The following is a 72,089-nucleotide window of genomic DNA, read 5'->3' on the forward strand; positions in this document are numbered from 1 at the left end:
TAATGTCAAACCACAATATATGAAACAAATAATATGAAAATTACTGTATACATAGCTTAATTGATTAACTAAAAGAAACATACTAATCAAAAGTCATCCGCATCCGATGATGCTTCTTCGGCTCGTTGTTTATTCATACGCTCTTGATTTCGTTGGATCCTTACTGATCTTCTAACGACGACAGGTCGTTTGCGCTTTGACCTAGGTTCTTCAATTAAGTCGCTTGAATTGCAACAGAGATTTTCAAGGCCTTCTCCATTGGTCACATGGAATCGGTGAGCTATGTCTTGATTCGACGCCGCTTCTGGTTGAAAAACAGCGTCATCGTTGTCCTTGCTCGTATTCACGTAGTCAGCACTCTCTGGAGCGACGACTTGTGGGTTGACTTTGATTGCAACCCACCAAGCCCTAAGGCTTGGGTGAGGATATGGCAGGTAGTACACCTGTTTTGCCTAATTTGCAAGGACAACATCGCTCATACTGCTCGGAATCCTAGAGCTATGCTTCACCTCGACATTACCATACTTGTCGACACGAGTCCCACTATGAGCATCAAACCAGTTGCACTCGAAAAACACGACTTTAAGTTCTTTGGGGCCATCGAAAATCAACTCTACAATGTTTTGAAGAACACCGTAATAGTCCACTACTTTGTCATCGTCAACATATGAACTTGCCAACACACCACTATTGGTGGTGGCTACCAATGGTCGACTCTTCTCCAATTTCGCGGTTCGGAAGCGATATCCATTTACATCATAGCGAGTATAGTTTCGGACAGACACAGAGGTATGTGCCATTTGCTGCAAGTCCGGGTGCACAGAGTTTTTGGAAACCTATACAAGGAATTAGTATATGCATTATATCTTCCAAGTCCAAAATTCAAAGATTAAGTATGGACAATGAGAGAACGACAATTACTAACATAATTACGAAACCACTGCACGAAGTTTGGTCCACCTTTCAACCCATCACGTCGAAGATTTTCTAATTGGATGGCCGTAGGTTTACTAGTAGATTTCCAACATTCTTCATCAAACATGCTGGACATATTGGAAACATGGAGATTACACACTATAGAAATTATGAGATGAGAAAAGGAAGTAACTATGAGGAAAACTTACTCGAACGCCTCCTGTGTGCTGTCAATATTGCTATACATATATAGCATTAGCGTGTTCAAATCTGATCCTTCAATGTGACGTACACTCCCTTTTCCAACTGCTTTACCCGGATTCGCAAAAATTTGAAGGGTGCTTTGGGGCGATTCATTTTCGACATGAAGTCGCACTGAAGGAGCAAACACATTGTTGGCTCGAGCGAAATACCTGGTTGAGAATTGAGATATCTCCTTAAGGGCAAAAGCCTCTGCAATACACCCTTCGACTCTAGCCTTGTTCCGAACAGACGCCCTGAGCTTTTTCAACGCCCTTTCTATAGGATACATCCACCTGAATTGCACTGGTCCGCCTACCAAAGCTTCCCAAGGCAAATGCACAATTAGATGTTGCATCACATTGAAGAATCCTGGCGGGAAAACCTTTTCAAATTTACAAATAAGAATTGGAATTTCTTTCTCAAATTTCTGCATCAACCTCTTCGATACCGTCTTTGCGCATACTTCCCTATAGAAGTAACTCAGCTCTGCAAATATGCTCCAAAGCTCATCCTTGAAATAGCCTCGAAACATCACGGGCATCAGCCTCTCCATAATAATATGGTAGTCATGGCTTTTCAAACCGATCAATTTACCGGTCTTCAGATTGACTGCCCGTTTCAGATTTGCCGCATACCGATCTGGAAATTTCAGATTCTTCAACCACTTAAATATTTCTTTCCTTTTATCCGGCTTGAGGCAGTAATCAGCTCGCGGCCTACTTTCATGCCCTTTATCGCTTACTTTCAACTCGAGCATCGGCCTCTTACAAATTTCAGCCATGTCTTTTCTTGCCTTCATATTATCTTTCGTTTTATCAGTCACATCGAAACATGTGCTTATGATGCTTTCAGCAACGTTACGCTCTTGGTGCATCAAGTCTATGTTGTGTGGCATGATCAAGGCTTTTGCATACGGAAGCTCCCATATTGATGAAATATGGCTCCCATAAGGCGTTTGAAATATCGGTGCGGCTGCGGCGGGGGACGGCGGTGGAGAGAGCCGGTGCCCGAGGCTCTCGGGCCGAGGGCGGTGGTGGGGGCGAGGCTGCCGAGCAGTGGGGGCGCGTGTCGCCGGAGCTGCACGGGCGAGGCGGGCGCGCGGCGGGCGCGCGGCGGGCGCGCGGCGGGCGCGCAGCGGGCGCGATGGGGCAGAGGCGGGCGCGCAGCGGCGGCGCGGCAGGCGCGGGCGCGCGACGCTGCAGCGGCGAGGGAGGACGGGCGGGCGGGCGGCGTTGCAGCGGCGAGGGAGGACCCGACGGCGGCGCGGAGACGGAGAGCGGGCGGGCGGCGGCGCAAAGAAGAAGTGCGAGACGAGCGAGAGAGAGAAAGTGGGCTGAGGCCGATTAACGGACCACTATTTTCGTCGGCCTCACTGAGGCCGACGAAAATAGTGGTCAGTTAATGCCTTATTTTCGTCGGCCGGGAGAAGGCCGACGAAAATAATTGACTTATTTTCGTCGGCCCCGGGGCCCACGAAAATATATTTCCTATTTTCGTGGGTCGGCCGACGAAAATATGTACTGGCCCACGAAAATAAGCCAAATTTTCGTCGGTCTCGAGGGCCGACGAAAATAACTATGTAATTTCGTGGGCCGACCGACGAAAATAGCTAGGCCCACGAAAATTTATGCGTTTCCTGTAGTGTCCATAATCCGCCCCGACATTTGAGGGTGCCATGCGCGGGAAAGTCAGACGATTTCTTTGGATAGCGCACGATTTGACGGACTGCCTGGGCTCGAGTCTGTCGCCTTCTCAGATCGGCCCATTCTGCCAGTAGCTTTTGCCCGGCCAACGAAGGGATGGCCTTGCGGGGTAACTGGTCTGAGACCCCGCGCGAAGACCTTTCGCCTTCTAGTGGACCCGAGGAATATCTGTCCCCCACATAGGTGGTCCAGGAGGAGTCATACAATGAGGAGTACGAGTTGATCTAGGTGGCGTCTCCCAGTTAGCTTTATGGTGTCATAGATGGACATTTAGTTCGCTTTATATTTATTATTTATTTTTGTAAGACTTCGCTATGTAATAATGACATTTATGATATTTGTGACATTTATCTATACACTTTGTTATTATATGTGTTGTTCTTCTTTGGCCCACATATGAGACACACCGGATTTATCCCTTAAATCCGGGTATGACAACTCGTCATCATGCTTGACATTCGTCGCCACCTTAAGCCAAAGCTGTCGTCCTTCGGTCGTAGCTTCGACATTCGCCGTTAAAACCCTTAGATAATATGTTCGTCTTGAGGACCTTCGGCGGAGAAGAAGACCCCAACAACTTCATTGACCGTGTTGTACCAAGACATATTGGATGGAGTAAACAACAAAACCAGTTAGCCAAATAAAAATATTATGCGGAGAGCAGAGACAATCAATAAAAAATCTTGAGATCTTTTCTAATAAATAGTTTACATGGATATTGTTGTGAGCCGTTGCAATGCACGAGCAATCGACTAGTTAGCTTATATGAAAGAGTTTATAAGATGGACGATGGTGGCGAGAGTTTGCTTGGCCCAAGCATCAACGCCAGGAGTTGAATTCCCAATGCCAGACAGTGCCTGCGAGGCTTCCATCCAATCGAGCCACTAGTGCTTCGAGAACCTAAACGCAGTAGCGGTCATACTACGCCCGTGTTGTGTTTGGTTCAGCTTTCGAGCCGCTTCTGGCCGGCGAAAGCCCATGGTGGTTGCCAAAAGACCGGATTCTGGCCTAGCTTCTCAGGGAAGCGCTTCCTACGACCGCAATAGTAGCATGTCAAGTCCGAAGCCATCTGAAGGCCGCGTCCGTGAGAATCTGAGTGAGCGACGGTCCGTTTACTTATAAAACTTATGTATTGTCAGTTTAAATTAATTTATAAAATTTTTGTATTCGTAAGATGATAAAGCATTTTGTTGTCAAATACCTAGATCCTTATTAGTTAGTTTCTGGTCCTGTTTGGCACAACTTATTTTCAGCTTCTTCACAAATTTAAGCAGAAGTTCTGCCAAACAGCTAACTTCTGCAGCAGCTTATCAGTTCAGCTGCTTTTCAGAATACACTATTAGGCCCTGTTTGGTTCAGCTTTTTTCTGACCAGCTTTTCTGAAAATCTGGCTGTGTGAAGAATCTGGCTGTGTGGAGAATCTGAGTATCATTACGATTACGTGTGAAGGAAGATAAAGTTGTTCATAGGGCTCATGATCTAAAAAGTGACGGATTCCTACTATTACAATGACTCAACCGATTACGTGTTTATGTTGATTTTGGATGATTTTTGTCCCAACGAATTTTATAGAAGCTGGCTGAAAAGCTGAGAGTTTGGCAGTCCGCAGCAGCTTTTGGTGACCAGAAACTGCCAGAAGCCCAAACAAACAGGGCCTAAAAGCAGCCAACAAGCAGAAGCTGTTTTTCACCAGCTTATCAGATAAGCTGCTTTTTCAACAAGCAGCAGCAGGGCTTCTCTCCGCAACTAGCTTCTCCTTATGCCAGCTCGAAAAGCTTCTTCGAAAAAAGCTGCCCTACGGCCCACGGGGCAACTTGAGAAATCCAACTCGTATCCTTCTCTCTTCCACGGTTCCACTTCCACCCCGGACTACGCTGCCTTCTCTCCCGCGAGGGCGAAATACACGACACTTCGATTTCACAAAACCCTAGGCCCCAACCACCTCCCTAACATGGCGACGCTGGCGTCGGCCGTCTCCGACGTGGGCGTCGAAGAACCCTCTCCAGCAAAGGCAGCTGACCCGAAGGAACCAGCGGCCGCCGTGGAGGAACCAGCGGCCGCCGCGGCGGAATTGGCAGGGGCATCCATTCCATCTCCCGTCGCGGCCGCAGACGCTGGAGATGCCTCTTCCGGTCCCGCGCTTGCCACCACTCCTCCCGCTTCACCTGCCACGTCCGCAGCGCCTCCTCCCGTTTCTCCCGCCCCGCTAGTTTCTCCTGCCCCGCCCGCAGAGCCAGGGCCGCCGCGGTCGCAATTTGCAGGCTCCCTATCCTACATAGCGCCAGGGACACCGTCTCCGTCGGCAGCTTTTTCTTATAACGTACTGCCGAGAGCGCCACCAGCGCCCCAAGTTGGCGGCGCTGCAGCTTCACTACAGCCATGCTCTTCTCCGGTAGGCATTTTGACATATTCGCTGCTGCAGCTTATCTGCCTTGTGTTGCTGACTGTTTATGCTTACGTTTATGGTTTTCTTTTTCACTGATGCGTTTCTGTGTATGACCACATGTCTAGGGTTGTAATTTCATCTAGAATGAGATAATGTTAGCTATTGCGACTGAACTCTACTGATTAGCTTTTAGGATGAGCAGTGACATTTGGACCAGTACAATGGTCAATGACTTTTGTATGCAAACTGTGTATAGTCATAAATCTCTTTGGTGTGTTCTATAGAAACCTTTTTGTAATAATGGGAACTCCATGCTCGTAAATTCATTAGTGAATTTGCTAGCTGTACATAACACAGTATTTCAGTTTCTACATGGAGTTGATGACATGTTGATAGACTATTGCCAATGCCTGTTTAACTTGAAAATGAAAGATGGCTAACGCTAACCCATGATTTTGGTCATGGTATTGCCTATTTAACTATATGTTGCATAGCTCATGCTATTACTACAGCGTTGTGATTTTTTGTCATGCTTAATTATTTTATTTTGATCGAATATTATGGTCGATAGATAGCAAGATTCGTTTGTTATTTCCATTGTATGTGATTAGCTTGTGTATTCTGTGCATGAAGAATTTTGTGAATTTGTCAAATGCCTAGAAAGTAGAAACCTACCCAGCAGTGATAGCTTTGCATTATGTCACATCTATAAATGTTCCATAATCAAAATTGATTATCTGAAAGATGATAACGCAACTGACCTTCCACATCTCGCAGCCAATTTAACATTTTAGCATAGTATGCACAATTGTATATCTGAAGGTCCTTGTAAGTCGTAGTAAATCTGTAAATGGGGTCGAGACCCTGTTGCACACAGTGGGGCTGATGATGGTCGACGTCTGGATTCACGTAGTCATAGGGTCACCACATTGTTGCTGCATGGTCGTCACACAGAACTAGAGCAATACGGATATGCTTTTCTTACAAAGCAGACGGATAAGCTTACACAGACTGAGAGCTTTTTCAAATTTCAATCTTTGACGAGATTGAATGATCTTCAGATCAAGTTTGATGTTCTCTAGTGAGGGAGGAGACGCAAGAAGGGATGCTGCAGTCAAGGTTGAATGTGGATTGTGCAGCAGTGGTTTTAGGGGTGACGGAAAGGGAGTGCGATTGTCGAAGGACCCAAGAACAGATAACAATAATTTTGCCTTGCCTCCGTGTGTTATGCATGCCCTGTATATGGTTAGGGAAACTAGTGTTGTGCTGGTGGGCCAATGTATGGCTGTCTAGCTAATCTTTTCCTTTTTTTCTTTCTTTTTTCCTTTCTAAACATGCGATTGATTTACCTGTTGGTCTGGTTACATATGAACATAGATCGGTATAGCTCTTTGTCCCCCAGTCATCAACCTTGATTGCTTGGGGTCATGTACTATGTTAGGAAGTATTACCTCCATTCTCGAATATTTGTCACCTGTTAGTTCATTTTTGAACTAAAACGCGACAAATAAAAAAGAATGGACTCAATGGAGTGAGTATTATTCAAACGAGGTGTACCCTCTTCATATACTATTCTGTGTGGACGCATAATATTTATGGTAAAATAGGATGGAGATGGGAATTACAAACAAGTCAATATAGTCCACATTGCTCAATTTGAATTATTTACTTAATGTTGGCATTACCACTTATGTATGTCTCATGAGTTTTCTCCCTTTCCAGGCTCTTATGGTTGCTCCTATACCCGCGTCAGCTCTTCAGCCACCAGCCCCAGGGCAATATTTTGGGAACAGACCTTCTTTCTCATATAACGTAGTTTCGCATGCTAATGCTAGATTGCCTACTGGTCAGCAGTTTCAACCGGTCACTGTAATTTCTCATGGCTTTATTATCATTACCATTGTTCTATATACTAGTTTTCTAACCTAAGCCTGTGACCTGATCCTATCATCTGATGCACTAACACTTAATCCTATTTTTGCTTAACAGGGAGCAAATCTTGCTGGTCCAATTTCTAGATTTGTTCCACCAGGTTCCTTGCAGCCTCCCACCCCTGGGCACATAACTCGCCCTAGTACAGCGTTCCCAGGATCTATGGCACCAAATCCTCCTGGATCTATTCAGTTGCCGTTTTCAGTGCCAAGACCATCCAATATTCCTTTTGGTGCTATTGCACAACAGGTGTAGTTGCAATCCTCCCAATTTCCATCAAGCACTATGCATGTTCTTTTTTCTTTGTATGTTTGAATCTTTGGATTAAAGTGTTGCTAACTTAATGATTTTTATTACAGGGCAGCTCAGACATTAATAATTTGAAATCGGACTCCCCAAGGGCACCAGAGGTTACACCCCAAGCCATGCAGTTATCTACTGGCATGCCATCAAAATCTCCTTCAACAATCGCAAGTGCTTCTGGAAGTCCTTCAATCCCCATCCAGACACTAACAAATTCATCGGTGCCACCTCGCCCTGAGGTATTTGGAGCCACTAGACCATCTGTACCTGCACAACCTTCTGCAACTGTCTCTAATCCAACAGGTTTCCTTGGGAGGCCTATAGTTCCACCTGCTGCTCCTTTGCCCCAAACACCACCACCAATTGCAACCCAAGGTGGCACACCACAGAATTCTCAACGACCGTTTTACCCGTCCTATCCTTCAGGACCTGGTATTGTCCCACCTCAACCTTTATGGCCACACCCTCATCCTCCACAACCTACTGGATTTCAGCAGCCTCCCTTCCAGTACTATCCAGCTGGTCCTGTAGGCTCTCTTGGCAGGCCAATAACTGGGGCTTCTGCTGCAACTATGGCCTTTGCCAATGTGCAACCACCTGGCGTGTCAACTGGTGGGGATAGGAAAGTACAAGCATCAACAAATGCAGGATCTGAACAGTCCACTCATGCTGCAGCTGAGCCAGATTCTACAGGCAACATTTTTACTTGATTTGATATTTGGTCTTGTTTTTCCTCTTAACTATTCTATTGATAATGTTTAATGCTGCAGGACATGGAGGTCAAGTCACTGAGCAGCTGGAGGACAATAGAAATACTGGAGTTCAGGATTCAGATGCATGGTCTGCTCACAAAACTGAAACTGGTGTTGTATATTATTACAATGCTTTGACAGGAGAGTCGACTTACCAGAAACCAACCGGTTATAAGGGGGAGGTATTTGCACAGAGGAATAACTTTATCAAGTAATATGACTTCATTCTAGTTTGTAGACATGGCAATTTACTATCACGATTGAACAAATCTTTTTTTAATGCTTTTTCTGCAGCTTGAGAAGGTTGCAACAGAACCAGTTCCAGTTTCTTGGTATGTCTGGTCTCATGTTTATACTGAACTATGTTTGTCTAAATTTGCAAGTATTTTGTTGAAGTTAATTTGTCCCACTTTATTCTCTTTGGAGTTCTCGAAGGCGCAACCAATTTATTGTGAATGATACCATGATTTCTGAATTCTTATTGCCTTAGAAAGTTATGAAGACATTTGGTTACACGAACTGGAAGTCTCTAAAACAAGGATTCATTTTAGATAGCAGTTCGCCAGCTATGAATTATGATAGGAACCTGATCACTAATCAAAGCGAGGGCTGTCGGAGTCTCTGAATTCTTATGCACCTACACAAGAAATAGCTTTAGTTATGCTGCCCTGCCATTCTGCTTAGCCACATTATTTTTGTTGTGCTTTAAAATGGTGTGATGAAGACCTGACTTTTGCTGAGTTACATGAATCCCTGGTATTTTTTAATCTGAGCATGCTGCTAACATTTAGTATTGTATATTCCACTGCATTGCATGTTCAATTTATTCTGTTTAGTTAGACATAATGAAAACTCTTGACACAGAAAGATCCAATTTGCTTATCAAATCATAATGAAGATATTAAATGCTATTGTATGATAGAGCGTATAACAATTTGATTGCAAAATTACTAGCTAAAGTATGCACTAGCCACTAGATTCAGTATCCCCTTTTAATTGTTCTTTTTATCTGATGAATGCATCCTAGCTTGTCTTCTATATTTGTTCATGTTCACAAATTTAATGCGACATGGAATCTGAATCTCTTCTAGGGATAAATTGGCTGGTACTAACTGGAGCATAGTAACTACAAGTGATGGAAAGAAATATTATTATGATAACAAACAAAAGGTAAGGTCTAGACCATGGCTTAATAGCTTAGCAACATCCAACATATACACTAATGGGGTTGCATTGGTATTTTGGTATCTCATGAGTTTATGTATGTCTTATTGCTCGCTGAGTTGCTTACAGGTTAGCAGCTGGCAACTTCCGCCAGAGGTGTGTGAGATCCTCAAGAATGCGGAATCTGGTTCCTTAAAAGAAGGTTCAACTTCACTGCAGGATGCTGCAACTATAGAGAATAAGGGAGTAATAAGCATTGATGCAAGTACTCCTGCCATACAGACAGGTGGCCGTGATTCGTTGCCACTTCGGCAAACAGTTGCCCCTGCATCGCCATCTCCATTGGATTTAATAAAGAAGAAATTGCAGGATGCTGGTGCTTCCAGTGCGCCTTCAGCTCTGGCTACTTCATCTGCTACCTCTGAATTGAATGGATCCAAACCAGCTGATGCTGCACTTAAGGGGCAACTAGTGGCGAATAATGGTGAGAAATTAAAAGATAACAATGGTGATGTGAATATCTCAGATTCTTCTTCAGATTCAGATGATGAGGAACATGGACCAAGTAAAGAGGACTGCATTCGTCAGTTTAAGGTGGGTTTTGTGACATTTCTCCGGATTTTAGCGTAGATACTTGATGGGTTCATTTCTTATCAATGGGTTCTTTTGCTATGCTACCACATACCTTCTGTTTTTTTTTTGCTTTTCTAGAATAGAGGATCATTCAATGATTCAACATAGTTTTTTTTTCTCGAACACGCAGGAGAGCTGCGTATTTACAATGACCTAACACACCACACACACACACAAACAATAAGAGGTAAAACCGCCTCCTAGCCGGGGTTGAACACAAAAGCTAGGGCCGAAAGACGGGTCAAGCCTTTGGCCCCTGCAAAACACCACATATTAAACTCATCACTGGCTGAGGTAAGCAATCCAGCTATAGAAGGCTGAACACCATTGAAAACACAATCATTGTGGTGTCTCCAGATAGTCCAAGCCCCCAGGATTACCAAGGAGTTAAAGCCATCTCTGAGGTCCTTAGGAATAACCTCAGCCGATCTACTCCACCAAGCTTCAAAATTGATATCTTCCATCCCGGGGAAAGGGCGGACAGGCCGACACGTCAGAGAAGAAGATACCAAAATTGCCTCGCGAGGACACAGGAAACAAGCAAGTGATGAATAGAATCTCCTTTCTGGTCACATAAGGGGCAAGAACTAGGATGGGGAAGACCCCTCTTAGCGAGCCGATCAGATGATTTTTCATTTTGTTGGGTCTGTACCATAGAATATTGTTTCTTTTCTGAGATAGTGTTGGGTTTGTGTATTTCTAGCTGGAGAATTGAAATAGCTTTCGAAAACTGTAAAGTTACTTCTTTTTATCATAGTAGATAAATATTCTATGAATATTAGTATGACATGCATGTGTTAAATTTCACAGGTGATGCTAAAGGAACGAGGAGTTGCACCATTTTCGAAGTGGGAGAAGGAACTTCCAAAAATAGTTTTTGACCCACGCTTTAAGGTTTGCTAAAGTTTGCATTTAATCTTGCCTGTGGATCTTCTGGTGTCATCTGATTTGATTAGCGCTTAAGTTAGATGCATCTTCCCCTATGAAGAAACTTGAGTGGTGTAGTTTTTTACATAATGAAAACTTTGGTTCGGCTAATTGACTGTTGAAGTGTTAGTTTGGGGCTTAAGTGTTTATGCTCCTGTTTTGTAGTGAAATGGTGATTTTACTCAATTTTTTAACTTTGTGATTTTACCCTTGCATTTTTGAAATGTGGAGAATTTACCCCTATGCTATGAAATCCTCTTAACAATGTTAAGTTTTGAACGCAAGGACAAGTTTGCCCATGTGATTTTGCCCCTGTTTTATTTTGCTCTTGTGTTTGTACCCCTGTTATCATATCAACAATTTGTCAATTTTAATATGGAGTAGACAATTCAATTAGGAAAAAATCAGTCAAATTTTAGAAAAAAATTGATAGCTCATCTAGAAACCACACGAATAGGGTTGCAACAATACATTCAGCTGCACATGTACATATGAACATTACAAACTGAAACAAACAAAATTACAAAATTGAGATCCATTAATATTCCACTTCCATTGCCTCCATTAGCAGCAGGAACACTGTGTTCCCAGTTGGCAAGGCACAACTTTTCTCAGGCACGCTCAATTGTATCATCTTGCAGCACGCACACACAAATCAAATCCAATAGAATCAAACCAAAATGGGACAAAGCGTGGAGCATAGTGCATGGAATAATTCTACCGAGCGGAGCACCAGGGACCTGACCACGCCGCACTGCATTCGGCGCTGGGGCCTCCCGTGTGCCACTGTGTGTCCGCACGGGGGCCACCATGTGTTGCAGCGAGCCCTCCAGGGGACCCGAGGGCTGCCCCGCGTGTGCCCTCCCGAGGGTTGATGCGCGTTGCCGCAAGCCTGCTCAGGGTCCCCCGCGCGGAGATGTTCACTGCTGCCTCCTCGTGTGATGCTAGTTGCTCGTCGATGCTAAGTCCTAATCCTAGCCCTTTAGGTGTTTCAGAAGAGAACGAGTGAGGAAGTCTCAAAGAAAGGATAATGTGAGGGCAATCTTGTATTTTCACGTGGGTATCTTTTTGTTTTTCTATTTTTTGGCCATTTAATCAACCTAGATTTAATGGTGTCAGAAAACAGGGGTAAATGAATGTTTCATTTCAAAATCACGAGGGCAAAATCACGAAGTTTAAAAATAGGGACAAAATAACCATTGCAATCTAGAATAGGGGCAGAAACACCAAATTCCTTATTAGTTTATGGAATTCAACTCCTTTTGAAGTAGTGTTGAAATTGTTCACAAAAGCAATATGTAATTCTTTACAGGATCCGTTTAGATAGTTGGAATGCAGGGTCACTTACATCTAAGTTTAAGAGAGTTAGATGAGACAATGATTAGGAGGCTTGTAAATATCTTACACGTCCAAAATACTAAATGGAAGAGTCAGAAGGACAATACCAACTTCAAGCTTTGGTACACAGGGAGAATTGCAAATACAAATGGAGTAGGAGATATGATTATTTTTGTTAGAACTTCTCATGAGTGATTTGTTCCTGAACATAATTAGCGCATATGCCCCCCCTAAGTAGTCCATGATGAGAGTGCTAAGAGACTTTTGGGAAGACTTAGATGGCATGGTTAGAGCTAATGAGCTATACATGTTAGTTAGAATCTTTTCATAGGAAATCTCAATGGGCATGTAGGTACAAGTGCATGTTTCGAGACGATTCAGGGAGGTTTTGGGTATGGTAGTAGGAACCAGGAGGGAGAGAAAGTATTGGATTTTGCCGTAACTTTTGATGTGTTGATGGTTCTGATGGTACCCCAATTGAGGCATGGTGATGCCTCGAGGACATAGCTATAGTATGGTTAACCAAGTTGTTCAACCATATCTTCTAGTCAAACAAGATGTCTGATGAGTGGAGAAATATATCGGTACCGATCTACAAGAATAAATGAGATCCAAACTTGTACTAATTACATGTAAAATAAGTTGATGAGCTATACTATAAAGCTATGCAAGAGATTATTGAACACCACCTGAGAGGAATAATGAGGATCTCTATGAACCAATTTGGTTTCATGCCCAGAAGGTCAACCATGGAAGCCATTTTCTTAATAAGACAAGTGATGGAGCAGTATAGGGAGCAGAAGGACCTACATGTGGTTTTCATTGACTTGGAGAAGGCTTATGATAAAATACCAAGGAATATTATGTGGTGGGCTTTGGACAAACATAATTTTTCAACTAAGTATGTTGAACTCATTAAGGACATTTACAACAATGTTGTGACTAGTGTTCAAACAAGTCTCTTGCGCTTTCGAGAAAAAAAATGTTCAAACAAGTGATGAAGCCATGGATGACTTTTCGATTATATTATATTAAGGGTTAGCTTTGAACCCTTACCTTTTTGCCTTGGTGATGGATGAGGTCACAAGGGACATACAAGGGGATATCCCTTGGCATATGTTTCTTGCACAGAGTGTAGTGCTAATTGATGAAAACTATTAGAGTTGTGGCTAGAGACTCTAGAGTCTAAAGGTTCTAGACTCAATAGAACTAAAATCGAATATATGAGATGTAAGAGATTGCAATTGGGTAAATACCCACAGGGTATTACTATCCCATACCCATACCCACAACGAAAAAATAGCCCCCATCGAGTCACCCATATCCACTGGTAGATATGGATTTACCCCCATACATACCCATGTGGGTATGGGTCACTTGTCGTGTCACTCGTACCCACAAATATTAAACATCTACATTATACAAATGTCTAGTATATCCATCTAAATACCATTACAAAATTTCTAGCATCATTCAATGATCTATTCAAGAACACCATAGATAATTGGATAAAGTAGCAACACTAGGATAGTACCACATAACACATTACATGTTCCATTACATGGTCATAAAATAGTTGTTAGGCCTTCTATGACATTATCGCCCAAAAGGTTGTTAAATAGTAAAAAAGAGATGGATGACTGAAGCCTAAGTTCATGCTTTTGAACTAAGTTTATACCAGGTATTTTATACCCACGGGTTAACGGGTATGGGTGAAGGCGGAACGTTCTATTACCCGTTTACCCATTGGGTGAAGGTTTTTGCCTAATAAGAGACCCATGGGTAGTACATTTAGCCCATATACATACCCTAATAGAGTAAATACCCATCGGGTATCGGGTCAAGGGTACCCATTGCCATCTCTATTATGTAACTTTGGCACTACTACATAAGGAGATGTTAGTTTGGAGGGTCATGTAGTGCCTAGGAAAGATACCTTTCAATATTTAGGATCAATGGTACTGAGAGATGGGGGTGTTGATGAAGATGTTAGCCATATAATCAAATAGGATGGATGAAGTGGCGTCAAGCGTCAGGCGTTCTATGTGACAAGAGGGTACCACAAAAGTTAAAGGACAAGTTTTGTAGGATGGTGATTAGACCGTCTATGTTGTGTATGGTGCAGAAAGTTGGCCTAAAAAAGACGACATGTTCAACATATAAGTGTTGTGGAAATACACATGTTGTGTTGGATTTGTGGCCACGCACGAAGGGATCAAGTCCAGAACGATGATATACGTGATAGCTAGGGGTAGCACCAATTGAATAAAAGCTTGTCTAACACCAGTTGAGATGGTTTAACATGTTCAACGGAGACCAGAGGCACCAGTGCGTAGGGGGATCCTAAAGTGCAACAGCAATGGGTGCGGTAGTAATGACTAATGAGAAGAGAGGCATGGGAAGGCTGAAATTGACACTGGAAGAGACAGTAAAAGGGGGCTTGAAAGGATGGATATACATATACTCAAAGGTTTAGCCTTAAATATGAGTGCATCGAAAACAGCTTTCCATGTGGCTGAACATTGGTTTTTGGTTTTTGTCGAGTTTCAACTATAGTCTACCGCAACTTGCTTGGGACTAAAAGACTTTGTCGTTGTTGTAGCAATATGTAGTTCTTTGGTTAAAACTTTCAACATTGTAATGAATTCTGCATAACTGAATGCTTCTTTTGGAAAGCACAAGTTTGCTCCTATGCGTTGACCTTCTTTTCATTGAGGTTAGAACTTCTCCAAATTGTCTTCTTTTTGTGATAAACTGAGGCTCAACTTCAGTACATAAGGCATATAACAAGAATAATTGAGCAATTAATAAATAAACTATAGTGAAGAACTAGTGATTTTAAGTATCCTTTTGTTCATTCAAAGCATAGTATGATTTCATTCTTACAAAGCAGTAATTTTCTCTACAAGAAACAAATGTGACTACTGATTAAGTCCAAAAGATATTTTCTTTCCTTATTATAGGCTATTCCTAGTCACTCAACAAGGCGGGCTATATTTGACCACTATGTTCGCACACGTGCTGAAGAGGAGCGGAAAGAGAAAAGAGCTGCCCTGAAGGCTGCAGTAGAGGCGTATAAAGAATTACTTGAAGAAGCATCCGAGGTCTGTTATTGATACTTTGCTTTTTTTCCCCATGTAAATTTAATTGACCATGTAACGATGGTCGAATGGCTTGCCTATAAATGCAATCAAATTATTGGATTCATGTGTCATACCATCTTAATTTATATTGCAGGACATCAACCAGAAAACAGACTACCAAGAATTCAAAAGAAAATGGGGTGCTGATACAAGGTTTGAAGCCTTGGATCGAAAGGAAAGGGAGATTCTTTTTAGTGAGAAGTATGACCAACCATTTTCTTGAACAAATGATTTTAAATTTCTTTTTTGAAGTCAAATTGATGAACCATGTGTAAACATAAAGCGCTGTTAACTCTTGAGCAGAGTCAAGGCTGTTCAAGAAAAAGTCCAATCAATGCGCAAAGCTGTCATAGCTAATTTCAAATCAATGCTTCGAGAAAGTAAAGATATAACTTCAACTAGCCGATGGGCAAAAGTAAGTACTCCCTCCGTCCCAAAATAGTATTCTTTTTAGCTCTTGATTTTTATGTCTATATTCAACTGGATAATGATGAATGTAGACATATATATAACACATACACCATGTATTGTATGAATCCACTAAAAGGCCTAAGCGATTTTTATTTTGGGTTGGAGGGAGTATTTTTTTTCTCATTTCGCTGAACATAACAGTCATAACTACTGGTCTACTGCAATAACAAAGCCTTTAGTACCAAGGAAGTTGGGGTTGGGTTAGAGCCTAGAGATGGAACTCAACAAGAGCCATGTTACAAAATAACTGTAGTATTAAATTAATCACAGACTTCACAGTAATTTGATACTATTTATTGATAATATAGAAATAAATAAATCGGAGTCTAGTGGATGGTTCTGGCATGTGGAATTGTGGATTGTTAATTTTGACATACATACTACTATCCAAACTCCAAAGGTAATTCTTTATATACATTCCACTCCTTGGCCCTTGCTCTCAGGATTGCATCCTAAATTTTGATTCATGTAATTTCAATGCAACGACCAATCTCTGACCCATCACATATCGACACTAGCAGATTATAATCTTATAGCTGTGTGATTCCATTGATGCACATACCAGCTTTCGGTTCTGTTACCTTCTATTCATGTTAGCACTTAGCATTGACACAATCTTTTGAGATCCAAGTTAAGTCCTTAGCATTGACATTTGTGTGCATAACTTGACATTTGTGTCCAGTCTTTTGAGATCCAAGTTAAGTCCTTAGCATTGACACAATCTTTTGAGATCCAAGTTAAGTCCTTAGCACTTAGCATTGACATTTGTGTGCATAACTTGACGATTAATTGAATTCTTCTTAGGGGGTGTTTGAATGCACTAGAGCTAATAGTTAGTGGCTAAAATTAGTTGAGACATCCAAACACCCTAGCTAATAGTTCAGCTATTAGCTATTTTTAGTAAATTAGTTAATAGTTAGGTAGCTATTTGTTAGCTAGCTAATTCCACTAACAATTTTTAGCCAACTAACTATTAGTTCTAATACATTCAAACACCCCTTTAGACTCACGTACCAAGTCAATAACTGCTTCTAACGTAGGGAGGTGTTCTGTCTAGTAACTAATGTACACTGATCTACCGGTGACTGTTAGTGTATCTGTTCTAAAGGTTTTGCTACCAATGTATACCATCTGAATAACTTCACTAAAGTATGATTCACCTGTTTTGGTATGATAGTTTTGTCTGAGTTACGTGTGCTCTGATCTTGTCATCCTAATGTTGATGAACTGTCCACTTTATATCAATAAGTTTACAGTTCTGGATCAATCGTGGCCCTAAAACAGCCCCTCCCATTTAGCATGTCATAAAATAAATCTTTAACTTATATTGTTATTTGCAAGATCGAGTTAAATTCCTTTTTTTAAAGGGAAGCACTTTGGGGAGGCAATCACTAGCAGTAATAATAATGTACTGATATTGTTGGATGTAAGTTTTGAGCTGTTTTTCTGTCATGAATCAATTTTCATGTCCATACTCTAAATCATGTAGGTTAAAGAAAATTTCCGTAGTGATCCAAGGTACAAAGCCATGAAGCATGAAGAAAGGGAGACTATATTTAATGAATACATAGTGGAACTAAAATCTGCTGAACAGGAAGCAGAGCAAGCTGCCAAGGCCAAAGTGGATGAGCAAGTAGGTCAACTTAACTGATAAACTTGGGTCCTCTATTTACTATGTATAGATATAGATTTATATGTACTGTGGTATATATCCAGGCCAAGTTAAAGGAGAGGGAACGTGAAACACGTAAAAGGAAAGAAAGAGAGGAGCAGGAGATGGAAAGAGTAAAAATGAAGATACGTAGAAAAGAGGCTGTGTCATCATACCAAGCTTTACTTGTTGAAATGATTAAGGATCCCAAGGTGATTTGAGTTGCATGTTAAATTCTTGGACTGAGCATGCTTCAAATTCTCAGTACCTATTAATGAAACACTTATTGGTTGTCTTTCATTGTTCGACAAAAGATCGTGATTCCATTTATAGTGCACTCCATTGGTGATATTTCTTTGGTATCCGAACTGGCTTCGTAGGCCAGTTGCTACTAGATGAACGAATGTCATTTCATAATATAGGAGATATTTGCCTAGTGCCGTGTCCAATCGAAAGCAAATTTGCATAAAACCGTTCCTTTTCCTGAGACATGAATCCATGGTTCTGCTTGAAAGAAACCAAAATATGAACATATGTTAGCTGGTTTCTGGTGTTGTGTTTGTTTTTAGAAATCTGAATGCTGATCTCTCCCAAAAGTATGACGTGTTACTGGCGAGAAGTATCTACTGTGCTGCTGTAGCTAGAATGGGTCGTCACTTCTCTTGTCTTGTTTGCTTGCATTAATTTTTGAACTTAGTTTATTATTTTTTTCTGGCTTTTAAATGACATTGTTTTGCTGTACCTGTTTATATTTAACTTCATATTGGCAAGTTGATAGCTGTGCATTGTACAATTTAACAACAACAACAACAAAGCCTTTTAGTCCTAAGCAATTTGGGTGAGGCTAGAATTAAAACCCAACAGAAACCACAAGGAGAATTTAAGAATTTACATTTTTTCCTGTAGGCATCGTGGACTGAATCCAAACCAAAACTTGAAAAAGATCCACAAGGTCGTGCTCGAAATCCTGACTTAGGCCAAGGTGATGCAGAAAAGTTGTTTCGTGACCATGTCAAGGACCTATATGAGGTAAACTCAAATGTTACAAATCCTGTAGGCTATTTAACTAAGAATTTGAATTTTCTCTCTTATTGTGGCTGGTTTTTCACTGAGATTTTGCATTGTGGTTTTTGTTCTGTTCCAACCAATTCCTTTAGGCACTAAATTGTTTTTTATTATGCACCTATGGCGGTTATAAAACCCTCAATTGTGGTCTTGTGGGCACAGTCACTGCCTGGGCAATAGGCACACAACCTGTGTCCACACACCAGCAAAAACAAGCTGCTACTTTTGCCAATAAATCAGCAAAAGGCAAATATTCAGCAAATTAGCAAATTTACAGTGGATCAATAGGCAGTACGCATGAATTGCACTGCATGTTTTTGTTTGACATTGTAGCCTTGCATGTTTGAGTAGTCCTGTACTTATAAATAACTCATTAAGTAACTGCTGTAGGATCTTCATTGTAATGCGTTTCACAATTCTTCCTATATGCTTACCATTTTGACCCCCAATGTTTTGCTTTAACTTCCTCCAGCGGTGTGTACGTGATTTCCGGGCACTTCTATCTGAGGTTATCACTCCAGAGGTAGCAGCACGGACAACAGCTGAGGGGAAGACGGCAATCAACTCCTGGAGTGAGGCAAAAGGTCATCTAAGATCTGATCTAAGGTACAATAAGCTACCGAGTAAAGACAAAGAGTCTATTTGGCGGCGCTATGCTGATGACTTGACGAGGAAACTCAGACAATCAGACACGAAGGAGAAGGACAAATCGGATACAGATGGGAAACAACCTAGGTCCTCTGATCCACCTAGGCGGAGGTAGCTTGTAGTAACAGTCACTTGTACTTCCTAGGTGCTGCTCCTATATTTCTTACTGTTGATAGTTAAGGGTCTGCTCGCACTCGTCTGCAACATTTGAATAGTCACTGGCTCACTGCCACTTTTGATACTGAGAGTTTCTGTGTTGTAGGGTGTTTTCCTTGCAAATGTTTTTCCCGTTCTGGATCAGATGATATATTTTTGCAGTATGAGTCTGACATTGCAGTACCGTGCCAAGTTGCGTCTCCCATGCTCTCAGGTCTCAGCCTTCCATCTTTCAAACTTCAAGCCCATTTATAGGATCTGTTTCACCGTTAGAATTCTGGCGACTTCGGCTCCAGACCTCCAGCTCCCAGACAGAGGATAGAGAAATATTCTTTATATTTAAAGGGTGCTTGACAAACACTGTTAAAGCGTACAGGAAAATTATCATTTAGGGCATGTTCGGTTACACCAATCTAAAAGGGGATTGGTGATTAAACCTCACCAATCCCCTTCTGTATTGGTGTAACCGAACAAGTCCTTAGGATGGAGTGATTTATAGGGCATGTAAAATACAACCGGGAGCGGATCCGGGATTCGACCATGCTCCACTCCAGATCAGCTTATTGAATCTAATATATCCTTCTAATGTATTTTGGTTCAAAGATAACAAATATAAATAGAGACATAGATTAAGCCCTAGGGCACAGATTGGGTGGCCCATGGCTTGTATCCGCCACAGGGTACAATCTAGAGATACTGGATCGGTTCCCCTAGGTACAATCTAGAGATACTGGATCGGTTTTTAAGTATAAGAGACATTTAAGAGTGCATGATATAATCCTAAGTCTTTGTATCATAAATATACTTAATAGACAATATGTATGGAGAGCTAGAGACAATTTTTAATTAACCCCTAGAGACCTATCGAGAGGATGTACATAATGGATGAAAACGGTTTTGGAATTTTCCGGAATTCCAAAAACCGTTTTCGATTTTTTCAATTGGATTCATGGTAATGGTAATTTTCGGAAACGGAATCGGTTATCTAAATTTTGCATTAAAACCGGTGTGTCGTTTATCGATTGTTTTCTTTGGTTACTGAAATTAGTAAAAATTTTCCGGATTTAGGTTTCAGATTTTTTTGAATTAATAACAAAGCCTAGTAGGGATGGAAACTATTTCAGAAATTTTCGGCTGGGGCTGGAGCATGAGGAATTAATATAGGGGCTATATTTTTTTAGAAACATATGGTCTTGCTTATTTACCATCAAGGAATGGAGATTGGGTTGGTGTTTGGAAGGGATTCAGTAAACTGACCTTGACCTAGCGCGAGTACTCTTCTTCTGCAAGAATCCATCCAAGTCTACCACTTAGGCTGCCTCCAACGGACCAGCTAAAAGGGTATGCAAAGCTATTATGGCTACTCATATTCACTGTAGCACCATGCATCTTCCACCCAACAGAGTAGCCAAATAGAGCAGCCAAATTCCATGGCAGGTGAGAGAAAAGCTATTATGGCTGGGCAGGAACCGAGCAGGCATCTCTGATGTAAATTGGTGGGCCATTCTTATCAGTGAGCATGAGGCAAGCTATTTTTGCTATACCATTGGAAAGTGTTGTATTATAGATGGCCAGTTGAAGTGCATACTTCAGCCAACATGCTAAATGCCTGCTCCTTTTAGCTGGCGTATGTTGGAGACAACCTTACTAGTTGGTTGGTATTCCATTCTGTTATCTTAGACTATGTTGCCTTCTTCAATTCCATTCTTTGTCTCCCTAGTCGAAGTCTTCTTGGTGGCCCAACCCAACGTGCATTTTTGAGTGCCGTACCAAGCCACCAAGGTGATAGGCGCTCCGCAGTCACGCATGATTAGTGCTGGGAATATGGGCCGGACTTTTCAGGCTAGCACGAGCATGACCCGAAAATACGAGCCCAAAGCACGGTCCGGCACGAAATAATATGGGCCGAGCTAGCATGGCCCGAAGGCGGGCCTAGGCCGGGCCTCAAATTCCGGCCCGTCGGGCCCCCGGCACGACCCGCATAGATGGGCCGGGCTTGGGCCGACACGGCCCAATTAAGCCCAATTTGTTTAATTTCTTTAATTTAGTAAGATATCGACTTTATATTGGTGTTATATTTAGAGTTTATGTGATTAAATGATGCTAGAATTGTTTAATATAGTAAGATATGAACGATATATGGTTGTAATATTTTGATTTTATGTGGTCAAATATACGGGCCGGGCTTGGGCTGGCACGGTCCAACGAAGGCACAACGTGGTTTAGGGTCGGGTTAGGCCATTGTTTTTACACTTCGGTCTGGCACGACACGGCCTAAAAAATATTTGGGCTTTCCTGACCCGAACCCGTTTGGCACGAAGCACGATGGGCTTGGACCGGGCTGGCCCGGCCCGACCCAATTTCCAGCACTACGCATGATCATGAGAGCATTTATTGGCTATGCAAATATATACCGTAACATTTTCGTAAAACCAAAACGGTTTTTTCGTTTTCATCCTACGTGCCCTAACCCTTTTCCGCACCTTCTCCGCGCTACCCGACGTCGATCCCTCGGCTTCCTCTACCGCAACCCCTACCCCGGCTGTGCTCACCTCCGCCCGCGGAGAGATTTGACATTACGAAACACGACGGATGCGACTTCAACGAAATAGAGGCTCAGGCGAGGGTTTCTCCACTATAGAAAAGCTGAGCATAGCCAACACTCTAAAATGGACATGCCAACTCCATTAACGGATTCAGAGCAGTATTAGTCTCGTTGAAACCGGGTTCCGTCCCCAGCGCCGTCGCCGTCAGTTCTCCTCCATCCCCGTCGCGTTCTCCATCTCCGTCGTGTTCTCCTCTATCTCCGTCGCGTTCTCCTTCGCGCGGCAGCCGGGCGCCGCTGCCTCCGACCAAGACTTCGCGCGGTAGCCATACCCGTCGCGTTCTCCACGACCTCGACCTCGTCCTCTTCGTCTTCCTCGTCGGCCTGCTGCTCGGTCTCCGGCTGGTCGCCGCTCCTCCTGTACAGCTCGTCCAGGGCAGGGGTGATCGTGTCCGCGAACGGCAGGAGCAGACGAGGCGTTGCTGGAGAGATCAGCAAAGGCTTCTTGGATGAAATGAAGAGCGGTGTCCGCGGCGGGACGAGGATTACGCGGGGAAGACACGAGCTGCGAGAGGCGGTGGAAGGAGCGCTTGGCGGCGGTGGGGTCAAGGCCCGGGGCGGGCTGGAGCTGGAGCACGCCGACCGGATTGGGGCGGCCGGAGGGGAGCAGGCGCTGGGAGGCGAGGAGGACGTCGGCGACGGTGAGGAGCTCGTCCGCACCGGGGAGGTACGGGTCAGCCTCAACCGCGCGCTCCGCCAGTCGCTTGCAGCCGACCAGGTCCCGCGCGACGAGTAGCTTCCGGGCGATCTCGAGCCACCGGGCCGGCTCGGCGTGGCTGCGGCCGCCGCCGCCGCCGGAGAAATCCATGTGTGGTGGAGATCTCCATGGTGGTGGGCTCCACCCTGCGCCGCGCCAGCGACGGCAGCGGGAATGCCCTGGGCGGGGCCGCGTGCGGGGCCACCTCCTCCTCCCCCGCGCTCGTCGTCGCCGCAGCCGGGGCACGAGCGGTCGGTGGCGGCCGAGCCATCGGTATCGGAGAAGCCGTCCGAGCCTGTCTCCGAGCGGCGGATTCTGTGCCTGAATCATGCTCCATATGTGGTCCCTGTCCGGCCGGTCGACGTCGCCGCCGTGGCCCGTCTCCTTTGGCATGACGGTAGCCTTCTCGGCGCCAGCAGCGGCGGCCTTGCCGTTGCCGCCATCGCCAGCGCCCTGCTCGACGGACTGCTGGCACGGGAGGAGCTGCTGCTCGGTGGTCTCCAACATTGTCAGTGCCATGTCCGTGGACGGCAGCAAGAGCGAGCAGCAGGTCTCACGTATATGGTAACGGAAATATGACGACGTGAGTTTGAGATCATCGTTACCTGTTAATGGAGTTGACATGTCCATTTTAGAGTATTGACTATGCCCAACTTTTTTATAATAGAGAAATCCTCGCCTGAGTCTCTATTTCGTTGAAGCCACATCCGTCCTCCCGCCCGCGCCTCCGTGGTCGACCTCCAGCTCGCAGTGCGCGCGGAGTCTGATCCAGCCCACATCTACTCCCTCGTCGCCTCCGCGCTCTCCAGCGATGACTTCCCGCGCCTCCATACCTCGCGCCAGCTCTTTTCTCTGGCCACTTCTCGCTTGAACCGCCTCCGCCGCCCCGACCTCGCCGCCTCGCTCCTCGACCTCCTCCTTGCCTCCGCCCCGCCCTCCCCGGGGCTCCTTGCGCGGGCGCTCTCCCTCTACCCGGGACCCGACGATGCGCTCCGGGCCTTCTCCTCGTCTGCCCCCGCCACCCGCTCCGACGTTTCCCTCTCGGCGTTCCTCCGCGCCGGCCGACTCGATGACATCAAGTCCACTATTACCCTGGCGGAGTCCTCGCACGGGGTCACGCCCGGCCGCGCTTCCCACAATGTGCTCCTCCACGCGCTGGTCAAGAACTCTGAGCTTGCTGCTGCTCGGATGCTGCTCGACGAAATGGCCAACAACAAGTCGAAGCACCGCCCTGCCCCAGACATCATATCTTACAACACTGTCCTCGCCGGTTGCTCTGTGCAGGACGATGAGGAGGGGTTTGAGAAGCTTTTGAATGAGATCAGCTTGAACAAGCCGGATACAGTGGTTCTCCAAGAAAGGCGAGACAGCCAAGGGGGAGGAGCTGCTTGATGTGATGGAATCAAAGGAGGTAGCCCCGAATTACCTTACCTACAATGCTATCATGCAGGGGTATTGCAAGGAGGGGAATGTCGGCGCAGCGATGCGTGTGTTCAAGAAGATGAAGGTGATGAAGAGGCGGGAGGGGAGAAGTGACTTGGGTGTGTCTGCTCATTCGCAGATATATGTGGTGCTGTTTAGGAGTTTGGTGGAGAAACAGAAGTTTGGTGATGCGCTGTGGATTTTTAAGAGCTGCTTTGCAATGAAGGCAGCACCACCATTTGAGGCTGTTAAAGGTTTGGTAGAGGGTTTGGTGAAGGCAGGCAGGTCAGCAGAGGCCAAGGATGTTGTTGCCAAGATGGCCTTTCTTGTGAAAGGCGATGCTAAACTTGCTTGGGAGAAGGTTGTTGGCGAATTTTTTTTTCAAAGAGGGAACAACAAATTTGAATCCATGATTTGCTAGGCTTTCATGCATTTTGGACTTGGAATGATGATGGCAAAGAAGATAGGCTTTCAACATGGGATCCAAAGTTGCCTTCTTGTTGTCACTGGAGTTTATTTTGCAAGGTCCGTGGTTAGATCAGGATGTAATGGATGCTCCCTTTACTGTAAGAACTTGCTGAATTTTGTCTTTTAATAATTTTGAAATGATGTTAAAGTTTATATTTGTTGAAGTGCTTAGGAGATCCTGATACATGATACATATACTATCTATCTATCTATCTATCATCTTAACATGTTTGTTGTAATGTGTGTTTGATGCCTCATCACATAATTGCTCTGCTTTTCCTTTGAAAATATGATAGCTGCGATGTAATCAGTTGACTCATGCATAAATCTGTATTGAAGTAAATCCTGCAATTAGTGCATAGTACAGTGGAACAACAGGCTGTATAATGCCTTATTTCTGCAATGTTTTTCTTGGAGGCAAACTCAACTACTTACATTGTTTGATAGATAAACACATAAATACAGTAAAATGTTAGCGATGTACTACGCGGTGCACAGCTTTCACCAATGCATCTATGCTCTTTATCCTATGTTTCTGTATATATGATTAATCTTTATGCTTGCTATGCAAACCTTCCCTCTGTTATATTAGCTTGTGAATGTTTTCTTAACACCTTGGACTAGAAGTCCTTCGAAGGTGATGCCTGGGCCAAAAGCCAAGATCAATCCCCAGTCTTCACTTATTGTCCCTTTCTTTAACTCGTCCCTCAAGTACTCCAGCACATAGAAGATTGTATTGCTGCTCACATTTCCGTAGTTCATCAAAGCCTTCCTGCTAATCTTGAGCTTCTCTGGCTGAAGTTGAAGGCAGATCTCAAGCCTGTTTAGTATTGCTGGTCCGCCAGGATGCACAGCCCAAAACACATCGTTGAAATCCTTTATCCCTACCTGGTTCATGAGAGTCCTGCAGAACCCTTCTATGCGGCTTTCAATCTTCTCAGGCAAATCACGCCCCAGTTTAAAATTAATTCCTTCCTCTGAGATGTTGCCATCGATCACTTTATCAGTGCCAGGTAGGAACTCCTGTGTGGAGAACTGAAGCTCCAAGAAAGGATTTTCAGCTGGTGCCATGGGGCCTGCTCCTATAATCACAGCTGAGGCTCCATCACCAAACAGGGCAGCACCAACAAGGTCATAAGGACGGTCATAACTGGGTGGCCGGAAGCCTAGCACAGTGGTCTCAGCAGCCGTTACTAGGACACGGCTCCCTGGGTTGTTCTCAGCGATGTCCTTGGCAGTGCGGAGGGCAGCAGCACCACCGGAGCAGCCAAGGAAGAGAAGGGAAGTGCGCACGGTGTTTGGACTAAGGCCAAGGCGAGCAGCCAGGTGAAGGTCACCCCCCGGGAGACGAAGTTCACTGGATGAGATGTAGATGAGGTGGGTGATATCAGCTGCAGGGCGGCCCCATTCGTGGAGGGCAGCACGAGCTGCAGCAGCACCAAGGTCGATCACCGCGGCATTGCAGATGTCAAGGCGGGGTGTCAATGTTGGAGTACCCTCCATCTTCAGCTCTGGGTGCTTATCCAGAAGCTCCTTGGACATAACAGTGTACCTTGTCCTCACTGTGGTGGTCGTGCCTGGAAAGTAAAATCATTTGGAAAATACTCATCTGCTTACTAGAGGCAAATCAAATCATCACATAGATACTCAAGGTAAAGATAAAGACCAATTTAGCATACAAAGGCGCTCGAGCTTGGCCCTGGTGTCGGGATCGTCGCAGCTGCTTTCTTGGAGGTAGCTCGCCGCAACCTTCTCCTGGGGCAGGACTTGGTCAGGGAAGCCCTTGCCCAAGGCGAGCAGCATCGCCTTGCCCCTTGAGCCCTGGCTCTTGCCGTTGGCGTCCGTGCTGCCAGTGTCCGTCATTGTCACCGCACGGGCGCTCCTTGGTCCACCTTTCTGTTTCCAGTGCTGTACTGTTGTGGTTTTCTTGGTGCGGCCAGGCCATGGCAAACACATCTTCGGTGCTTTTAATGGGTGGCGCGGTTTGCGGAAGTGTTTGTTTGGTTTCGGTTCTGCAGGAGGACGGAGGAGGCATGGGTGAAAACATGGTAGGTCGCGGACTGGTCGTCTCACTCTCGCTTCTTTTCTGGGGGGAGATGGTTCATTCTTTCCACCCCCTTCTTTGGTCTGCCCAGTGTTTTTGCCCATCCAGTTGGTGTGATCTTTCCTACTTGTCCTTATATGGTCGTCCCGCAGGTACGAGCGTGAAGTGATGCTAGAAAATGTAACGCTGTTCAGTTTACATGTTGGTTGATGCTGAAGCCTTGTGGCTAGGTGCTATGTCCTATGATGTTTTGCTGCAGATGTTTCTTTTAGCGCAATGTGGCAGGTGTTCTGTCGTTGCATTTCATGTGCTAGGAATTGGGCATATGTTCAAAGGTCTCAGCCGTCGAACTGAACTGACAGATGAGAAACGAAGAGAAGTAAAAAGAAACCAAAACTGGGAAACAGCCGGAAAGCAAACGTCCTGTTGGTCGCTCTTCTTTAATTTGACCGATGAACACTTGTGTTCGTGTCATAGTCAGTTGCTAACACATGGCATCTGGTGAAGAACAATACTTCTGTGAGAGGCCTTCTTGTTTGCTCCGGATCGTGAGTCATGTGTTAGCAATGACCTCCTATATAATTCTCTACTAATCTTATTTCTCATGAGCCTATTAGACTTAAAAATAAGGGATTTTTACAGTGACGCTCTTAGTTGTGGACAACTACATAAGTCTACCCTTAGTTTTAGTTTTGTCCACCCCGTCACCCGTTTGCCTAGCAATACATCCGCATGCCGTTTTCGTCCACCTTGCAGTGACTGACAGGACGGACCCACAACTCCATCAACACTTGCAATTGGGACCCACTACAAACTTTCCCCATCATCACTTCCTGAGCAAAAATCTCGATCCAGACGATGCCCGCTCTCCCTGCTTCTCCTCTCCCCGTCGCTGATCCCCACCGCTGGCGCTAGCTCAACCGCCGCTCCTCGTCGCTGTGGCACCTCACCTTGGCCTTCCCCGCCGCCAGCTCACAGCCACCGCTCCCCGCCGCTGTGGCACCTCACATTGGCCTTCCTCGCTGTCCTTGGTAGACTTCCTCCGGTCAACACTCGAGCCGCCCCCAATAGCCTTCTTCCTTCATAGACGCCGCCGCCACAGCAGCTCCCCTGCAACATGGTTCTGCTGCACATTCACACTCTCCCTGCGACGCTCCCCAACCCTAGGATTGCTCGGCGCGGCGCTCCCCCATCTATTCCCTATGACGCAGTGCGTGGAGCTAGGTTACTGTTGATGTGCACAACACACCTTTTCCCTGGTCGTGCTCGATGCGATGCTCCCCCCACCGAGTCTCCATGGCGTTGTGTGTGGCGCGCACCTGCTTGGCAGTTCATATGCAGCTATAGGTGTACATTTAGGCCGGATCTGGTGGACCGGCTCGAAGCACTGCCCAGACACGGCACGGCCCGTTATATCAGGCTGGGTTTGGGCCGAGGTCACGGCTCATAGGCGGGCACGAGCACGGCCCGTTTAAGGCAGACACGAAATGGCCCATATAGAGGCACGAAAAGGCCCATATATTTATTAAAACCACACTTCATTCCACACTTTCATATACTTGATAAATAACACAAAGCTAGAGATAATGCTAGTTAGATGTTTTTTGTAGCTTTGAATTAGAGTGTGTGATGTAATTTTGCTTTTGTTATGAACATTAGACAATAAACTGAACTTATGAACTTTGTATAGAGCTGATTATACTCTTTTTCCTTCTAACAAAATGATTTATAAACGAGGTAGTCATTGCATAGCTGTGGTAACTTTAATACAAATACTAAGTTTGATTTTGTTCAAATTTATTTGTCTTATCTTTTATTTGTTTTATTATTTTTTTTGAATTTAGGGCTCTAATGTGAATTTTGGGCCAAAAACTGAATTTCGGGCCTAAAATTGAATTTCAGGCCGTAATGTGAATTTCGGGCTTTTATAATTTCGGGCCGCCCGAAATGAGCCCGGCACGTTTAAGCAATTACGGGCCGGGCCGTGGGCCGAGGGCTAGGCCCATGGGCCGGTCCGGCACGACCCGAAATTTAAACGGGCCGGCCCGAAATTCAAACATTACGGGCCTTTTTGGGCTTGGGCCGGGCAGCCCGAATGTACACCTATATATGCAACGTTGTCTCCATGGCGTTGTGTGTGGCGCGCACCTGCCTTGGCAGTTCATATGCAGCGTTGAAAGTACCTTTAGAGGTACTTAAGGCTCTTGATGTCGCCTACAGGGCGATAGAGGACATCACTCCTATACATACAATGCATGGACCAATAACATGAGCACCGACAGTTGAATCTCTAGGTCCGTTCTAACTTAATCAATTGTGTTTCAGAGTTTACGCTTGGTGTCATACATGTTTGGATGATTAGAAACCTTGGTAAGGACTTGGGAAAAGAGGAGAAGCTAGTATGTCCACAACAAGAGGGAGTCCAGGTCCAACTCGACTTCGACACCACCACAGAGTCTAGGACCATCTCCCACTAAAACTGACGCTTAGGATGCATATAGACTCCATTTTTATGTTCTTTATATAAATGGAAAGCTAAGAAGATAAGCTTTCCAATCCAACTGATTTCATCTTAAAATTCCTTCGGACTAAATGAGAACTATCGAAACAATTCAGCGTCTAGATTCTGTTTTAGTATGACGACATCGTCTTTTGGGCTGTTGGCCCGTGTATTGGGTTGGAGCCCGTTAGGGGCATGTCCAGGGGTGGGCACATTTTACCAGAAACCGAAAACCGAACCGAACCAAAATTTCAGTTTTTTCGGTAGTACAGTTCGGTTTCGGTTTTTGTATCTCAAAAGTTCGGTTTTCGGTATCGTAATCGGTTTTCACCGTATACCAAACCGAAATACCAAAAAACCGAATTACTTAACTTTATCAATTCTAAAATTTGACTATTCGATTATGTGAACTAAATTTGTGAAACAATTAAATTGTTATTCATTTATTTATATGTGATGTATGATGTATCTTTAAATATTTGTACATATATAATTTTGATTTTTTTAAATTATGTGTAATCTATCATATAAACTTTTTTTATATGTTGTCTTGTGTATAAGTTTGGTATTCGGTTTTTACCGAAAAACCGAAGTAAAAAACCGAAACCGAACTTCTCGGTTTTTCATTTTTAAAAAAACCAATCGGTTTCTAATGTCTACAAAACCGAAGTTTTTTAAAACCGAAAAACCGAACCGAAGTTTAGAAAAAACCGAATGCCCAGCCCTAGGCGCGTCTAGGGTCTTTCACTCCCCTAAACTCTCTTTTATCAGCAGCCATCACCACCATTGGGGTTTTCTTTTACTTAGATTCAATATGTCCTCGAACAATGTCATTGTTCATCGGTTTGTGAGACCCTAGCATCATGTTCAATACCAGTTTGATTGTGTTCTCCTTATTCTTGTTTGTGTTCTTAATTATACTTGCAGAGATAAGCCTTTTTGGTGAGGTTATTCGTGTTCACAGGTGATAACCAACAGAGGAATGATATAGTGATTATGAGGACTCATTTGTCCGGAGCCTCGGATCATCAACGTCGAGATCTCCACCCAATTAATTTTACCGTATCTCCCAGAAGATCGGACAATTTCCTCTATCAAGTGGTATCTATCCAGGTTTCTCGTGCCAAAAAATCATTGTTTTCCTGTCCTACAACCATCGCCTTAACCTTTGCACAATTTAATTTTGGAGTCCACAGTTCAGAGTTTGTGTCTGTCACACCCGATTTTAGAAGGTAAACCGAATACGAACCATGTACGTGTTAGGATCAGAAATTCACGTACACAGCGATTACATAAATGACTCATCATAGCACAATGATTCGAATAGTAATAAAGAGTAAGTAATTATACTACATACTAGAGCCATTTACATTATATAAATCAAAGTGCACATAATAGAAATGTAATACCCAAAATTGTAAATCAAATAAAAGGAGGTAGTCATTCCTAAATAATATTCCTCCCTTATGATATCATATGTGAACGATCTTATTTAAGTGAGTACTTAAAGTAATGCCATCTAAAAAAATATAATTTGTGCATCATGCCGAGGTTTATTTGTTTGTGCATTCACTCATGAAGACAGTGATAATAGAAAAAAAAACAAAAGTGAAAATGTGCATTAAACCAAATTTGGAGTTTGGATTTTGAGTGTGTTTTCTGATTAATTTGAAGTTTAAATTTGAATCTAGAATAAAAATTGAATTTGAAAATGTTCAGAATAAATAGAAATGGGTACAGAATTGCATGTAATGTATTCCCTTGTTTATTTACCATATAAAACTTCCATGATCAAGTGATTAACTCAATTAAAAATATGAGAAACCAAATAAATTTATGCACATCATACTGATATTTGGTTGGTGTGGCATTTTGTTTGGAATTCAAGGATCAAAACCTTAACTGAATTTTAAAATAATGGAAATACAAACTGAAAAGAAAATACAAGAAAGAGAACTCCCAGCCGGCCTCACCTTTTCGTTTTTTTTCTTTTCATTTCTTTTTTCCCTCTGGCCGGCCATGCGCATGCGCTACACTGTTGGAGAATCTTTCACAGGAGCGCTGCATGCGGAACCTCGAGGTCCTCCTCACGCACCAGCCATTTCCTCCACTCGCTACGGAGTCTGTGGTGCATGCGCTCGCCTCTTCTCTTGCGCATTGCCCAGTATACAGGTTCATGCGTGATGCCGCCCAGTGGACCCCTCCCCATCTCGCATGCATCGTCTCCGCCGCGAAGCCGCGCGTAACTGAATTAGCGTCTTTGCGGGGTCCGCTCGGCTGTGAAACTGAACCCCGCTTTAGCCGCCTGGGCGCTCACCTGGTCCGTTCGGTAGATGAGGTCTACCGTGATTCTCGGACGTCAGCTCACCCTGCGGCTATAAAGCCATGCCATCTCCCCAGCGATCACCCCCATGGCGAGCACTCTGCAGAGCCTGGGCTTCTTCGTCGTACGCCGGCGTCCCTGCTAGTGCCTGCCGTTGAACTCTCCGGCCACCATTGATCCGACCTCCCCTAAGCCATCGATGAGTAAGAGAAAAACAGTGAACGCCACCTCTGTACTCGCCCCACCTTATGGCGCGTCGCTTCTGCAGTACCGGCCCACGCTCTGCGCGGCGCTCAGGTGTTACGGCTGCCCTCAAATCCGTCATCGGACCATTGGCACTAGGGCAAGCAAAAGCACGGACAGGTGCTCGGCGTGCTGCAACGGCTTCCGATTTGCCCGGCTAGATGGAAGACGGCTGGGGAGCATCTTCCTTGGGGAACACCGCGCGTCATGGGTGCCTTGCCGAAGTTCAGGGACGGCGTGATTGCTCATCGTCGTTCATGCTCCACCGTGGCGCCACCCATCTCCGTGGGCAGTGGGCTGCATCGTCCAATCGACCGGTGAGTGGCCTGTAACGAGTTCGTTGTGCTCTCGGCTTCATATTTCCATCAACCAACATCAGAAATCGCGTGTGTTGCACCGAGATTGGTCCTCTCTAGTCCTGGCTACCGCCGTGGTGGCTCTGTGCGCCGCCGAATAGATGACCAGGGGAGGAAGAAAGGGGTGAGTCCGTTGGATTTCGATCCAGCGACTAATATTAGACCGGGTTCAAATTAGATGTGGTTCGTTCGATCTAAATGGACGGGCGGGATTTTAAGTAGCATACCCCTTCGCTTGATTAAATCATAGCCGTCGAAGTTCGATCTGGCGGCCGCGAGGTGAATTGCGCGCGTTAAACCGAGACCCTTGGATTCAGATCCGATGGTTTAGATCGCATTCCGGATCGGCTGATTGCGGATCTAATCCTAGCGGCCAGATGTTGATCGTGCGGCCAGGAACGCAGAATACCCCTTCGCCGTGCCTATTTGATAAAGAGTCCCTGGACTTCTTAGTAATAAACCCGCGGTCCACAGTGGCTGTGCGCTGAGTCTAGTAATTCTTGCGTAGAGACCCCTATATTTATCTATTTTTGTGCGCGCAGTCCAAACAGAGATTAAATCAGGAAATTAATTTAAGAAATGAATTTTTAATATGAAAACAATTCCAGAACTTGTAAAATTCATATAAAATTTATTTTAACTCATTTTTAACCCATTCCAGTTCCTATAATTTGGTAATATTATTGTTTATCACCTAGTGCCACTGTTTTAGCATGAAAACTATATTAAATTTGATCACCTAGTTATTCTCGTACCAAACACATAAAATCTTCAAAAATTCGTAACTTCTCCGTTTTGATTCCGATTTGTTCCGTTCCAGTTGCGTTAGTCTCATAGAAACGCGTAGATCATTATTATTTAGTATATTCTTATGTTTGGTGTGATGTTAATTTTATCTATACCATGTTTGTTTGTATTGCTACGACTAGCGCGAGGACACGTGTCATCTGAAAAGCAAGTTGGTACCTGAAATCTCAAGTGCCAGGCAAGTTGTGCCCTTGATCACTTCTTTTTACCCACTCATGTTCTAATTAATCATAATGATCTGCATAGGTTAATTTTGATGGGACCCAATAGGTTACCCTAGTTTGATTATCTTTATACCTTGTTTACCACTGAACTTTTTGGGTAGTACTTGCTAGTGCTTTATGTGGTTTTGGGTATGAAGATACATTACTCATGATCACACTTTTTATTATCTGTTTATTATTATTGTTCATGATAAGATCATTATGTTAATTGGAACATGGAGCGACCACCCGGGAAAACAGTGCTACCACAAGGGTTTAATGGGACGCCCTTGGCTGATTAATTAGGAAAGCTAGTGGAAGACTACCTTACCCGAAAGGGGCAAGGGCAGTAGGGGAGTGGTCAGTGTAGGGAGGCCCTCGGGAGGATTTTGCTGCGATGGCGGTCCTGCAAGGGATTCCTGCATTGGAGCTTCCTATAAACTGTAGCGGGTTTTCTGAAGCTAGTGGAACTTTGTAAAGGCCTCGTAGTGTTACCCTGCCTCGCCTCCTCGGTAGAGGTGTATGGGAAGTCGCGATCCCTTGGCGGATGGGTAACATGACTTGTGGGTAAAGATGCGCAACCTCTGCAGAGTGTAAAACTGGTATACTAGCCGTGCTCACGGTCATGAGCAGCTCGGACCCTCACATGATTAAATTATGGAACTTAAACTCAATTTGTCATATGCATTGCATTGCAGGTGAGGTTGTTACTTTTGTTCTACTACTTAATTGGGTTGGTATTTACTTATACTTAGTAATTGCTAATAAAATTTTGACCAACTTTAAAAGCAATGCTCAGCTCTAACCATCCTCTTTGGTAAGCCTTACACTTCACGTGAGCTCCCACCTTTGGCGAGTTCATGCACATTATTCCCCACAACTTGTTGAGCGATGAACGTATGTGAGCTCACTCTTGCTGTCTCACACCCCCCCACAGGTCAAGAGTAGGTACCGCAGGATGAGGCGCTTGGAGGATGCTGCGATGAGTTCGTGAGAGATCTAGGCCGTCGTCTCCCAGTCAACTTTGGGTTGCTGGACCGTTGTCTCCTTATAATGTAATTACTTAATTATTTTGTATAGAACTCCTGTTATGTAGTAAAGATGTGACATTCGATCCTGTGCCATGATTCATCATATGTGTGAGACTTGGTCCCAGCACACCTGGTGATTATGTTTACGCCCGGGCTTTGGACCCCTAAAACCCGGGTGTTACAAGAAACGCAGCTAACGTAGAGAAACCTACCACATGCAGCTGACTGGGGGAGGTCGCTAGCCTAATCCTCGAACTCGTTGAAGTCCTTGAACTCCTGGAGATTCGCCTCGACACCTTCTCCTTCTTTACCTGAGCATATGTTGCACCTGTTGTTTTGTGAAAGCAAGGGTGAGTACACATCAACGTACTCAGCAAATGTTCTGTTTAGCTAAGGTGGACTAACTTTATGTGGGGTGAAGCTCCAGTAGTTGCTTTTAGTTTGTCAGATATTTATTATTAGTAGAAGCCAAATTTTAGCAATAACCAACCCATGAACCGTTTCCTCATCGAGGAACATCATTATCATCATCGTAGGCAAATCCATAAATAGAACCATAGTATCTTGAACCATTTGTATCTCTAATCAAAGAAGCTTACAAGGCTGCTCATAACCGTGAGCACGACTGATATATCGGTTTCTAATCCTCCGCAGAGGTTGCACACTTTACCCATGAGTCGTGATTCTCGTTCTGCCCGGGGATCATGACTCCCCATTGATCACTTCTAAGGTGAACTGGCAGGGTCTCACTACGTAGCTTTTACAAAGATTCCCCAAACGTCATAGCCGACCGTTAGATTTCTCCAGTTTGATAAACACAATACATCTCTCCATAGAAAGAGTGACCAACAACAGCACCCAGCCTCGACAGAGCAAGTACTTGTGCTCGGACCCCATTGATGGCACGACGGCGAAGCAAACTACACCTCAAGTCCCTCTAATTAATCAGCTAAGGGCGTCATATACCACCCTCATGGCTGCACTGTTTTCCCGGGTTCTTACGGAGAAATACTCGGGAAACGGCCTGAGCCTACTTTAGTATCACAAGCTCATAATCATAATCAGAATGTAAAGCATCGTATCATAATTGTATCTCATCATGTTCATTGATTAAAGTAGAGTGCTAGCATAAAGCTAACCATAATAACCCAAAAGGTAATCAAGGACAAGGTAAATGGAAAGCTAGTCAATCCTTAGGTTTTAATTATGTAATGCGGGGAAATGAATTATCATGTGAATAGGACATAAGTCGGTCAGAGGACACTTGCCTTCACCAAACAGATGCTCAGGGTCTTCAGTCCCGTAGAACTCGAAGAGTTTGATCACTTGGTCGTCGAAGCTTGACCGTCGATTCCTCGAAGCTCGGAAACGGATCGCGATCTATTCGTGACGCGCAACGAATACAAACAGGCACAAACAAACATATACTTGCATAAGAACATTACACCATACAAGATAAAATATTATAAAAACGAGCAATATAAAATAGAGAGCGCTTCTACGGTTACGCGAGGATAAGAAACGCGATAGTCAAAGCTACGGTCGACAAGTTATCGCTTTTATGCTAAAAAGTATTAGTTAGAACATTTAATTCGACATAATTATTTTAATCAATATTTATTAAATGCAACTAGAGCTTTAATTAGTCTATAACGCTAACAATTGTTAAATAAATAAGTAATTTAATTAACACGAGGGCTCCTAAGCGAGGTGAATTTACGACGCACGACAAGACGTGGCGTGCAAAAATAATGCGCGAACGATGCATGGCCAAACACGACTTAGCACACGGACGACGATCGACATGCGCATACAACGTGTGACGACGCGCGCAAAACAGCACGCGAACGACGTGCGAAGTAGCACGCCACCGCGCACAGAACAACACACGCGACATGCGAGAAAAACTAAATAGGTGTCACGTTTATACTAAACAAGTATTAAATAAATAAAAAGTATTTAAGTTAATATTAACCATGTTAATGTTTATTATAAAAGCACAAGTTGAAAACTATACATTTAATCTATTTGGAATATTAATCTAATAAACATTAGTCGAGCAAACATTAAATAAATTATCTAACATATGTGACCTGACGAATTAACATTATTAACATGTGGACAACGAATACGAACCTAACACAATTTGAACGGCTCAAAACGGATTTAAAACATGGAAGATATGCACGTTTAAAATTACAGGGGTCTACACACAATTATCTGGAGACTTCGGGAGCTAGCAAGCGAGTTTTACAGGACTCAACAAACAGTGGGTTAATTACACTATTCTCTCGGGTTATTTTTGCAAAAACGACTTCTTTCTCTCCCCACCTTCCTCTCTCACAAAAACCGCCATGGGGGAGAAGCAGGGGGTCGCACTGCGAGGGGGTCGCGGGGTAGGGGTGGCCAGGGGAGGGCTACGGGGTGGAGGTGGTCGGGAAAAAAGTATGTAAGACAATCTGCGAAAATAAAGAGAAAACAAAGAAGAGCAATGGTGAACCTCGCCGGAGACGAGAAGGAAAACGCCGATTGACGACAAACCACAGGTCGAATCGACGAATCGAAGGCACCGGGACAAAGCCCTCGACGATACGAACGCAGCGATACCCTCAGATTCTGCCGACGACGCACGGATTGGAAGTAGTTGCTCGCCATAATTGTCACTGGAGTTGGAACCGCTCCGAACTTCTGTGAGCAATTCCGGGGGGAATGAATCTGGAAAAACCGTTTTGTGATTCAGAATGTGCTCAGCGAGGAGAACTCGACCAAATATATATAGTCAGGGTTCGGGCGAGATGAAAATTCGGGTCAAATTCGGATTTTTTCTATTTATTAAATTTAGTTTAGCCTTTAAATTCATATTTTGTGCTCAAAATATTGTAGATGCTTTGAAAAATTCCAGGGAAAAACCTAGAAATGTTTTAGCACCTAATGAACTCAAAAAATATATCTAGAGTTTGTAAAAATATTTTTAAGTACCTCAAATAAATAGATTTGGGCTTCCAGAAAATAGAAAAATATTCAGAAAAATATGAAAAATTTACTGAGCTTTTATAAGGTATATTAACATGTTTCACACACCTTTTATACCTAGAAACACCATGCAGCGGCATGAATGCAACAACCAAAGCATGTCTAGGGCTCATTCCACTAGGTTTATGCCAATATAAAACAAAATAATTCTCTATTTTTAGGAAAAAAGAGAAGGAAAGCAAAGAAATGAGAGCGTAACTGAAAGTCGCCTAGAGGGGAGGTGAATAGGGCGAAACTGAAATTTACAAATTTAATCACCACTACAAGCCGGGTTAGCGTTAGAAATATAATTGAGTCCGCGAGAGAGGGTGCAAAACAAATCACAAGCAAATAAAGAGTGTGACACGTGGATTTGTTTTATCGAGGTTCGGTTCTCGCAAACCTACTCCCCGTTGAGGTGGTCACAAAGACCGGGTCTCTTTCAACCCTTTCCCTCTCTCAAACGGTCCCTCGGACCGAGTGAGCTTCTTCTTCTCAATCAAACGGGAACAAACTTCCCGGCAAGGACCACCACACAATTGGTGTCTCTTGCCTTGGTTACAATTGAGTTGATCGCAAGAGAGATTGAAAGAAAAGCACGATTGCAAAAGCCAAGCGACAAGAGCGACAAATAACACACGGATCACTTTCTCTCTCAAGTCACTAATCACTAATGATCTCTTTTCTCAATTATGAAACTTGGAGAGATGGAGGCTTTGAATGTGTCTTGGAATGGTTTGCTAGCTCTTGTATTGAATGTTGAAGGTTGGAATGCTTGGATGATGTGAATGGAGGTGGTTGGGGTTGTATTTATAGCCACCAACCACTTCCTAGCCGTTGCTCCATTCTGCCGACCGCGGACGGTCCACCCGCCTGGTCCGGACGGTCCACGACTGTAGATCAACGGCTGAAAACGCAACGGTCAGCAGTAACGACTATATTGCATTTAATGCGTCGTCAGATGTCAGATAAAGCCAGTCGCGAACGGTCCGGTCGTGCACCCCGGACGGTCCGCGAGGACGCTATAATTCATTTTTCCGAACCCGTCACCTTTGGGGTTTTCGGTTTCTCACCTACCGGACGGTCCGCGCCTGAAGCCGGACGGTCCGCACGAGGTCTCGGACGGTCCTTGCTTTTCCTCCGGACGGTCCGTAGTGCAGACTTGGATTTTTGCATTGGTTCTGTCCGAGGGTCATCCTGGTGTTGCGGACGGTCCGCCGTAAGTGCCCGGACGGTCCGCGCTTGGCCTGTTTTTCCAAAAAGCTTCTCCTGTCCGGAATAATCTACGGTATTCCGGTCAGTCGATTTAGTATAGTTGTAGATGAACCTTTGGCACCTGTAGAACATATATTCTAGAGCAAACTAGTTAGTCCAATTATTTGTGTTGGGCAATTCAACCACCAAAATTAATTAGGAACTAGGTGTAAGCCTAATTCCCTTTCAATCTCCCCCTTTTTGGTGATTGATGCCAACACAAACCAAAGCAAGTATAGAAGTGCATAATTGAACTAGTTTGCATAATGTTAGTGCAAAGGTTGCTTGGAATTGAGCCAGTATAAATTCTTGCATGGATTGTTTCTTTATTATTAACATTTTGGACCACGCTTGCACCACTTGTTTTGTTTTTGCAAATTCTTTTGTAAATCCTTTTCAAAGTCCTTTTGCAAATAGTCAAAGGTAAATGAACAAGATTTCGAGAAGCATTTTCAAGATTTGAAATTTTCCCCCTGTTTCAAATGCTTTTCCTTTGACTTAAACAAAAATTCCCCTAAATGAAATTTACCTCTTAGAGTTCAAGAGGGTTTTGATATATCAATTTTGAAACACTACTTTCTCCCCCTTTTGAACATAATAAGATACCAATTTGAAATTTCCAATTAAAAATCATTTTAAATTTAGCTGGTGGTGCGGTCCTTTTGCTTTGGGCTAATACTCTCTCCCCCTTTGGCATGAATCGCCAAAAAACGGAGTCATTAGAGCCCTTAGAATTACTCTCTCCCCCTTTGGTCATAAATAAATTAGTGAAGATTATACCAAAGACGGAGTCCTTTTCTCCTCCAAAGATGGAGAGTTGCTCGGAGTGACGGCGAAGGATGAGTTACGGAGTGGAAGCCTTTGTCTTCGTCGAAGACTCCAATTTCCTTTCAATACACCTATGACTTGGTTTGAAATAGACTTGAGAACACATTAGTCATAGCATATGAAAGAGACATGATCAAAGGTATATAAATGAGCTATGTGTGCAAATCAACAAAAGAAGTTCCTAGAATCAAGAATATTTAGCTCATGCCTAAGTTTGTTAAAAGTTTGTTCATCAAGTGGCTTGGTAAAGATATCTGCTAATTGATCTTTAGTATTAATGTATGAAATCTCGATATCTCCCTTTTGTTGGTGATCCCTTAAAAAGTGATACCGAATGGCTATGTGTTTAGTGCGGCTATGCTCAACGGGATTATTGAAAGGGAATTAGGCTTACACCTAGTTCCTAAATAATTTTGGTGGTTGAATTGCCCAACACAAATATTGGACTAACTAGTTTGCTCTAGTGTATAAGTTATACAGGTGCAAAAGGTTCACACTTAGCCAATAAAAAGACCAGGTATTGGGTTCAAATAAAGGAGCAAGGGTCAACCGAAGGCACCTCTGGTCTGGCGCACCGGACTGTCCGGTGTGCCACCGGACATGTCCGGTGCACCAGAGGACTCCCACTTCGAACTGCTCACCTTCGGGAATTTCCAGAGGCAACTCCGCAATAATTCACCGGACTGTCCGGTGTGCACCGGACATGTCCGGTGCTCCAAGGAAGAGCGGCCTCCGGAACTCGCCAGCCTCGGGAATTCATTGAAGCTGCTCCGCTATAATTCACCGGACTGTCCGGTGTACACCGGACTGTCCGGTGTAACAGCGGGGCAACGACTATTTCGGCGCCAACGGCTACCTGCGACGCATTAAATGCGCGCGCAGCGCGCGCAGAGGTCAGGCACGCCCATGCTGGCGCACCGGACAATCTACAGTACATGTCCGGTGCGCCACCGGACATCCAGGCGGGCCCAGAGACAGAACTCCAACGGTCGAATCCAAACGGCTTTGGTGACGTGGCTGTCGCACCGGATATGTCCGGTGTGCACCGGACTGTCCGGTGCGCCATCGAACAGACAGCCTCACCAAACGGCTAGTTTGGTAGTTGGGGCTATAAATACCCCCAACCACCCACCATTCATAGTATCTAAGTTTTCCACTTCCCAACTACTTACAAGAGCTCTAGCATTCAATTCTAGACACACCAAAGAGATCAAATCCTCTCCAAATTCCACACAACGTCCTAGTGATTAGAGAGAGAGATTTGCTTATGTTCTTTTGAGCTCTTGCGCTTGGATTGCTTTCTTCTTTCTTGATTCTTTCATTGCGATCAAACTCACTTGTAATTGAGGCAAGAGACACCAAACTTGTGGTGGTCCTTGTGGGAACTTTGTGTTCCAAGTGATTGAGAAGAGAAAGCTCACTCGGTCCGAGGGACCGTTTGAGAGAGAGGGTAAGGGTTGAAAGAGACCCGGCCTTTGTGGCCTCCTCAACGGGGAGTAGGTTTGAGAGAACCGAACCTCGGTAAAACAAATCCGCGTGTCTCACTCGATTATTCGCTTGCGATTTGTTTTGCACCTTCTCTCGCGGACTCTATTATATTTCTAACGCTAATCCGGCTTGTAGTTGTGATTATTTTTGAGAATTTCAGTTTTGCCCTATTCACCCCCCCTCTAGGCGACTTTCAATTGGTATCAGAGCACGGTGCTTCATTAGAGCCTAACCGCTCGAAGTGATGTCGGGAGATCACACCAAGAGGGAGATGGAGACAGGCGACAAGCCCACTACGAGCCAAGGGAGCACTTCATCGGAAGAGTCCCGCACCAAGAGGAAGGAGAAGAAGAAGGACTCCTCCAAGCGGAAGGAGAAAAGATCTTCTTCCTCACACCACAAAGAGAAGAAGGAAAAATCTTCTTCCCACAAGTCGCATCGGAAAGGCGACAAGCACAAGAGGATGAGGAAAGTGGTCTACTACGAGACCGACACTTCATCAACATCTACCTCCGACTCTGATGCGCCGTCCGTAACTTCTAAGCGCCAAGAGCGCAAGAAGTTTAGTAAGATCCCCCTACACTATCCTCGTACATCTAGATCTACTCCATTACTTTCCGTTCCATTAGGCAAACCGCCAACCTTTGATGGCGAAGATTATGCTAGGTGGAGTGATTTAATGAAATTTCATCTAACCTCACTCCACAAAAGTATATGGAATGTTGTTGAGTTTGGAGCACATGTACCATCTATAGGGGATGAGGATTATGATACGGATGAAGTGGCCCAAATCGAGCACTTCAACTCCCAAGCTACAACCATACTCCTCGCCTCTCTAAGCAAGGAGGAATACAACAAGGTGCAAGGGTTGAAGAATGCAAAGGAAATTTGGGACCTTCTCAAGACCGCGCACGAGGGTGATGAACTCACCAAGATTACCAAGCGGGAAACGATCGAGGGGGAGCTCGGTCGCTTTCGTCTTCGCCAAGGGGAGGAGCCACAAGATATGTACAACCGGCTCAAAACCTTGGTGAACCAAGTGCGCAACCTCGGGAGCAAGAAATGGGATGACCACGAAGTGGTTAAGGTCATTTTGAGATCACTTATTTTCCTTAACCCCACTCAAGTTCAATTAATTCGTGGTAATCCTAGATACACACTAATGACTCCCGAGGAAGTAATCGGGAATTTTGTGAGTTTTGAATGCATGATTAAAGGATCAAAGAAGATCAACGAGCTTGACGAACCCTCCACGTCTGAAGCACAACCGGTGGCTTTTAAGGCGACGGAGGAGAAGAAGGAGGAGTCTACACCGAGTAGACAACCAATTGACGCCTCCAAGCTCGACAATGAGGAGATGGCTTTAATCATCAAAAGCTTTCGCCAAATCCTCAAGCAATGGAAGGGGAAGGATTACAAATCCCGTTCCAAGAAGGTTTGCTACAAGTGTGGTAAGCCCGGTCATTTCATTGCAAAATGTCCTATATCTAGTGACAGTGACAGGGGCAACGACAAGAAGGGAAAGAGGAGAGAAAAGAAGAGGTACTACAAGAAGAAGGGCGGCGATGCCCATGTTTGCCGGGAGTGGGACTCGGACGAGAGCTCCACCGACTCCTCCTCCGACGACGAGGACGCCGCCGACATCGCCGTCACCAAGGGACTCCTCTTCCCCAACATCGGCCACAAATGTCTCATGGCAAAGGACGGCAAAAGGAAGAAGGTTAAATCTAAATCCTCCACTAAATATGAGTCCTCTAGTGATGATAATGCTAGTGATGAGGAAAATAATTTGCGTACCCTTTTTGCCAACCTTAACATGGAACAAAAGGAAAAATTGAATGAGCTAATTAGTGCCATCCATGAAAAGGATGATCTCTTGGACTCCCAAGAGGACTTCCTAATCAAGGAAAATAAAAAACATGTTAAGGTTAAGAATGCTTATGCTCTAGAGGTAGAAAAATGTGACAAATTATCTAGTGAGCTAAGCACATGTCATGACACTATTGCCAACCTTAGAAATGAAAATGCCAAATTAATTGCTAAGGTTGATTCTCATGTTTGTGATGTTTCAATTCCCAACCTTAGAAATGATAATAATGATTTGCTTGCTAAGATTAAGGAATTGAATGATTCTCTTGCTAGTCTTAGAATTGAAAATGAAAAATTAATTGCTAAGACTAAAGATTTTGATGTTTGCAATGCTACTATTTCTAACCTTAGAAGTGAAAATGATATATTACATGCTAAGGTTGTAGAATTTAAATCTTGCAAACCCTCTACATCTACTATTGAGCATGTGTCTATCTGTGATAGATGTAGAGATGTTGATATCAATGCTATTCATGATCACATGGTATTAATTAAGCAACAAAATGATCATGTAGCAAAATTAGATGCTAAAATTGCCGAGCATAACTTAGAAAATGAAAAATTTAAATTTGCTAGAAGTATGCTCTATAATGGGAGACGCCCTGGCATCAAGGATGGCATTGGCTTCCAAAGGGGAGACAATGTCAAACTTAATGCCCCTCCTAAAAACTTGTCTAACTTTGTTAAGGGCAAGGCTCCCATGCCTCAGGATAACGAGGGTTACATTTTGTACCCTGCCGGTTATCCCGAGAGCAAAATTAGGAGAACTCATTCTAGGAAGTCTCACTCTGGCCCTAACCATGCTTTTATGTATAAGGGTGAGACATCTAGCTCTAGGCAACCAACCCGTGCCAAGTTGCCTAGAAAGAAAACTCCTATTGCATCAAATGATCATAGCATTTCATTTAAAACTTTTGATGCATCTTATGTTTTGACTAACAAATCCGGCAAAGTAGTTGCCAAGTTTGTTGGGGGCAAACACAAGGGCTCCAAGACTTGTGTTTGGGTACCCAAAGTTCTTGTTTCTAATGCCAAAGGACCCAAAACCGTTTGGGTACCTAAAGTCAAGAACTAAAATTGTTTTGTAGGTTTATGCATCCGGGGGCTCAAGTTGGATACTCGACAGCGGGTGCACAAACCACATGACAGGGGAGAAGAAGATGTTCTCCTCATATGAGAAAAACCAAGATCCCCAACGAGCTATCACATTCGGGGATGGAAATCAAGGTTTGGTCAAAGGATTGGGTAAAATTGCTATATCACCTGACCATACTATTTCCAATGTTTTTCTTGTAGATTCTTTAGATTACAATTTGCTTTCTGTATCTCAATTATGTCAAATGGGCTACAACTGTCTCTTTACTGATGTAGGTGTCACTGTCTTTAGAAGAAGTGATGATTCAATAGCGTTTAAGGGTGTGTTAGAAGGTCAGCTATACTTGGTAGATTTTGATAGAGCTGAACTCGACACATGCTTAATTGCTAAGACTAACATGGGTTGGCTTTGGCACCGCCGACTAGCCCATGTTGGAATGAAGAATCTTCATAAGCTTCTAAAGGGAGAGCACATTTTAGGACTAACAAATGTTCATTTTGAGAAAGACAGGATTTGTAGCGCATGCCAAGCAGGAAAGCAAGTTGGGTCCCAACATCCACACAAGAACATCATGACGACCGACAGGCCACTTGAGCTACTCCACATAGATCTATTCGGCCCGATTGCTTACATAAGCATCGGCGGGAGTAAGTATTGTCTTGTAATAGTGGATGATTATTCTTGCTTCACTTGGGTATTCTTTTTGCAGGATAAATCCCATACCCAAGAGACCTTAAAGGGATTCTTGAGACGGGCTCAAAATGAGTTCGGCTTAAGGATCAAGAAAATTAGAAGCGACAACGGGACGGAGTTCAAGAACTCTCAAATTGAAGGCTTCCTTGAGGAGGAGGGCATCAAGCATGAGTTCTCTTCTCCCTACACCCCACAACAAAATGGTGTAGTGGAGAGGAAGAATCGAACTCTATTGGACATGGCAAGAACCATGCTTGATGAGTACAAGACACCGGATCGGTTTTGGGCCGAGGCGGTCAACACCGCCTGCTACGCCATCAACCGGTTATATCTACACCGAATCCTCAAGAAGACATCCTATGAACTCCTAACCGGTAAAAAGCCCAATATTTCATATTTTAGAGTTTTTGGTAGCAAATGCTTTATTCTTATTAAGAGAGGTAGAAAATCCAAATTTGCTCCTAAAACTGTAGAAGGCTTTTTACTAGGATATGACTCAAACACAAGGGCATATAGAGTCTTTAACAAGTCCTCAGGACTTGTTGAAGTTTCTTGTGACGTTGTGTTTGACGAGACTAACGGCTCTCAAGTAGAGCAAGTTGATCTTGATGAGATAGGTGAAGAACAGGCTCCATGCATAGCGCTAAAGAACATGTCCATTGGGGATGTGTGTCCTAAGGAATCCGAAGAGCCTCCACATGCACAAGATCAACCATCCTCCTCCATGCAAGCATCTCCACCAACCCAAAATGAGGACGAGACTCAAGTTGATGAAGTAGAAGATCAAATAGATGGGCCGCCTCAAGATGACGGCAATGATCAAGGGGGAGATGCAAATGATCAAGACAAGGAGGATGAACAACCAAGGCTGCCACACCCAAGAGTCCACCAAGCAATACAACGAGATCACCCCGTCGACACCATCCTCGGCGACATTCATAAGGGGGTAACCACTCGATCTCGTGTTGCACATTTTTGTGAGCATTACTCTTTTGTTTCCTCTATTGAGCCACACAGGGTAGAGGAAGCACTCCAAGACTCGGATTGGGTGATGGCGATGCAAGAGGAGCTCAACAACTTCACGAGGAACGAGGTATGGCATTTAGTTCCACGTCCTAACCAAAATGTTGTAGGAACCAAGTGGGTCTTCCGCAACAAACAAGACGAGCATGGTGTGGTGACAAGGAACAAAGCTCGACTCGTGGCCAAGGGGTATTCACAAGTCGAAGGTTTGGATTTTGGTGAAACCTATGCACCCGTAGCTAGGCTTGAGTCAATTCGCATATTATTAGCCTATGCTACTTACCATGGCTTCAAGCTTTATCAAATGGACGTGAAGAGTGCCTTCCTCAATGGACCAATCAAGGAGGAGGTCTATGTTGAGCAACCTCCCGGCTTTGAAGACAGTGAGTATCCTAACCATGTCTATAAGCTCTCTAAGGCGCTTTATGGGCTCAAGCAAGCCCCAAGAGCATGGTATGAATGCCTTAGAGATTTCCTTATTGCAAATGGCTTCAAAGTCGGCAAGGCCGATCCTACTCTGTTCACTAAAACTCTTGACAATGATTTGTTCGTATGCCAAATTTATGTTGATGATATTATATTTGGGTCTACTAACGAATCTACATGTGAAGAATTTAGTAGGATCATGACAAAGAAATTCGAGATGTCTATGATGGGGGAGTTGAAGTATTTTCTAGGATTCCAAGTCAAGCAACTCCAAGAGGGCACCTTCATTAGCCAAACGAAGTACACTCAAGAAATTCTAACCAAGTTTGGAATGAAGGATGCCAAGCCCATCAAGACACCCATGGGAACCAATGGGCATCTCGACCTCGACACGGGAGGTAAGTCCGTGGATCAAAAGGTATACCGGTCGATGATTGGTTCATTGCTTTATTTATGTGCATCTCGACCGGACATTATGCTTTCCGTTTGCATGTGTGCAAGATTCCAATCCGACCCTAAGGAATCACACCTTACGGCCGTAAAACGAATCTTGAGATATTTGGCTTATACTCCTAAGTTTGGGCTTTGGTACCCTCGGGGATCCACATTTGATTTGATTGGTTATTCGGATGCCGATTGGGCGGGGTGTAAGATTAATAGAAAGAGCACATCGGGGACTTGCCAGTTCTTGGGAAGATCCTTGGTGTCTTGGGCTTCAAAGAAGCAAAATTCGGTCGCTCTTTCCACCGCCGAAGCCGAGTATATTGCCGCAGGCCATTGTTGCGCGCAATTGCTTTGGATGAGGCAAACCCTGTGGGACTATGGTTACAAATTGACCAAAGTTCCTCTTCTATGTGATAATGAGAGTGCAATCCGCATGGCGGATAATCCCGTTGAGCATAGCCGCACTAAACACATAGCCATTCGGTATCATTTTCTTAGGGATCACCAACAAAAGGGGGATATCGAGATTTCATACATTAACACTAAAGATCAATTAGCCGATATCTTTACTAAGCCTCTTGATGAACAAACTTTTACCAAACTTAGGCATGAGCTCAATATTCTTGATTCCAGGAATTTCTTTTGCTAATTTGCACACATAGCACACAAGTATACCTTTGATCATGTCTCTTTTATATATGCTATGACTAATGTGTTTTCAAGTGTATTCAAACCAAGTCATAGGTATATTGAAAGGGAATTGGAGTCTTCGGCGAAGACAAAGGCTTCCACTCCACTCTACTACTCATCCTTCGCCGTCACTCCAAGCATCTCTCCAACTTTGGTATAATCTTCACTCATTTATTTTATAACCAAAGGAGGAGAAAGTATTTCGTAGGGCTCTAATGATTCCGTTTTTGGCGATTCATGCCAAAGGGGGAGAGAGTATGAGCCCAAAGCAAAAGGACCGCACCACCACCTATTTTTTTTAAAACTAATGATTTTCAAATTGGAAAATTTCAAATTGGTATTCTATTGTGTTCAAAAGGGGGAGAGAGCAGTATCTTCAAAATCGATATCTTAAAACCCTCTTGAACACTAAGAGGAGGATTTCATTAAGGGGGAGTTTTTGTTTAGGCAAAGGAAAAGCATTTGGAACAGGGGGAGAAAATTTCAAATCTTGAAAATGATTCGCAAAATCTTATTCATTTACCTTTGACTATTTGCAAAAGAACTTTGAAAAGGATTTACTAAAGAATTTGCAAAAACAAAACATATGGTGCAAGCGTGGTCCAAAATGTCAAAAACAAAGAAATAATCCATGCACATCTAGTAAGTAACATTTATTGGCTCAATTCCAAGCAACCTTTGCACTTACATTATGCAAACTAGTTCAATTATGCACTTCTATATTTGCTTTGGTTTGTGTTGGCATCAATCACCAAAAAGGGGGAGATTGAAAGGGAATTAGGCTTACACCTAGTTCCTAAATAATTTTGGTGGTTGAATTCCCCAACACAAATATTGGACTAACTAGTTTGCTCTAGTGTATAAGTTATACAGGTGCAAAAGGTTCACACTTAGCCAATAAAAAGACCAGGTATTGGGTTCAAATAAAGGAGCAAGGGTCAACCGAAAGCACCTCTGGTCTGGCGCACCGGACTGTCCGGTGTGCCACCGGACATGTCCGGTGCACCAGAGGACTCCCACTTCGAACTGCTCACCTTCGGGAATTTCCAGAGGCAACTCCGCTATAATTCACCGGACTGTCTGGTGTGCACCGGACATGTCCGGTGCTCCAAGGAAGAGCGGCCTCCGGAACTCGCCAGCCTCGGGAATTCATTGAAGCTGCTCCGCTATAATTCATCGGACTGTCCGGTGTAACAGCGGGGCAACGTCTATTTCGGCGCCAACGGCTACCTGCGACGCATTAAATGCGCGCGCAGCACGCGCAGAGGTCAGGCACGCCCATGCTGGCGCACCGGACAATCTACAGTACATGTCCGGTGCGCCACCGGACATCCAGGCGGGCCCAGAGACAGAACTCCAACGGTCGAATCCAAACGGCTTTGGTGACGTGGCTGTCGCACCGGACATGTCCGGTGTGCACCGGACTGTCCGGTGCGCCATCGAACAGACAGCCTCACCAAACGGCTAGTTTGGTAGTTGGGGCTATAAATACCCCCAACCACGCACCATTCATAGTATCTAAGTTTTCCACTTCCCAACTACTTACAAGAGCTCTAGCATTCAATTCTAGACACACCAAAGAGATCAAATCCTCTCCAAATTCCACACAACGTCCTAGTGATTAGAGAGAGAGATTTGCTTATGTTCTTTTGAGCTCTTGCGCTTGGATTGCTTTCTTCTTTCTTGATTCTTTCATTGCGATCAAACTCACTTGTAATTGAGGCAAGAGACACCAAACTTGTGGTGGTCCTTGTGGGAACTTTGTGTTCCAAGTGATTGAGAAGAGAAAGCTCACTCGGTCTGAGGGACCGTTTGAGAGAGAGGGTAAGGGTTGAAAGAGACCCGGCCTTTGTGGCCTCCTCAACGGGGAGTAGGTTTGAGAGAACCGAACCTCGGTAAAACAAATCCGCATGTCTCACTCGATTATTCGCTTGCGATTTGTTTTGCACCCTCTCTCACGGACTCTATTATATTTCTAACGCTAATCCGGCTTGTAGTTGTGATTATTTTTGAGAATTCCAGTTTCGCCCTATTCACCCCCCCTCTAGGCGACTTTCAATTATCCGCCATGCGGATTGCACTCTCATTATCACATAGAAGAGGAACTTTGGTTAATTTGTAACCATAGTCCCTAAGGGTTTGCTTCATCCAAAGTAGTTGCGCGCAACAATGTCCTGCGGCAATGTACTCGGCTTCGGCGGTAGAAAGATCAACGGAATTTTGCTTCTTTGAGGCCCAAGACACCAAGGATCTTCCCAAGAACTGGCAAGTCCCCGATGTGCTCTTTCTATTGATTTTACACCCCGCCCAATCGGCATCGGAATAACCAATTAAATCAAATGTGGATCCCCTAGGATACCAAAGCCCAAACTTAGGAGTATAAACTAAATATCTTAAGATTCGTTTTACGGCCGTTAGGTGAGCTTCCTTAGGGTCGGCTTGGAATCTTGCACACATGCATACGGAAAGCATAATATCCGGTCGAGATGCACATAAGTAGAGTAAAGAACCTATCATCGACCGGTATACCTTTTGATCGACGGATTTACCTTCCTCGTCGAGGTCGAGATGCCCATTGGTTACCATGGGTGTCTTGATGGGTTTGGCATCCTTTATTCCAAACTTGCTTAGAATATCTTGAGTATACTTCGTTTGGCTTAGGAAGGTGCCTTCTTGGAGTTGCTTTACTTGAAATCCTAAAAAATACTTCAACTCCCCCATCATAGACATCTCGAACTTTTGTGTCATGATCCTACTAAATTCTTCACATGTAGACTCGTTAGTAGACCCAAATATAATATCATCAACATAAATTTGGCATACAAACAAGTCATTTTCAAGAGTTTTAGTGAAGAGTGTAGGATCGGCCTTTCCGACTTTGAATTCATTAGTGATAAGGAAATCCCTAAGGCATTCATACCATGCTCTTGGGGCTTGCTTGAGCCCATAAAGCGCCTTAGAGAGTTTATACACATGGTTAGGGTACTCACTATCTTCAAAGCCGGGAGGTTGCTCAACATAGACCTCTTCCTTGATTGGTCCATTGAGTAAGGCACTCTTCACGTCCATTTGATAAAGCTTGAAGCCATGGTAAGTAGCATAGGCCAATAATATACGAATTGACTCAAGCCTAGCTACGGGTGCATAGGTTTCACCGAAATCCAAACCTTCGACTTGGGAGTATCCCTTGGCCACAAGTCGGGCTTTGTTCCTTGTCACCACACCATGCTCGTCTTGCTTGTTGCGGAAGACCCATTTGGTTCCTACAACATTTTGATTAGGACGTGGAACTAAATGCCATACCTCATTCCTAGTGAAGTTGTTGAGCTCCTCTTGCATCGCCACTACCCAATCCGAATCTTGAAGCGCTTCCTCTACCCTGTGTGGCTCAATAGAGGAAACAAAAGAGTAATGTTCACAAAAATGTGCAACACGAGATCTAGTGGTTACCCCCTTATGAATGTCGCCGAGGATGGTGTCGACGGGGTGATCTCGTTGGATTGCTTGGTGGACTCTTGGGTGTGGCGGCCTTTGCTCTTCATCCTCCTTGTCTTGCTCATTTGCATCTCCCCCTTGATCATTGCCGTCATCTTGAGGTGGCTCATTTGCTTGATCTTCTCCTTCATCCATTTGAGCCTCATCCTCATTTTGAGTCGGTGGAGATGCTTGCGTGGAGGAGGATGGTTGATCTTGTGCATTTGGAGGCTCTTCGGATTCTTTAGGACACACATCCCCAATGGACATGTTCCTTAGCGCGATGCACGGATCCTCTTCATCACCTATCTCATCAAGATCAACTTGCTCTACTTGAGAGCCGTTAGTCTCATCAAACACAACGTCACAAGAAACTTCAACTTGTCCAGAGGACTTGTTAAAGACTCTATATGCCCTTGTGTTTGAATCATATCCTAGTAAAAAGCCTTCTACAGACTTAGGAGCAAATTTAGATTTTCTACCTCTTTTAACAAGTATAAAGCATTTGCTACCAAAGACTCTAAAATATGAAATATTGAGCTTTTTACCGGTTAGGAGTTCATATGATGTCTTCTTGAGGATTCGGTGTAGATACAACCGGTTGATGGCGTAGCAGGCGGTGTTGACCGCCTCGGCCCAAAACCGATCCGAAGTCTTGTACTCATCAAGCATGGTTCTTGCCATGTCCAATAGAGTTCTATTCTTCCTCTCCACTACACCATTTTGCTGTGGGGTGTAGGGAGAAGAGAACTCATGCTTGATGCCCTCCTCCTCAAGAAAGTCATCTATTTGTGAGTTCTTGAACTCCGTCCCGTTGTCGCTTCTAATCTTTTTGATCCTTAAGTCGAACTCATTTTGAGCTCGTCTTAAGAATCCCTTTAATGTTTCTTGGGTATGAGATTTTTCCTGCAAAAAGAATACCCAAGTGAAGCGAGAATAATCATCCACAATAACTAGACAGTACTTACTCCCGCCGATGCTTATGTAAGCTATCGGGCCGAATAGATCCATGTGTAGGACCTCCAGTGGCCTGTCAGTCGTCATGATGTTCTTGTGTGGATGATGAGCACCAACTTGCTTCCCTGCTTGGCATGCGCTACAAATCCTGTCTTTCTCAAAATGAACATTGGTTAATCCTAAAATGTGCTCTCCCTTTAGAAGCTTATGAAGATTCTTCATCCCAACATGTGCTAGTCGGTGATGCCAGAGCCAGCCCATGTTAGTCTTAGCAATTAGGCAAGTGTCGAGTTCAGCTTTATCAAAATTCACTAAGTATAGCTGACCCTCTAACACTCCCTTAAATGCTATTGAATCATCACTTCTTCTAAAGACAGTGACACCTACATCAGTGAATAAACAGTTGTAGCTCATTTTGCATAATTGAGATACAGAAAGCAAATTGTAATCTAATGAATCTACAAGAAAAACATTGGAAATGGAATGGTCAGGAGATATAGCAATTTTACCCAAACCCTTGACCAAACCTTGGTTTCCATCCCCGAATGTGATAGCTCGTTGGGGATCCCGGTTTTTCTCGTAGGAGGAGAACATCTTCTTCTCCCCTGTCATGTGGTTTGTGCATCCGCTGTCGATGATCCAACTTGAGCCCCCGGATGCATAAACCTACAAAACATGTTTAGTTCTTGACTTTAGGTACCCAAATGGTTTTGGGTCCTTTGGCATTAGATACAAGAACTTTGGGTACCCAAACACAAGTCTTTGAGCCGTTGTGCTTGCCCCCAACATATTTGGCAACTACCTTGCCCGGATTTGTTAGTTAGAACATAAGATGCATCAAAGGTTTTAAATGAAATGTCATGATCATTTGATGCACTAGGAGTTTTCTTCTTAGGCAACTTAGCACGGGTTGGTTGCCTAGAACTAGATGTCTCACCCTTATACATAAAAGCATGATTAGGGCCAGAGTGAGACTTCATAGAGTGAATTCTCCTAATTTTGCTCTCGGGATAACCGGCAGGGTACAAAATGTAACCCTCGTTATCCTGAGGCATGGGAGCCTTGCCCTTAACAAAATTAGACAATTTCTTAGGAGGGGCATTAAGTTTGACATTGTCCTCCTTTTGGAAGCCAATGCCATCCTTAATGCCAGGGCGTCTCCCACTATAAAGCATACTACGAGCAAATTTAAAATTTTCATTCTCAAGTTCATGCTCGGCAATTTTAGCATCTAATTTTGCTATATGATCATTTTGTTGTTTAATTAAAGCCATGTGATCATGTATATCATTAACATCAATATCTCTACATCTAGTACAAATGGAAGTGTGCTCAATGGTAGATGTAGAGGGTTTTCAAGATTTTAATTCTACAACCTTAGCATGCAATATATCATTTTTAGTTCTAAGGTCAGAAATTGTAGCATTGCAAACATCTAATTCTTTAGCCTTAGCAAGCAATTTTTCATTTTCAATCCTAAGGCTAGCAAGAGATATGTTTAATTCTTCAATCTTAGCAAGCAAATCATCATTATCATTTCTAAGATTGGGAATTGAAACATTACAAGCAATAGAATCAACCTTAGCTAACAGATTAGAATTCTCATTCCTAAGGTTGTCTATAGTCTCATGGCAAGTGCTTAGCTCACTAGATAATTTTTCACATTTTTCAACTTCTATAGCATAAGCATTTTTAACCTTAACATGTTTTTTGTTTTCCTTGATTAGGAAGTCCTCTTGGGAGTCCAAGAGATCACCCTTCTCATGAATGGCGCTAATTAATTCATTTAACTTCTCCTTTTGTTGCATGTTTAAGTTTGCAAAAAGAGTACGCAAATTATCTTCCTCATCACTAGCATTATCATCACTAGAGGACTCATATCTAGTGGAGGATTTGGATTTAACCTTCTTCATTTTGCCGTCCTTTGCCATGAGGCACTTGTGGCCGACGTTGGGGAAGAGAAGTCCCTTGGTGACGGCGATGTTGACGGCGTCCTCGTCGTCGGAGGAGTCGCTTGAGCTTTCGTCGGAGTCCCACTCGCGACAAACATGGGCATCGCCGCCCTTCTTCTTGTAGTACCTCTTCTTCTCCTTTCTTCTCCCCTTCTTGTCATCGCCCCTATCACTGTCACTAGATATAGGACATTTTGCAATAAAATGACCGGGCTTACCACATTTGTAGCACACTTTCTTGGAGCGGGGTTTGTAGTCTTTCCCCCTCCTTTGTTTGAGGATTTGGCGGAAGCTCTTGATGACGAGCGCCATTTCCTCATTGTCGAGCTTGGAGGCGTCGATTGGTTGTCTACTTGGTGTAGTTTCCTCCTTCTTCTCCTCCGTCGCCTTGAATGCGACCGGTTGTGCTTCGGATGTGGAGGGGTCGTCAAGCTCGTTGATCTTTCGTGAGCCCTTGATCATAAATTCAAAGCTCACGAAATTCCCGATTACTTCCTCGGGAGTCATTAGTGTATATCTTGGGTTGCCACGAATTAATTGTACTTGAGTAGGGTTAAGGAAAATAAGAGATCTTAGAATAACCTTAACCACCTCGTGGTCATCCCACTTTTTGCTCCCGAGGTTGCGCACTTGATTCACTAAGGTTTTGAGCCGGTTGTACATATCTTATGGCTCCTCCCCTTGGCGAAGACGGAAGCGACCGAGCTCCCCCTCGATCGTTTCTCGCTTGGTGAGTTCATCACCCTCGTGCGCCGTCTTGAGCACGTCCCAAACTTCCTTGGCGCTTTTTAGTCCTTGCACCTTGTTGTACTCCTCCCTACTTAGAGAGGCGAGGAGTATGGTTGTGGCTTGGGAGTTGAAGTGCTCGATTTGGGCCACCTCGTCCTCATCATAATCCTCATCCCCTACGGATGGTACCTGTGCTCCAAACTCAACAACATTCCATATACTTTTGTGGAGTGAGGTTAGATGAAATTTCATTAAATCACTCCACCTAGCATAATCTTCACCGTCAAAGGTTGGCGGTTTGCCTAATGGAACGGAAAGTAATGGAGTATGTCTAGAAGTACGAGGATAATGTAAGGGGATCTTACTAAACTTCTTGCGCTCATGGCGCTTAGAAGTTATGGAGGGCGCGTCGGAGCCGGAGGTAGAAGGTGATGAAGTGTCGGTCTCGTAGTAGACCACTTTCCTCATCTTCTTTATTTTGTCGCCACTCCGATGCGACTTGTGGGAAGAAGTCTTCTTTTCCTTCTTCTTTTCCTTCTTCTTATCCTTGTTGCGGGACTCTCCCGATAGAGCTTTCTCGTTGCTTGTAGTGGGCTTTTCGCCGGTCTCCATCTCCTTCTTGGCGTGATCTCCCGACATCACTTCGAGCGGTTAGGCTCTAATGAAGAACCGGGCTCTGATACCAATTGAAAGTCGCCTAGAGGGGGGGTGAATAGGGCAAAACTGAAATTTACAAAGTTAATCACAACTACAAGCCGGGTTAGCATTAGAAATATAATTGAGTCCGCGAGAGAGGGTGCAAAACAAATCACAAGCAAATAAAGAGTGTGACACGTGGATTTGTTTTACCGAGGTTCGGTTCTCGCAAACCTACTCCCCGTTGAGGTGGTCACAAAGACCGGGTCTCTTTCAACCCTTTCCCTCTCTCAAACGGTCCCTCGGACCGAGTGATCTTCTTCTTCTCAATCAAACGAGAACAAACTTCCCGGCAAGGACCACCACACAATTGGTGTCTCTTGCCTTGGTTACAATTGAGTTGATCGCAAGAGAGATTGAAAGAAAAGCACGATTGCAAAAGCCAAGCGACAAGAGCGACAAATAACACACGGATCACTTTCTCTCTCAAGTCACTAATCACTAATGATCTCTTTTCTCAATTGTGAAACTTGGAGAGATGGAGGCTTTGAATGTGTCTTGGAATGGTTTGCTAGCTCTTGTATTGAATGTTGAAGGTTGGAATGCTTGGATGATGTGAATGGAGGTGGTTGGGGTTGTATTTATAGCCACCAACCACTTCCTAGCCGTTGCTCCATTCTGCCGACCGCGGACGGTCCGCCCGCCTGGTCCAGACGGTCCGCGACTGTATATCAACGGCTGAAAACGCAACGGTCAGCAGTAACGGCTATATCAATGGCTATATTGCATTTAATGCGTCGTCAGATGTCAAATAAAGCCAGTCGCGGACGGTCCGGTCGTGCACCCCGGACGGTCCGCGAGGACGCTATAATTCATTTTTCCGAACCCGTCACCTTCGGGGTTTTCGGTTTCTCATCTACCGGACGGTCCGCGCCTGAAGCCGGACGGTCCGCGCGAGGTCTCGGACGGTCCTTGCTTTTCCTCCGGACGGTCCGTAGTGCAGACTTGGATTTTTGCATTGGTTCTGTCCGAGGGTCATCCTGGTGTTGCGGACGGTCCACCGTAAGTGCCCGGACGGTCCGCGCTTGGCCTGTTTTTCCAAAAAGCTTCTCCTGTCCGGAATAATCTACGGTATTCCGGACAGTCGATTTAGTATAGTTGTAGATGAACCTTTGGCACCTGTAGAACATATATTCTAGAGCAAACTAGTTAGTCCAATTATTTGTGTTGGGCAATTCAACCACCAAAATTAATTAGGAACAAGGTGTAAGCCTAATTCCCTTTCAGTAACACCTGAATTTGGTGGATATTAGAAAATAAATTTTATACCCTCAAATTCAGGGTGTTACAATGTCCTAGTTTAAGTTTGGTTGATTTAGATTTGTTTTTTGTTCATTTTTTATTTTACTGATCTCTTCGACCCTTCTTGTGCTTCACCGAAACCCTGATTCAGAGCCAAATCTTTAAACGACCATAACTTTTTTGCTTGAAACTTGAAACAAGGGGCATTTTTTTTGAAATCAGATGATTTTTTTGCATTCATTTCTCCCTCGCTTCGTCGGGTTTTTGTTTTCAGAATTCCCAAATTTGTCATGGAAATACGAGTTCTCATTTTCCAAAAGTTTTTGCCGAATTTTCATTGAATTTACCAATTTTCCATAGGCCACATCTTTCTACAAAAAAACCCTCAAACTTGGTATGTTTCCTTTTATGTGCTACTAAAAAATATTTGAAAAAATAAAACCACAAAAAATTGAATGGAGCAAAAAATCATGAAAAGACAAAAAGACAAAAATAGTTGCACATAAGCAGAAACTCCATTGAGTTGTGCACCTCTATGATTGTTCTTGCTTTCAACTTGTGTCCTTGTTGTTCCTAGATCCTTATTACCTCCTTTCCGCCTTATGTTTTGAACCATCACATCTTCATATGAGTTAAACTGATGGCTTCAAATCACGTCTCCTAATGTTGTGATCCTTATCACAATATGACTCTTCATAATCTGATTAATTCGTCGACATATTACAAGTACTCTCTTCTTTACCCTAGCCATGGTATCTTGGTCCACAAGCCATTTGTTTGACCTTCACCTTTTCCGGGTCCCTTAAAGCACTTTTTGTGGCTGTCTTGCCCCTATCAGACCATCTCCAAGTCATATAACATTGAAAACTAACTTAGTCAATGTCCATTCGTTCCTCACATCTTTCTTTCAACAAAGATTACTCAACATTGCATGACTTCTCTTGAGCTTGGTTAGTCCCTTGACTAAGTGCAAGTACTTACTGTTTCACCTTAGCATTGGTACCTCGAGCTACAAGCCTTCTACTTGACCTTCTCCTTTGCTCAGTACTTTGAAGTCATTTGCCTTGTTATTCACCTTATCAAGCCTTCCTTAAGCCACACATCTTGAGTGTGCATTGAATATCCTCTTCCTTAGAATATGATCAATGTCCATCTAATTTTCTTAAGCCACACATCATGAGTAATACTCTATTACAAAGTTTAGTGCAATATATGCTGAGAATGTACCTTCCATTAAGGCAAAGCAATAGTGGGATATAGTTGATTCTAGTTTTGTGCTACATGCTCCGATACAAGCAAGAGCACCAGGAAGGCAAAGGAAGACTAGAATATGGGCGATGGACTTAGACCAAGGAAGTGAAAATGTAAAAATGTGGCGAATTGGAACATATTGTCAAAAAAATTTTAAAATGTAGTTGATCCAACTTTTGGAGAAGACGAGCATTATGGTACAGAAAATGCACCATCCTCGTTGGAGCTCTCCATTCTTGCAAGGTTTGAGTTGTGTTTCAAGTTGCTTCTTTTTCAAGTTACTATATTGCGATAAGTAATGAAAACCTTGCTCTTTTGTTGTATGGTGAAAACATGGTTGGTGGAGCCATGGTGGAGCCCTCCATCTTGTCTTGCTTGAGCCATCCATTCACGCAAGGTTCTATTAAATTTTATGAGAGAGATGTTGAAAGTTGTCTAGAGGGGGGGGGGGTGAATAGGTGAAACCTGAATATTATAAATTTTGAACACGAACTTCGCCTGAGGTTAGGATTAGAAATAAGTAATAATGAATTCAGAGTGCGAAAGGAAGTTCTTCTTGCTATGAGTTGCTCAATCAATGCGGATGACTTTAGAAGCTAACTCAAAAAGATTGTAAGCAAGAGAACTTAGAGAGAGGGGAGAGGAAGAATCAAATCGTAAGGTAATGATCAACACAAATGAACACAACGATTTATTTCCCGAGGTTCGGTTCCAATGAACCTACTCCCCATTGAGGAGGCCACGAAGGTTGGGTCTTTTTCAACCCTTTCCCTCTCTCAATCGATCACTTAGACCGGTTGAGTGCTTCCTCTTAATCTCAAGGATTACTAAGACCCCGCAAGGACCACCACACACTTAGGTGTCTCTTGCTAGCTTTACAAGTCACTAGAGAGTTTAGAAAGAGGTGAAGGCAGCACAATTAAAAAACCAAGCAACAAGATCAACAAATGAAACATGAATCACACTCTCTCAAGTCACTGATCACTAATGATCACTTGTCTCAATTGTGACACTTGGAGAGGTTTGGAAGCTTTGAATGTGTCTTGTAATGGATCGCTTGCTCTTGTATTGAATGAGAGTGAATAAAACGCTTGGGTGTGTTAAATGGAGGTGGTTGGGGTTGTATTTACATCCACCAACCACTTCCTAGTTGTTGCCCTTGTTCTGCCAACCGCGGACGGTCCGCGGCCCTGGTCTGGCCCTGCACATCAACGACTAAAATCACAACGGTCAGCAGTAACGACTACATCTACGACTATAGTGCATAAAATGCGTCGTCAGATGTCAGATAAAGCAGCCACGGACGGTATGCGAGGACACAAAAAATGCATTTTACCGAACCCGTCACCTTCGGGTTTTTCTGGTTTTTCAATGTGCGGATGGTCCGCGCCTGAGGTCGGACGACCCGAGCTTTGTCCCAGATGGTGCTCTCTTTTCCTTCGGACAGTCTGCAATGTAAATGCGTGATTTGCACAGTTCTTGTCCGAGGCACACCTTTGTGTCACGTACGGTCCGTCGGAAGGGCCCGAACGGTCCACGCACAAGTGAATTCCAAAAAGATTCTCCTGTCCGGAATAATCTATGGTATTCCGGACAGTCGACTTAGAATTGATGTAGATGAACTTATGCACCTGAGAAATGATCAACTAGGCAAACTAGTTAGTCCATATGATTTGTGATGGTCGTCAAGTGAAAGTCGCCTAGAGTGGGGTGAATAGAGCGAATCTGAAATTTACAAACTTAATCACAACTACAAGCCGGGTTAGCGTTAGAAATAAGAATGAGTCCGAGAGAGGGCAAACAACAAATCTCAAGCAAATAAAGAGTGTGACACAAGGATTTGTTTTACCGAGGTTCGGTTCTTGCAAACCTACTCCCCGTTGAGGTGGTCACAAAGACCGGGTCTCTTTCAACCCTTTCCCTCTCTCAAACGTTCACTTAGACCGAGTGAGCTTCTCTTCTCAATCAAACGGAACACGAAGTTCCCGCAAGGACCACCACACAACTGGTGTCTCTTGCCTTGGTTACAATTGAGTTTGATCACAAGAATTAAGGAAGAAAAGAAGCGATCCAAGTGCAAGAGCTCAAATGAACATGACAAATCACTCTCTCTAATCACTAAAGCTTTGTGTGGAGTTGGGAGAGGATTTGATCTCTTTGGTGTGTCTTGTATTGAATGCTAGCTCTTGTAAGGTGTAGAAGAGTGGAAAACTTGGATGACTTGAATGTGGGGGTGGTTGGGGTATTTATAGCCCCAACCACCAAACATAACCGTTGGTGGAGGCTGCAGTCGACGGGCGCACCGGATAGTCCGGTGCGCCACCAGACACTGTCCGGTGCGCCAGCCACGTCACCAGGCCGTTGGGTTCTGACCGTTGGAGCTCTGTCTTGTGGGCCCACCTGGCTGTCCGGTGGTGCACCGGACAGGCCCTGTAGGCTGTCCGGTGTGCCACCCACGCGTGCTCTGCTCCTCTGCGCGCGCAGGCACGCATTTAATGCGTTGCAGTCGACCGTTGCGCGCGAAGTAGCCGTTGCTCCGCTGTCACACCGGACAGTCCGGTGTGCACCGGACACGATCCAGTGACTCATCGGACAGTCCGGTGAATTATAGCGGAGCGGATTCCCGAAGTTGGCGAGTTCAGAGTTGCTCTCCCTTGGGGCACCGGACATTGTCCGGTGGTGCACCGGACAGTCCGGTGAATTATAGCGGAGCGCCTCTGAGAATTCCCGAAGGTGTGGAGTTCAGCTTGGAGTCTCCTGGTGCACCGGACACTGTCCGGTGGTGCACCGGACAGTCCGGTGCGCCAGACCAGGGCACACTTCGGTTGTCCCTTGCTCTCTTTGTTTGAACCCTTTTCTTGGTCTTTTTAGGCCCTGTTTGGGACAGCTGCTGCTTGTTGAAAAAGCAACTTATCTGATAAGCTGGTAAAAAGCAGCTTCTGCTTGTTGGCTGCTTTTTGTTCATTTTGAGAAGCAACTGAACTGATAAGCTGCTGCAGAAGCTGCCTGTTTGGCAGGACTTCAGCTTAAATTTGTGAAGAAGCTGAAAATAAGCTGTGCCAAACAGGGCCTTATTGGCTTATGTGAACCTTTGGCACCTGTATAACTTATAGACTAGAGCAAGCTAGTTAGTCCAATTATTTGTGTTGGGCAATTCAACCACCAAAATCAATTAGGAAATAGGTGTAAGCCTAATTCCCTTTCAATATCCCCCTTTTTGGTGATTGGTGCCAACACAAACCAAAGCAAGTATAGAAGTGCATAATTGAACTAGTTTGCATAATGTAAGTGCAAAGGTTACTTAGAATTGAGCCAATATAAATACTCATAAGATATGCATGGATTGTTTCTTTATTTTTAACATTTTGGACCACGCTTGCACCATATGTTTTGTTTTTGCAAATCCTTTTGTAAATTCATTTGAAGGTTCTTTTGCAAATAGTCAAAGGTAAATGAATAAGATTTAGAGAAGCATCCTCAAGATTTGAAATTGAATCCCCCTGTTTGAAATGCTTTTCCTTTGACTAAAACAAAACTCCCCCTCAATAAATTCCTCCTCTTAGTGTTCAAGAGGGTTTTAAGATATCAATTTTGAAAATACTACTTTCTCCCCCTTTTGAACACAATGAGATACCAATTTGAAAATCATAGTTTAAAATTAGGTGGTGGTGCGATCCTTTTGCTTTGGGCTAATACTTTCTCCCCCTTTGGCATGAATCACCAAAAACGGATACTTGAGTGAAATATAAGCCCATGTTACTACTTTCTCCCCTTTGGCAAATAATATATGAGTGAAGATTATACCAAAGACGGAGAGTTGCTCGGAGCGACGTCGAAGGATGAGTTATGGAGTGGAGTGGAAGCCTTTGTCTTCGCCGAAGACTCCAATTCTCTTTCAATACACCTATGACTTGTTTTGAAATATACTTGAAAACACATTAGTCATAGCATATAAAAGAGACATGATCAACAGTATATTCATGAGTTATGTATGCAAGACATCAAAAGAAATTCCTAGAATCAAGAATATTTAGCTCATGCCTAAGTTTGTTAAAGGTTTGTTCATCTAGTGGCTTGGTAAAGATATCGGCTAATTGTTCCTTAGTGTTAATATATGCAATCTCGATATCTCCCTTTTGTTGGTGATCCCTTAAGAAATGATACCGAATGGCTATGTGTTTAGTGCGGCTATGCTCAACGGGATTATCCGCCATGCGGATTGCACTCTCATTATCACATAGAAGAGGAACTTTGGTTAATTTGTAACCATAGTCCCTAAGGGTTTGCCTCATCCAAAGTAATTGCGCGCAACAATGACCTGCAGCAATATACTCGGCTTCGGCGGTAGAAAGAGCGACGGAATTTTGCTTCTTTGAAGCCCAAGACACCAAGGATCTTCCCAAGAACTAGCAAGTCCCCGATGTGCTCTTTCTATTGATTTTACACCCCGCCCAATCGGCATCCGAATAACCAATTAAATCAAAAGTGGATCCCCTAGGATACTAAAGCCCAAACTTAGGAGTATAAACTAAATATCTCAAGATTCGTTTTACGGCCGTAAGGTGAGCTTCCTTAGGGTCGGCTTGGAATCTTGCACACATGCATACGGAAAGCATAATATCCGGTCGAGATGCACATAAATAGAGTAAAGAGCCTATCATCGACCGGTATACCTTTTGATCGACGGATTTACCTCCCGTGTCGAGGTCGAGATGCCCATTGGTTCCCATGGGTGTCTTGATGGGCTTGGCATCCTTCATTCCTAACTTGGTTAGAATGTCTTGAATATACTTTGTTTGGCTAATGAAGGTGCCCTCTTGGAGTTGCTTCACTTGAAATCCCAAGAAGTACTTCAACTCCCCCATCATTGACATCTCGAATTTCTTTGTCATGATCCTACTAAATTCCTCACATGTAGATTCGTTAGTAGACCCAAATATAATGTCATCAACATAAATTTGGCATACAAATAAACCATTATCAAGAGTTTTAGTGAATAGAGTAGGATCAGCTTTTCCGACTTTGAAGCCATTAGTGATAAGAAAATCTCTTAGGCATTCATACCATGCTCTTGGGGCTTGCTTGAGCCCATAAAGCGCCTTAGAGAGTTTATACACATGGTTAGGGTACTCACTATCTTCAAAGCCGGGAGGTTGCTCAACATAGACCTCTTCCTTGATTGGTCCATTGAGGAAGGCACTTTTCACGTCCATTTGGTAAAGCTTAAAGCCATGGTAAGTAGCATAGGCAAGTAATATACGAATTGACTCAAGCCTAGCTACGGGTGCATAGGTTTCACCGAAATCCAAACCTTCGACTTGTGAATACCCCTTGGCCACAAGTCGGGCTTTGTTCCTTGTCACCACACCATGCTCGTCTTGCTTGTTGCGGAACACCCACTTGGTTCCTACAACATTTTGATTAGGACGTGGAACAAAATGCCATACCTCGTTCCTAGTGAAGTTGTTGAGCTCCTCTTGCATCGCCACCACCCAATCCGAATCTTGAAGTGCTTCCTCTACCCTATGTGGTTCTATAGAGGAAACAAAAGAGTAATGCTCACAAAAATGTGCAACACGAGATCTAGTAGTTACCCCCTTATGAATGTCGCCGAGGATGGTGTCGATGGGGTGATCTCGTTGAATTGCTTGGTGGACTCTTGGGTGTGGCGGCTTTGGAACTTCATCCTCCTTATCTTGATCATTTGCATCTCCCCCTTGATCATTGCCGTCATCTTGAGGTGGCTCATCTTTTTGATCTTCTCCTTCATCAACTTGAGCTTCATCCTCATTTTGAGTTGGTGGAGATGCTTGCGTGGAGGAGGATGGTTGATCTTGTGCATTTGGAGGCTCTTCGGATTCCTTAGGACACACATCCCCAATGGACATGTTCCTTAGCACGATGCACGGAGCCTCTTCATCACCTATCTCATCAAGATCAACTTGCTCTACTTGAGAGCCGTTAGTCTCATCAAACACAACGTCACAAGAAACTTCAACTAGTCCTGAGGACTTGTTAAAGACTCTGTATGCCCTTGTGTTTGAATCATATCCTAGTAAAAAGCTTTCTACTGTCTTAGGAGCAAATTTAGATTTTCTACCTCTTTTAACAAGAACAAAGCATTTGCTACCAAAGACTCTAAAATATGAAATATTGGGTTTTCTACCGGTTAGGAGTTCGTATGATGTCTTCTTGAGGATTTGGTGTAGATATAACCGGTTGATGGCGTAGCAAGCGGTGTTGACCGCCTCGGCCCAAAACCGATCCGAAGTCTTGTATTCATCAAGCATGGTTCTTGCCATGTCCAATAGAGTTTGATTCTTCCTCTCCACTACACCATTTTGTTGTGGGGTGTAGGGAGAAGAGAACTCATGCTTGATGCCCTCCTCCTCAAGGAAGCCTTCAATTTGAGAGTTCTTGAACTCCGTCCCGTTGTCGCTTCTAATTTTCTTGATCCTTAAGCCGAACTCGTTTTGAGCCCGTCTCAAGAATCCCTTTAAAGTTTCTTGGGTATGAGATTTTTCCTGCAAAAAGAACACCCAAGTGAAGCGAGAATAATCATCCACAATAACTAGACAGTACTTACTCCCGCCAATGCTTATGTAAGCTATCGGGCCGAATAGGTCCATGCGTAGGAGCTCGAGTGGCATGTCAGTCGTCATAATGTTCTTGTGTGGATGATGAGTCCCAACTTGCTTCCCTGCCTGACATGCGCTACAAATCCTGTCTTTCTCAAAATGAACATTTGTTAGTCCCAAAATGTGTTCTCCCTTTAGAAGCTTGTGAAGATTCTTTATTCCAACATGTGCTAGTCAGCGATGCCAGAGCCAGCCCATGTTAGTCTTAGCAATTAAGCAAGTGTCGAGTTCAGCTCTATCAAAATCTACTAAGTATAGCTGACCCTCTAACACTCCCTTAAATGCTATTGAATCATCACTTCTTCTAAAGACAGTAACACCTACATCTGTAAAAAGACAGTTGTAGCCCATTTTGCATAGTTGAGAAATTGAAAGAAAGTTGTAATCTAAAGAGTCTACAAGAAAAACATTAGAAATTGAATGGTCAGGAGATATAGCAATTTTACCCAATCCTTTGACCAAACCTTGATTTCCATCCCCGAATGTGATAACTCGTTGGGGATCTTGGTTTTTCTCATAAGAGGAGAACATTTTCTTCTCCCCTGTCATGTGGTTTGTGCACCCGCTATCGATGATCCAACTTGAGCCCCCGGATGCATAAACCTACAAAACAAGTTTAGTTCTTTGTTTTAGGTACCCAAACTGTTTTGGGTCCTTTGGCATTAGATACAAGAACTTTGGGTACCCAAACACAAGTCTTGGAGCTCTTGTGTTTGCCCCCAACATATTTGGCAACTACCTTGCCGGATTTGTGTCACACCCGGTTTTGGAAGGCAAACCGAATGCGAACTATGTACGTGCCAGGATCAGAACTCACGTACACAGCGATTACATAAATGAACATCATCACACAATGCTCGAATAATAACATAAAAGGGGTACTTATTACATCATAGAGTCATAGACATCCACATATTCATTGTCTTAACAAGTAAATCAAAGTACTAGCGAAACGCAGTAAAGATAAGGCCTCCACAGGCAGCTGACTGGGGGTTTCCGCCAACCCACACCTAGAATTCGTCGTAATCTTGGAACTCCTGGAAGTCTCCTTCCACGGCTTCGCCTTCTCCTGAGCAGTGGTTACAATGCGGACAACCTGGTGTTTTGTGGTAAAGCAAGGATGAGTACACATCAACGTACTCAGCAAATGTCCCGTTTGGCTGAGGTGGACTAGCTTTATGTGGGGTTAAGCTCAAGCAGTTGCTTTTAGTTGGTCAAGTATTTATCATTAGTAGAAGCCAGATTTTAGCATTAACCAACCCGTAAACCATTTCCTCATCGAGGAACAACATCATCATAGTCGAACCAAAACCATAACATAATCCTTGTCTCTCGAACCATCTGTATCTCTAATCAAAGAGGATCCCAAGGCTGCTCTTAACCGTGAGCACGGCTGATATATCAGTTTCACTACCCTCTGCAGAGGTTGCACACTTTACCCATGAGTCATGATTCCCTTTCTACCCGGGGAGAGCTAATCCCCATTGACCACTACCTAGGTGGTCCGGCAGGGCATCACTACGTAGCTTTTACAAAGATTCCCTAGAGATCATAGCTGCCCGTTAGGTTTCTCCAGTTTGATAAACACAGTACCCCTCCCCGCAGGAGAGTGACTAACAAAGAGCAAAACGAAAGAACCTCAGCACTCAGCCTCGGCAGAGCAAGCACTGTGCCTGGACCCCATTGACGGCACGACGGCTAAGCAACTACACCTCTAGTTCATCTAATTAATCAGCTAAGGGCATCCCATTTCACCCTCATGGTTGCACTGTTATCCCGGGTGGTCTCTCAACGAACCAGTCCTTACGGAGAGGTACTCAGGAAACAGCCTGAGCCCCCTAGAGTATCACCAGATCATCAACATCATCAGGATAACAGTATCATAAATAGTCACATCATGTTCATTGATTATGTTAAAGCAATAGCAAAGTGCTAACCATAATAGCCCACAAGGTCATCAAGGATAAAGTAAAGTGTAAAGCTAGTCAATCCTTAGGTTTCAAGTAAGTAATGCAGGGTAGTAAGTTATAAATGAATAGGACATAATGGGACAGAGGACACTTGCCTTCACCAAACTGCTGATCAGGGACTTCCTCTGCAACTTCCTCGGGAAACACAGACTGCTCGTTGTCTACGTACAGTAATCATTCACACTATGCACTTGGGAAAATAACAAACAGAAAGCAACATACCAAACATATGCAGCAGAGAGAGATCACAAGTTCATAGCAGAAAAGGATGGGCACTCTGGTGTTCCCTAGGTCTGGGGTAGAGGACTATACAAAGTGATTCATTATCCACTAATCAGGTTTAAGTCAGGGGTGGGATTAAATCATTACATGGTTTTAAGTTCCTAAACCTAGGTGTTTAAGTCCATAAACTTAAGTGCTCCAACTTTTATTAAAGTCTACTATCTTTTATTTATCTCAAATAGGGTTCCCATAACATTAACTTTATCCTAATGATTAACCATTAATTGGGACATGGAAACAGCAGGGAAACATTGCATAAACAGATAGATAATAATATTATGAACATTTTGCAATTTGAAGCACCTAATTTGGAGTTCATATGACAAAGTTATGAATTTTACAAGTTTAGGGGTTAAAATTATACCCTAAGGACCTATTTTGAATTAAATAAAAGGTCCGAGGACCTAACTGCGAGAGACCAGGGACGGCGGGCGCAATTTCCAGAAAACAGGGGGGTTCTTTAAGAAAATGCGCGGGCGAAGGGGTATCGGGCGCCTACAGCCGTTGGATCTCAGATCGACGGCCAGGATTAGATCCCGCGGCGGGCGCGCGGCGGCGTGAGCGGCTGACAGGCGGGGCCGGGCGGGCAGCGCGGGCGCGGGGCTGACAGGCGGGGCCGGGCGGGCAGCGCGGGCGCGGGGCTGACAGGCGGGGCCGGGCGGGCAGCGCGGGCGCGGGCGACTGGCAGGCGGGGCCCAGTCGGCAGGGAGGCGGGGCGCGGGGGAAACGGCTCTGGGCCGTTGGATCTTGGGCGGACGGTTGAGGTTGGGTTCGGGTTATTTGAATCCGTGCCGTCCGATCTAATATAGACGGCGGGGATGGGGTGGCTGGCTCCCGTCTCCTTCGGCTAGCTGGGGCGGCGGCGCTCGTCCCCGCGGCGGAGGAGCTCGCCGGAGACGAGGGGCGCGGGGGCCCTGCGGGTCCTTGGGGCGATCCGAGTGGCCGGGGAGGTTAGGGAGGGCATGGGGAATCCATTGGTGGGGTCTGGGTCGGGGCAGGGGCACCGGGGGGGTGGCTCATGGCGGAGTGGCTCGGCGGCGGCGGTAAGCAACTCCGACGAGCAATCAAACGCAGCAGAGAGCAAAATAAAGGCCAATAGGGGCGGGAGAGGTTCTTTACCTCAAGGCGGGCTCCGGGGACTCCTCGGCGGCGACGGAGACGCGACGGTGGCCCGGGTCGACGGTGGCGGCTGCACGGCGGACGGCGGGTGAGCGCGGGCAGAGAGAAATAGGGAGGGGAAGGGGAAATTGGTGCGCGTTCCGGGTTGCGGACGTCGGGGCGAAGCTCACCGTGGCAATGGACACGGCGGAGCTCCAACGGCGGCCGGGAACCGAGCTCGGAACGGCGGGGTTTACGGCGGCGGCGCTCTGGCGTGCGCACAGCGAGGGAGAGGTGGAAGAGGGGGGCCGGTTGGTGCGCAAATGAGGGAGGGGGAGATGGCGAGCAAGGCTCGGGGCTCAAGTGGCCGAGGGCGAGGTGGGGCGAGCCCCACGCGCGACGTGGGCGCGGAGACCGCGGCACGCACGGCGGCGGTTACGCGAAGACGGAGAAGCTGACAAGCCGAACCCGCGGCGCAGAGAGAGAGAAGAAAGCGGGTGCGGGCGCGAGGGAAGCGGGGCTGACAGGCCGGGCCCACGGGCAGAGAGAGAGCGAGGGAGCGGGCGCGCGCGGGGAAGCGGCAGCGCCGACAGGCCGGGCCCGCTGCGCAGAGAGAGGAGGGGGGAGAGGCGCGCGCGCGAGGTGGGCCGACTGGGCCGAAAGGCCGAGGGGGGCGGGGAAGTGGGCTGCTTTGCCTTTTTCTTTTATTTTGGAATTGTTTTCTCCTTTTCTTTTATTTATTCTATTTGATTCAAATTCAAATGAGCCCCAAAATCAAATTAGACTTTTTGAGAATTATGCACCAAACAAAAGTGAAATCTAGGGTTCGACATGATGCAACAATTCATATTCCCTTAGGGTTTGAGCTAATAGACTATAATTACAAATAAAATAACCACTTTTCTCCTATAGAAATGAGAAAGAGAAGATTGGGAAAGGATGAAAAAAGGGAAGTAACACCTGAATTTGTGAATATGAGCAAAGAAATTTTATACCCCCAAATTCAGGGTGTTACAAACCTATCCCCCTTAAAAGAATCTCGCCCCCGAGATTCAGGGTTGGTCAGCAAAGAGTTCAGGGTATTTGGCTTTTAGATCATCTTCTCGTTCCTAGGTTGCTTCTTCCTCAGAGTGGTGACCCCATCTGACTTTGCACATTCTGATGGTGTTTCTCCGGGTGACCCTGTCTGCAAACTCCAAAATCTGCGTTGGCTTCTCTATGTAGGTCAGATCTTCCTGAACTTCCAAACCCTCCACTGGCAACTGCTCTTCTGGTACTCGCAGACATTTCTTCAATTGCGACACGTGGAACACGTTGTGCACTGCCGACAAACTTTCTGGTAGGTTGAGTTGGTAAGCCACTTCTCCACGCTTTGTTTGAATCTGATATGGTCCAACGTACCGGGGTGCTAACTTGCCTTTAACTCCGAACCTTCTGACTCCCCTGATAGGTGACACCTTCAGATAGACGTAGTCTCCCACTTCAAAACTCAGTTCTCTTCTCCTTCGGTCCGCATAGCTTCGCTGTCTTGACTGGGCTGTCTTTAGATTCTCCCGAACCATTTTGATATTCTCTTCAGCTTCAAGCAAGATGTCGGGGCCAAACACCTGTCTCTCTCCAGGCTGGTCCCAATGCAGCGGAGTCCTACAACTCCGTCCATAGAGTGCCTGAAACGGTGACATCTTCAAGCTGGCCTGGTAACTATTGTTGTAGGAGAATTCTGCATAAGGTAATCTTTTGTCCCATCCTGACTTGTCTTGCAACGCACAGGCTCTCAACATATCTTCTAGGATCTGATTAGTTCTTTCAGTCTGACCGTCTGTCTGCGGGTGATAAGCTAAGCTGAAGTTCAAATGGGTGCCCAAAGCTTCTTGTAGCTGCTGCCAAAAATGAGATGTGAACTGCGTTCCTCGATCTGACACTATCTTCTTCGGCACACCATGAAGGCAGACTATCCGTGACATGTATAACTCAGCTAACGTTGCTCCGGTGTATGTTGTCTTCACAGGTATGAAATGGGCCACCTTTGTTAAGCGGTCCACAACCACCCAGATGGAATCATAGCCGGCCCGGGTACGAGGTAGGCCAACTATAAAATCCATCCCGATCTCATCCCACTTCCACTGAGGAATCCGCAAAGGCTGCAACAATCCGGCGGGCCTCTGATGCTCTGCTTTGGTTCTCTGACAGCTATCACAGATGGCAACATATTCTGCGATCTCTCTTTTCATGCCATACCACCAAAACCTTCTTTTTAAGTCCTGGTACATCTTCTCACTTCCAGGGTGTATGGAGTAGGCTGTCTCATGAGCTTCCTTGAGGATCAGTTCCCGGATAGGTTTGAGGTCGGGAACACACAATCGGTCTTTGAACCATATTACCCCTTCTTCATCCTCTCGAAAGTCTTTGCCTCTTCCTTCTAAGATCAGCTGCCGAATCTTGTTGATGTTTTCATCATCCTTCTGTCCTTCTTTGATCTCCCGCTCTAGGGTGGGCTCTAATTCCACCGTTACTCCTTGCGTACTGTTCAGGAAACCAAGGCTCAGTCTGTCAAATTCCTTGGCTAACTCATATGGCATTGGGTGCGAGGCCAACATATTAACTTGACTTTTCCTGCTCAGAGCATCTGCAACAACATTGGCTTTGCCCGGATGGTAATGTATCTCCAACTCATAGTCTTTGATCAGTTCCAACCATCTTCGCTGCCTCATGTTTAACTCTGACTGGGTGAATATGTACTTTAGACTTTTATGATCTGTGTAGATGTCACACTTCTGCCCATACAGGTAATGTCTCCAGGTCTTTAAAGCATGAACCACTGCTGCCAACTCCAGGTCATGTGTGGGATAGTTTTTCTCATGGATCTTCAGCTGTCGAGACGAGTATGCTACAACTCTCCCTTCTTGCATTAGCACACATCCCAATCCGGTGTAAGAAGCGTCGCAATACACTGAGAATGACTTGTGAACATCAGGCAGGACTAACACAGGAGCTGTAGTCAATCTATTCTTCAGTTCTTCAAATGCTTCCTGACACTTTTGGGTCCACTTAAACTCAACTTTCTTCGCTAGTAACGCTGTCATCGGTCTAGCAATCTTTGAAAAGCCTTCAATGAAACGCCTGTAATATCCAGCCATTCCGATGAAGCTCTTGATCCCACGAACATCCTTCGGTGCTTTCCAGTTCAAGATATCTGCCACTTTCTTTGGATCTACTGCCAACCCATCTTGATTTATGATGTGACCCAGAAACAAGACTTCATGAATCCAGAACTCGCATTTGCCCAGCTTGGCATACAACTGATGTTCTCGAAGCCTTTGCAATACCATCTTCAAATGCTCTACATGATCTTCCTCACTTTGAGAGTATATGAGAATGTCGTCGATGAACACTACCACAAACTTGTCCAGATAATCCATGAACACACTGTTCATCAGGTACATGAAGAAGGCTGGCGCATTTGTCAAACCAAAGGACATAACTGTGAACTCATATAACCCATACTTGGTGATGAATGCCGTCTTCGGTATGTCCGAGGGTCGGATTCTGAGTTGATGGTAACCTGATCTCAGATCTATCTTCGAGAATACGCTGGCACCTCTGAGCTGGTCAAACAGATCTTCTATCCTTGGCAGGGGGTACTTGTTCTTAATAGTGACTTCATTCAGGGCTCTGTAATCTATGCACATCCTTTTGGTACCATCTTTCTTCTCGACAAACAATACTGGAGCGGCCCAAGGCGAGGTACTTGGTCTGATGTAACCCTTCTCTAACATCTCATCTATCTGCTTCTTGAGTTCTACCAGTTCTGGTCCAGACACTCGGTAGGCTCTTTTGGAAATGGGGGCGGTACCAGGGATAAGCTCTATGGCAAATTCAACCTTTCTTTCGGGTGGCATGCCCGTTAGCTCCTCGGGAAACACATCCGGAAAGTCCGACACAACCTTGATAGTCTCGAGCGGGTTGGGCTCCTTACTATCAACTGAAATCTGATGACAGGCTCCCTCCGCTGATTTAGGCATCCATAGCTCGGCCACTACCTCTTCTCCTGACGGGGACTTCAATGTTACGGTCCTCTTGTCACAACTAACATTCGCCTCATACTTCATTAACCAATTCATCCCTAGGATGATATCTACCCCAAGGGTGTCTATTACTATTAGATCACTGGGGAACCCTATCCCCCTTATTTCCACCCTTACATTTGAGCATATTTTATCTGTTTGCACCTTGCCACCAACCGAATTAATCCTCATGGGCGGCATCATTGCCTCTACTGAGATGTTATGCAATTCTACCCATGTTGTAGTGACAAACGAATGAGTTGCACCAGTATCAAATAGCACTTTTGCGGGATGAGATTCGACTGAGAACATACCTACTGCCACATCTGGTGCATCCTGGATCGCTTCGGCCTCCAAGTGGTTCACCTTTCCACGGTTGTACGCTTGGTTACGATTGCCTGCTGCTGGCTGCAGTACACCTTGCCTTGTTGGAGCATTGGGGTTGGTCTGCTGCTGCGCCAACTTCTTTGGGCACTGCATCACCCAGTGGCCTTGATCTCCGCAGTGGAAACATCCTCTGCCTCCTCCTTGTGCTGGGGCTGCTTGGTTGCTCTGATTTGCTGCTGGGACAGGAAGGCGAGGTGCCTGGTTGTTCTGCTTCTGATATTGATTACCTCCCTGCTGGCTGTGCTGACGATACTGCTGCTGTTGCTGCGGGTACTGCCTCTGAAATTGCTGCTGATGCGGACGCTGATTCTGATTCTGATATCCCTGTGGGTGACCAGGTCTGCCTTGCTGAGATGAACTGCCTGAGAAACGTGGACGGCTGATGCCTCCGGACTGG

At 44.7% G+C, this 72,089-nt stretch overlaps 3 protein-coding genes and 1 pseudogene across 5 annotated transcripts; 3 read left to right on the top strand and 1 right to left on the bottom strand.

Moving 5' to 3' along the window:
- The first annotated feature begins 4,626 nt into the window (after positions 1-4,626).
- On the top strand, positions 4,627-19,622 carry LOC100304231 (Pre-mRNA-processing protein 40C). 3 transcript variants are annotated; one of them, XM_008645672.4, is made up of 16 exons: positions 4,683-5,253; positions 6,970-7,093; positions 7,237-7,428; positions 7,539-8,175; positions 8,253-8,416; positions 8,529-8,566; positions 9,326-9,404; positions 9,528-9,992; positions 10,842-10,925; positions 15,260-15,400; positions 15,534-15,640; positions 15,743-15,854; positions 17,400-17,543; positions 17,627-17,773; positions 18,468-18,590; positions 19,099-19,622. In XM_008645672.4, exons 2-16 carry the CDS (start codon positions 7,070-7,072, stop codon positions 19,387-19,389), a joined length of 2,748 nt encoding a protein of 915 aa, XP_008643894.1. In that variant the 5' UTR covers positions 4,683-5,253; positions 6,970-7,069; the 3' UTR covers positions 19,390-19,622. The 3 variants fall into 3 exon arrangements, with proteins under 3 accessions (XP_023155793.1, XP_008643894.1, NP_001334055.1); NM_001347126.1 differs by having other exon boundaries at positions 4,747-5,253; positions 6,970-7,116; positions 19,099-19,573; XM_023300025.2 differs by lacking the exons at positions 17,400-17,543; positions 17,627-17,773 and having other exon boundaries at positions 4,627-5,253; positions 6,970-7,116.
- A 3,201-nt stretch (positions 19,623-22,823) lies between these two features.
- On the top strand, positions 22,824-24,241 carry LOC100501878 (uncharacterized). Its single transcript, NM_001196518.1, has one exon. The coding sequence runs from the start codon at positions 22,907-22,909 to the stop codon at positions 23,309-23,311; it is 405 nt and encodes a 134-aa protein (NP_001183447.1). The 5' UTR covers positions 22,824-22,906; the 3' UTR covers positions 23,312-24,241.
- LOC118471947 (pentatricopeptide repeat-containing protein At1g62910-like) lies at positions 23,344-24,853 on the top strand (annotated as a pseudogene).
- A 182-nt stretch (positions 24,854-25,035) lies between these two features.
- Positions 25,036-26,549, bottom strand: LOC100192519 (CHS13). The gene is given in 2 exon segments (NM_001137739.1): positions 25,036-26,199; positions 26,302-26,549. Coding segments are annotated over 2 exon segments (1,173 nt in total). The 5' UTR covers positions 26,486-26,549; the 3' UTR covers positions 25,036-25,210.
- Between the last annotated feature and the right edge of the window lie 45,540 nt (positions 26,550-72,089).

Source organism: Zea mays, chromosome 5 (genome assembly GCF_902167145.1).
Source record: "Zea mays cultivar B73 chromosome 5, Zm-B73-REFERENCE-NAM-5.0, whole genome shotgun sequence".
Taxonomy (NCBI): Eukaryota; Viridiplantae; Streptophyta; class Magnoliopsida; order Poales; family Poaceae; genus Zea; species Zea mays.

What these genes read in the sequence shown, in the direction of transcription:
- LOC100304231 (NM_001347126.1), top strand. Translation starts at nt 4,813, where the DNA reads ATGGCGACGCTGGCGTCGGCCGTCTCCGACGTGGGCGTCGAAGAACCC. An exon ending in TACAGCCATGCTCTTCTCCG is followed by an intron (nt 5,254 to 6,969) that starts GTAGGCATTTTG and finishes CTCCCTTTCCAG; the next exon opens with GCTCTTATGGTTGCTCCTAT. An exon ending in CAACTAGCCGATGGGCAAAA is followed by an intron (nt 15,855 to 17,399) that starts GTAAGTACTCCC and finishes TAAATCATGTAG; the next exon opens with GTTAAAGAAAATTTCCGTAG.
- LOC100501878 (NM_001196518.1), top strand. Translation starts at nt 22,907, where the DNA reads ATGCCCTGGGCGGGGCCGCGTGCGGGGCCACCTCCTCCTCCCCCGCGC.